We start from the raw sequence: 72,089 nt of genomic DNA, 5'->3' as shown, positions 1-72,089 counted from the left end.
AATGACAACTTATGCTGGAGAACATGTAGAGAAAGGGGAAGACTCCTCCACTGCTGGTGGGAGTGCAAACTTATACAGCTAATTTGGAAATCAGTATGGTGTTTCCTCAGGAAAATGGAAATCAGTCTACCACAGGACCCAGCAATTCCACTCTTAGGCATACACCCAAATGATCCACATCCATGCAACAAGGACATCTGTTCAACTATGTTCATAGCAGCATTATTTGTAATAGCAAGAACCTGGAAGCAACATAGATGCCCCTCAACTGAAGAATAGATTAAGAAGATGTGACACATTTACACAATGGAATACTAGTCTGCAGAAAAAAAAAATAATGAACTTTTGAAATTCGCAGGCAAGTGGATGGCACTTGAAGAAAGCATCCTAAATGAGGTAACCCAGTCACAAAAAGAGGAATATGGTATGTACTCACTCATATATGGATTTTTGACCTACATCAAAGGATCACCAGCCTATAATTCACACCACTATAGAAACTAGGATACAAGGAGGAACTTAAGAGAATCATACAATGTTCCTCGTAAAAAGGAAAAGGAACACGATCTCCTGAGCATATTTGGAGTGGGGGGGTGCAGTGAGTAGAGAGGGAGTTAGGAGATAGAGAAAGGAGAAGAGGAGATCATGTGGGACTAGGAAGATAGAGTAGGGGACGAATAGACAAGAGGGAAAAAAAAGATACCATAATAGAGAGAGCCATTATAGGTTTGAAGAGAAAACTGCCTCTAGAGAAATGTCCAGAGACCTACAAGGATGACCCCTACTAATAATCTGAGCAACGGTGGAAATGCTAACTTAAATGCCCTTCCCTGATAATGATTAGGGGCATTCCTCAGACTGCTGAACATTAGGAACATTATGGAGCTGTGTCTCTGTCCCTTCACTGCTTATACCTGTGCATGCCATAATCAAGTCCTCAACAGGAACCTTTTCTTCCTTACAAAGGACAAGGTACTGGATGTCTGAACCACAAATGTCTCTCCATGGTTTTTGGTATATTAGAGAAACCAAATTTCTGAACATAAATGAAGAAAATACATATCAGGAAGGAATGTATTCTCCTCTTTTTAATTTTGTGTTCCTCATCCTCTTCTGTCTTTTCCTCTTTCTCCTCCTTTTATTCTAATTTTTTTTGAGACAAGGTCTTATGTAGCCCATACTGGCTACATGAGATGAGCCCAGACCCTCATCCTCCACTTCTTAAGTGCTTGGAATACAGATATGAACGATTAAAGCAAGCTTGAAAAATAATCCTCACAGTCAAAAAGAGATCCAAGCTTGTGTTTAGAAACAGTTACTGGGAACATGAAAGACACTATGAATGATATAAGATGCTGGTCCATCCTGGAAATTTTGATATTAGCTATCAGAATTTATTAAATCAAAGTAAATTTTTGAGATGTCAGCATCATAGTTTTTGATTATCTAGGTCAAAAACTAAATTCAAAAGAATGTTGGCTCCAAATTGGACCTTAGGGAAAGAAAAACCTTCTGAAGGTCTAGGGAGGCATGGACAATTGAGCAATAAATTCTTTTTTACCTCAGAAATATATTTGAGGTTTAATGAGTAAGTCATATGGTCTAGAGCTGGAGAAACAAGTTATTCAAATGACAACAACAATTTCATAGACCAACTGAGTGATAATTTCAAGGGGATTTTTTAATATCTTCCATCCTAGCACACTGGGAACTTTTAGGATAAACTTTTAGAATAAACTTTTAGGATAAATGTTAGTCTAACCTGTATTCTCTTCCTATAACCAAATATCACAGAATAGGGTAGCTATAAAAAACATCTAGGGATTTCTAAAATCTAGAAATTCCAAATTTGAAGGGTCAACTTTCCTTGGTGAGGGAATTTCTGTTTCATTATGACTAGGCTAAAAATTCCAGACAGTGTGACAATATGTCAGGTCAGGCCTCTCGTCTTTTAAAGCCACCAGTCTAATAATACGATGAACTTACCTGAACCTAATTATCTTTGAAGGGTTCACTTTCAAGTACTGCATATACATAGCTTTGGAATTAATTTTATAACACATGAAATTTGAGTGGCATGTTCAAATCTTAATGTGCTATTTGGTGCATTTGTATTAAAATGATGAAGAGAAATGCATGTGCATGTACTTAAAGGAAAACAAACATAAAACAAAACGAAAGACCCAGTACCAGTTGGGCAGATTAACACCTGGAACATTGCTATACCTTAGCAAATTGCATTAGCAAGAAAGAGGAGCTAAAATGCTGTAAAGACAAGATTGTAACAGTAAATCTTGAGCAGTTAGCTCAAGCAGGAAACTCACTGTTCCAAAGTCAAAATATGTAACAGCTCAAGGCCAGTAACTGGAGGAAAATAGCATCATGAATCTTTATGACACTGATTACAACTATCTTCACAATAAGTTTCTTGCTAGAGCCTCAGAAGTCCACATAAAGCTTTGGTACAAGCCTGAGGGAATTAGAGTAACAGTCCAATGAAATGCAACTCAAGAATATTCTAGCGCAGCAAGGAGAGATCAAACAACAACAACAACAACAAAAAACCAATAGCCTTCCTGTATATAAATGATAAATGGGCAGGTAAAGAAATCAGGGAAACAACACCCTTCATAAAAGCCACTAATAATATAAAATACCTTGGTAAAATTCTAATCAAACAAGTGAAAGACTTGTATAACAAGAACTTCAAGTGTTTGAAGAAAGAAATTGGAGAAGATATCAGAAGATGGAAAACTCTCCCATGGTCATGGATTGTTAGGATGAACATAGAAAAAAATGGCCATATTACCAAAAGCAATCTATAGACTTAACATAATCACCATTAAAATTCTAGCACAAGGCCTGGCAGTGGTGGCACATGTCTTTAACCCCAGTACTTGGGAGGCAGAGCCAGGCAGATCTCTATGAGTTTGAGGCCATCCTGGTCTACAGAGTGGGTTTCAGGACAGGCTCTAAAACTACACAGAGAATCCCTGTGGCCTTTGGGATAGCTGTGGCTGTTTGCTGGATTTTGGCTTGGGATAAAGGAACAAGTGGGGAGAGGAAGGCTAAGAGGGGAAGGCCTGTGACATGAGATGTGGCAGAGGATGAAGGAAGACTTCATCAGCTGTTCTTTTGCAGGGACAGGATTAAGACTTGGAGACTGAGTTTGGAGGAGAGGAGGTAGTGCTCAAAATCTTCAGTTAGCTCTTACCTGTTTTCCTGGCCTGTTCAGTTGGTTAGTTCAAAAGGAACTGGTCATTTGCATTTCATCGGGCTGGTGTTGGAGGCTGGAATACTGGGATGAGTTGTGGGAAGGAAGATTGAAGGAGAAGATATATGTGATTGATTGTGCATGGGTCAGAGAGGAAAGGGAGACTGAAGTAGGTGTTCTGCTACAGAGCTGAAGGTGAAACTCAGGGGGATTGGAAGTGGAGGAGCAGAAGAGGTGAAGATCTGCAGTCAGCCTATCTGTTTCCCTGGTAAGATAGACCTTTGTGTTAGCAGAGGATAGAGGTTAGGAGGGAAAGATCTGTGGGATCCACAGTAGTTGAGGGTGGGTAGTATAGAGGGCAGGGAAGACTGTAGTAGGTCTTCTGCTTCGTGAGACTAAGGGGTTGAGTCTGGAGAGATGGCAAAAAAAAAAAAAAATGAAGATCTGCAGTCTACCTATCTACCTATCTGGTTTCCTGACAAGCATGGGCTCATAATTTTTATTTTAAACCACAAGTTCAGATAGGCTTTATATCTATCCAACTCTCTCTCTCTCTCTCTCTCTCTCTCTCTCTCCATATATATATATATATATATATGTTTCTGTTCTTTAGACAGGATGATGCACAAATACATGCACAATAAATGACTGCTGTCACATTAAGATTAGACATATTACTATTATAAACACATTACCATTACATAGACACTAACCACAGTGACATTATAGACAACCAAGCACTCCATAGGCACTCTCTTAGTCAGGGTTTTCTAGAGGAACAGAATTAATTTATTACATCTTAAAATAAAAACAGCCAAATCACACAAGAGAAACAGTGTACCCATTAGTTATTTCTCATTCTTGGGGTTGAATGACTCAACAGTCAGAATAGTCCCATGATTGCTGTCTCTTTCTGGATAGTAACAACCTGTAGTTACTCAGTCCCCAATAGCAGGGTGCCTTAATAGTCCCAGTCTGATGCCAAAAGTACAGAGGGTTTCTGGAAGGTTGCTAGTTCTTATTGTAGCATGAAAGCTTGAAAACAACAGTACTGCCATGACAAAGCAATCAGCAGCAGCAGAAACAATAGGGCAAACCAACTAGGTGGTCAGAGGGAAGCCCAAGTAAGCAAAAGTGAGACAAGCTGTCTTCTGACTTTGCTTATTTTCTCTTCAGTCCAGAAAATTACTTATTGTGTTCTCTGTATGTCTGGTTTGATGGACACAATTTCTTCTAGCCAATTATTATCTCATGAATTTTTTATTTTGTCTTTCAACTATGTGTCTTAGTTAGGGTATCAGTGTTTTGAAGAGATGCTATGACCATAACAACTTTTATAAAAGCAAGCATGTAATTGGGACTAGTTTACAATTTTTAAGTTTATTTCATTGTTTTATCATGGTGGGAAACATAGCAGCATACAGGCAGAGATGGTGCTAGAGAGGTAGCTTAGAATTCTACACCTATATCAGCAGAGAGAAGGAAGAGAGAGTGAGCAAGTAGGCCTGGCTAGAGCTTCTGAAATTTTAAAACCCACCCCCAGTGATATACTTCTTCCAACAGGGATACACTTCCAACAATCCCACTTCCTAAGAGAGTATGGGGGATATTTTCATTTATACTACCACATTGCACTTCCTGGCCCCCATAGACTTGTAGCTTTATCAAAATTCAAAATGCATTCAGTAGACTATGGACCCATAGTCTATAACAATTTCATTACAATATTATATAAAAGTCAAAGTTCAAAGTCTCTTCTGAGATTCATGCAATCTCTTATATGTAATCCACTGTAAAATTAAAAAAGCAAATCACATACTCCCAACATATAATAGCACAGGATATATATTAACATTTCAAAAGGGAAGAAAGGGAGCATAGAAAAAAATTGCTGGACCAAAGCAAGCCAGAAAACCAGCTGGGTGGTATTCTGCATCTACATATCTGATGTCAAAGAACTCTTCATATCTCCAACTCCTTTCAGCTTTGTTGATTGCAACTTCCCTCTTGGGCTGGTTCCACTTCCTGTTTGCAGCTCTCCTTTGCATCCTATGACTTTGGCACTCTAGCATCTTGAGGTCTCTAATACAATACAGACTTTACTTCCATAGCTTCACACAATGGTCTCTCCATGTCCGGACTCTCTGCCATATGCCTGTTCTCAGAGGCTTTCTGTAACTGCAAAGGGAGATTCCACAACTCCTTTACTCATGTATCCTTCATGACTAAAGCCACATGATTGAAGTGGCCAAGTGGTTTGAATAAAAAATACTTCCCTTAAGTTCATGTATTTGAACACTTGTTCCCTAGTTAGTGGCACTTTTTGGGAAGCATATGAAAACTTTAGGTGATAAACCTTGATGGAGTTAGACTGACTTTGAGAGGTTATAACTTCACCTGACTTCTAGTTCACTCTATCTGCTTTGTGTTTGTAGTTGAAGATGTGATCTCTTAGCTTCATACTCTGGCTGCTGCTGCCATGAATCCTCTGCATGGGGGATTCTCCCTCCAGAACTGTAAGTCAGAATAAACATTATTATCATACTTAATGAGAGCAGCCTCTTTCCTTAGATGCCTACACTGATTCTTCACAATAATGAGCCTATGTATAGTCATTCATGTACAGAGGAAGGGTTCAAGGATGCCAAACTTCTTTCTTACTGACCCCTTTCTTCTGATATATTCAGAAAGAGGGTTTATTATTATCTTCAGTTGTGTGCCCAGTGATGAGTTCCAAAGGCTTCAATTGATATCTGATCCAATGGTCACACAAAAGGTGCTGATTAAATTGATCACAAAACAGAACCCAAGCTTATAAGCATGGGAAAGGGATTGTAAGGAAATGGAACAATTGAGAGGGCTGGGAAGGAAATAGAAGAGGGTTGGGAAAGAGAGTAATTAAAACTATTTATATGCATATATGAAGTTGTTAATACATTTCTAAGAGATAAATCAAATGGAAATAGTAAAATTTTTAGAAAAATGTAATAACGCAGATCAACAAATAAAATATAAATATGAAATATATATGAAATATAAATATGAAAATGGATTTTGAAATAAACAACAAAAAAACTGGCTAAATAGCCCCGGTATGATAGCACATATGTATAACCATATATGTGGCCAACATTCAAGAAATAGAAGGTGAAAGTCTGAGGATCACAAATTCAAAACTTCTTTGGTCTACGTGGAAAACTCTATCTGAAAAGTCAAAATAAATAAATAAAAGTAAAAACAAATTTTTTCATACCTTTAAATATGTGACTCCAAAAGACAGATATCAAAAACATTCTGAAGCTAGAAACAGTTCAGTGGGGGAGAAACTGCTAATCTGAACAAGGGGGAGCACATGAACTGTAGTCTGATAGCTAGTAAACCAGCATAGGACAGACCCAGATTCCCTAAATGTGGGTGTTAGTTAGGAGGACCAGGAGTCTATGGGGCTTCTGGTAATGGATCAGCATTTTCCCTAGTATAGGAATGGACTTTGGGAACCCATCCCACATAGAGGGATACTCTCTCAGCCTAGACACATGGAGGGAGGGCTAGGCCCTACCTCAAATGATATGACAGACTTTGAAGAACCCCTATGGGAGGCCTCATCCTCTCTGGGGAACAGAAAGGGAATGGGATGGAGGTTTGTTGGGGTTTGGTGGGGGGAACAGGGGAAGATGGGAGGGTGCTGGAACTGGCATTGACATGTAAAGCAAGCTTATTAAATTTAAAAAAAAATTATCAAAAAAAAAAACTCAAACAAACAAGAAAGAGTTTAAATGGACTCATCCTATAACAGGGTAAAAACACTCCTTCTTTGTGGGGTATCCTTTTCCCTCATGGTCTACTGGCCACCAGTCCACAAGGACTGTGTGGCAGAAGTGGTGACAGCGATCTTTGTACAGCTTGTGAACACAATGAAAATAGTCTTCTGGGAGACAGCTCCATGAAGAGGCAGCACAAGTTATATTCTAGAGTACAGGGGATATATAGGATTAGGGATGGTAGCTGGGGAATCATCTAATTTGCATTATGTGTCATATTCTTATCATATAGCTGTATTAGTAGAAACATAGCCATACCAAAATAGCTAGAGCATGTTAAATAATTATTATATTGACAGCAGGGGAAAAAAGTTTGTCAGGAATTGTGTCAAGGGTCATTCTTGAAATAAGTTAGGCATCTGGGCCTAGAGATATTCTACAAATAAGGTTAGCTAGAGAGCAGGAAGCCCTCTACCAGAGGGAGGGAGTCCTCCATGTTGCTGAGCTCAGAGAGAGCTGCTAAGTCATGGTAGACTGCAACCTCAGACCAGCATGGCCTCCCAATGCTTCTTGACACTAGAACCTAGCAAATAAAAAGCTCAATAGCAGGAGCATGCCTCTTCTTTTGGAATTGTTGTCAAGTAATGTCCCATAGACAATCATATATTAATAATTTTTGTCAATTTTCTTGGTTATCTCCTAGGACTTGACAGTAATACCCTATTGCTGAAGACACCACACACATGAGTCATAGAGAAATAAAGACATAGAGAAATCAAACTGGTACTCACTTTGAAGATTCATCCCTAGTTGCCAGCTTTCATAGCACTGAAAAACGTTATGCTTGCTACCAAAGGAGAAAACCAGTCATAACTAGCTGTAAACCTTATGAGATACAACAATGTGTGGTCTGTAAGACATGTCTGTTTGTCCAATCATGTCACATAATGTTACAGGAGTAATAGACCACTTTCTGATTTGATTTAATCACTCCCTGAAACATTGAAATCTGCATCTAGCATCATTACTGGGACCAAGAACCCATGGCTAGACATGTCATAGATCTTAGGAGAAAACCTACTATTGTTACTATGGTAGCTGGATACCATATTAATCAGATGACAATGTACCCATAGATGAGGGGATTGGTCAACCTTGATCAGAGATATGCCTTTTTATAATAGGTGCTGACTGACACAGAAATCCACAACTGATCAAAGTTCCAAGTAAAAGACACTAAGGAGTACTTAGTCCTAAATGGGGTATCTATATCACATCTCCTTTTCCCAAGGCTTGGTGATAACTTCAAAAGAAGGGCAGAAACATTCTAAGAGCCATAGGCAGTGGATACCTAAGGAAATGGTGTTTCTGGACGCAGCAGAGCAGTTGTTTGTGTGAATTAAAGGAGTATAAACATCACACACAAGACCGGCATAAGTTCAGAGAAGACATAATTATAGCATTGAAATGCAAGATGGCTATAAAATCCCACACATTGATAAGGAGCTACTAATAGCTGGTAACTGCTGGAATAAGTAAAGTCAGTTTTCTTTAAGGATTCCATGGTAGACTGACCAACCTCCAAAGAAGACTGCATGCCCAAAAATGTATGGTCAGTACTAACTGCACTTAATGAAATCTTTTTTAAAAAAGGACACAAAGTAGGGTGGGCAGGTAAGAGGAACAAATCTGGGAAGAGCTGGGAGAAGAGGCGAACATAAGAAAAACTCATTATATGAAATTCTCATCAAACTAATAAAAGATGTGGCAATAGTAATCACCCAATCCAGGGAGCCTAATGAACCTCTTCTGCCATATACCATGATATACTATGGCACCACAGGCCCATGAGCAACAGGGTCAGTGGACCATAGACTGGCAATTCTAAAGCTGTCATATCAGAATTAACTTTCTCCCTGTGTAAATTGGATTGCCCATTTTTGTTTTCCGGAAAAAAATATTAAGGCATTGAAATGTTAAAAGGCTTTCTCACTTAACTCTGTTATTGTGTAGCAGAATACGTGTCATTCAGTCTTAAGTAGTATTCTGAAATTGTAGAATCACTAATTGAAAACCCAGACATCTTGTAATGTCTATTTCCCCTAAGCAATACTTTGGAGTTAGAAGTAGTATATTTTAAAGCCATTGCTTGAGGACATTTTGGCTTTCTTGTATATGTTCTAGATCATGTATGAGTGATGAGAAGTGTTACAGAGAAATTACACCTTATGAAAATGGGGTATAAAAAGCCACAGCCAACACGATCCTAAACAGAAATGAAAGGTATTTCCACCTTTACCTTTTCTTCATTCTTATTCAATATGGACTCAAAATCTTTGCAAATGCAATAAGGTATTTGGAGGAGATAAAGGGGATACAAATAAGGAAAGTGCAAGTTGAATTATCTTTACTTTCAGATAATATGCTTTTATATTTTAAAAATGTCCTAAAGACATTGTCAGGAAAGATATATTGCTAGTAACACTTTCAGCAAACTAACACAATAAAAAATTAGCACACAAATTAATAGCCTTCCTATATACAAATGACAATATTACTGAGAAATAATAAAGGAAAACAGTAATTTTCACAATAGTCTAAAAATTATTATAACGTCTCTGGATAATGCTAACCAAACAAGTAAAAGACTTTAACAATAAAATCTTTAAGATATTTAAGGAGATATCAGAAGATAGGAAGAATTTCCATGCTCATGGATTAGTAGGACTAAGATTGTGAAAGCAGCCATTCTACCAAAAACAATCTATATATAAATTCAGTTCAATTCTGTATTTGTGGTTCCTAGCACCACTTTTAAATTTGAGTACAGAATCTGAAGTAATTGCAGAAACCATCATAGTAAAAGGATACCATGTGGATCAATAGAGATGAGATAGCTGTGTCCAAGTAGTTTTGAATGGTGAAATTAAAAAAAAAATGTGGGGGAACTTTAAGTATGGAGGTGGGCAAGGACTAGTTGCCATGTACTGAAGGCTTCCAATAAATGAAGCAACCAATAGTCCTATCCAGCTATGATGCCTATGAAGCACAACATCAGCCAGCATGGCACTACAATCCTAAGTGTTCAATAGTTCCATGTATACCTTGGTGGTAACCAATAGCTCTCAAATTGGAGTTGAGGTCCAACAACAAGATGGAAATCATTACTGGTACTGGAAATCTAGCCAACTACCCAAGGATAGTTACAATCATGGATCTTGGAAGAGAACTTACAACTGCTACTTTACTAAACCAGCAGAATCCCTAACAACAGTCTTGAAACCTAAAAGTTTACTTTTAGCCATCCCCTTGCAGTTCATATGTCTCCTAATATAGGGACTATTCTAAATTCCAAAGAGAAATCCCTCAATGACTATTCGAGGACTTCTTAAATATTGGGACTTCATGTTGGAGGGACTCAAAATCATCCTCAAGACTTGTCAATATCTAAACCCAGCCACCTATTTACCAGAAGGGGAAGGAAGCACTACTGTGAGGAAGTCCTCATGGATAGCTATGCAGTCCACTCTGTTTTCTCTGACCAATCATTAGAAAACACTGAAACACTGTCTTAGTCCTCTATACACATGGAAGTTCTATTGTAAAAGAAAAAATATGGAATGGAGGATATGAAATAGTTACTAATTTGGGGCTACTCAATTTAAGACCTATTCCTAGAAATTTAACCGTGTGTTAGCTGAGATGTTAGCCCTCGGAGGATTTCTAGAATTGTCCCCAAACTCTAAATATGTCTTCTTCATCCTTCATGCTCATGCTATACTCTATAAAGTATATCAGAAAGGCTTCTTAATTGCAGCCAAGACCCCTGTAAAACATCATCAAGAAATTCTAATGATTCTGGATGCAGTCCTTTTATTCACCCTGGTGGCCCTGATCAACTTCCTGAGCATCAGGAATGGGATGACTCAATAGTAAGGAGAAACAGGAAGGATGACTCTGAAGCCAAGAGAGCTGCATTGGGACACCTTGAATGTCCCATCCTCTGCAGAGTTCTTGCTGCCTCTAGAGATATCCAAGTATTATTCTGAGGAAATGACCTTTGCCCAGGAATGGTGATTATCATCCAAGGACCAACTGTTGTTGACAAAGGTCCTACAACTGAAAACCTTAAAGTTTCTATATCATATGTATCACTTGGTACAGGGAAATACATTTATTTGGGCAAAGGAAAGGTTTACAGGACATTGTGAGAGAGAGAGAGAGAGAGAGAGAGAGAGAGAGAGAGAGAGAAGAAGAAGAAGAAGAAGAAGAAGAAGAAGAAGAAGAAGAAGAAGAAGAAGAAGAAGAAGAAGAAAATACAGGACAGCTAGAGAGATGGCTCCTCAGTGGTCAAGAGCACTGCCTGCTCTTCCAGAGGCCCCAGGTTCAATTCCCAGCACCCACATGGCAGCTCACACCTGTCTGTAATTCCCATTCCAGGGCTTATGACACCCTCACACAGAAGCCCATGCAGGCAAAACACTAATGCACATAAAACTGTTGCCCCCCCCCAGCTCTGTTCAGACCTAGGAATGTGCCTGCTTACTAGGTCCTCACAACTTTTGAGTCTCTGTATAGCAGGTCTTTCTTCATTTATGTTCTTATACTGGACCATGAAACCACCAAACAGGTGACCTATACAAGAGCTACAAACAGGACTTCTCAGGGAAGAATAAACAGGACCCCTACCTCTTTGGATCTAGAGATTTGGTACTAGTCAAAACACTAGATCATGTTTTCCTGTCTACTCCCATGGCAGTTTGAGTTGCAGAATTAGGTGTCCAGATCCATCACATTTGTGTCCAGCCCTACACAGCTATTGAAACCCTCGAAGCTGTGGGTTTTAGGTATACTTGCAAGCCAACAGGATACCTCAGGCAGCTCTGAATGTGTCAATACTCTATAAGGGAGGCACCCTGTTGGTGTACCCCTCTTGATGTCTAAAATGTATCTGTGGCCACTCTTTTGAATGGTGACACTTTTAACAGGCTTGATAGAACCCTCTTTAGTCAAGTGCCCCTCCTGGACTCAAGTTCTTTGAACCAGATTCTAAGAAACAGACAGATGGAAACAAAGTCCATTGCACCACCACTGATTCTGGTAAGATTTAAAGATAAATTTAATGCCAACATCTGGCAAAGGGCTCACACAGGTCTGTCATTTCCTACTCTTCAGCATGGCCCCTTATTCTGAGATGAAACAAGATCACCTTAGAACTACATTAGAGGAAATAATTTTCTAAAGTATGTTCATTTGGGCCTAGACCTCAGTAAAAGTTCTCCATAGGCCTTCCAGAGCTATGCTCATTTTTTCAGGCTGAGTCTGGCATGACTAAAATGACCCAAAAGCCCCCAAATACCCTGTCAGTTGGAAGGATCTGAGAGCCCCTCTGGCAAACTTTAATCTTTGCTTACCTGGGAGTGGTCCCAACTACTCTCATCCATCAATAGGCTATGTCTAGATTCTAGATTTATTGATCTTATACCAATTGTACGCAAACCATAGTCCTCTAACAGACTCAGTTCCTCTGGTGGCTATCCCAAACTTGGCTGAAAGAAATAACAGACTGTGAATGCCCTATGGCTACAGATCCCCTTCATAATAGAAGAGACATACTTGGGGAAACTGGCACATTCTTATGGGTTGCAGGACAAATACAATGAGCCACTTCAGAGGAGAGACACTCACTATCTAAAGTGGACACAGAGTCAGAATATTAAAACAAGAAGAATGAAAGAGGTGGACTACATAACAAAATAAATTTAGGGTAAAAGAATAGACAAAGGCCACAGAACAGATTTTCTAGAAGTGTGTGTCTAATATATCCTGAGAGGAAGATTGTACATAAGCCCAACAGGATCTACTGGTCATTCTAGTTCAAACAATATTTAAGCTATGGGCCAGTGGCTCACCCTTCTAAATTCTGAGGGTAAATTCAACCGTATTTTCAATACTTATGGTACCTCACTCCTCTGGAAGACATCATCCCACAACTGCAATGTGGCATGCTGTGTCCCACTCACCCATGTTCTTTGATTTAATGAGGCAATTAAATATTCTATTGTCAAAAATGACAGGATTAGGAGAAATTACTCAAAGTACCAATGGTGTAGCCATGGAACTTCAATGGACAATTCTATTAAGAAAAACACAATGGCACTGTATTTCCATTTCAGAATGTCAACTGGGACTGACCTGTGCTATCAACATATGCCTGACTGCTGTGTAGCTTGGTCTACTTGTAGAACTCCTAGCAGTGGGAGCAGGGCCTGCCCCTAACACTTTAGCTGGCTTTTTGGAACCTACACACTATTCTGGGTTGCCTTGCCCAGCTGTAATATGGTGTGTGTGATGGGGTGGGGAGTGCTTAGCCTATATCAACTTGATATGGTATGCTTTGTTGACATGAATGGGAGGCCCTGTGCCTTTCTGAACAGAGGCAGAGGAGGAGTGCATTGGCCTGGCAGGGGCAGAAGGACGGGGAAACTGCAGTTTAGTTGTAAAATAAATGAATAGATATAATAAAAAAGAATAAAATAATATGGTAGTTGGTTTTGCCTTCAATGGATGATCGGATAGGACACAGGCTTCATCCAAGCTTTTCCTCTCTTATCCTCTTCCATCAAATATTAAGTATGATATATATTGTTGGGAGGGACTGATTAATATCAACTTCTTATGTGAGGTTTCCAAACAGTCCTTCAATTTTATGGGGCTCTGGTGCACAGTCACAGTTTAACTTACTAAACAAAATTTATGTTAATCATGATGTCTATATCTTTCTTCTTTAACCTTGTCCTTTAATGGTCCCCTAAGGTTTGTAATAAAGGAAACTCTGACAAAAGGCATCCTGCAGTCCTGAACTAGACAAATGGCCACCTCCAAGATATACACATTCTATAGTAGGCAATGATGGCAGAGAAATCATCATTGTCATTGTTATCTATGAAAAATTCTGCCAAGAATTCTTGGGATGATTTTCTTGCCAGTTCTCTTCCTATAGAAAGGGCAAAACTGCCCCAGTTATTTTTCCAACTGTCCTTGTAAGTACTAAGAAGTCTCCCTTTTTATATATTACAGATGGTATTCCACTCATATGACAAGTTCTAATATACACATCATTACTGTGGTGGTTTGAAAGAAGATGGCCCCCAATAGAAGGGGAACTATTAGGATGTCTGGCCATGAAGGAAGTATGTCATTTTGGGGGTCTGCTTTGAAGTCTCTTTTTCTCAAGCTTCCCTCAGTGTGATAGTCAGTTGACTTCCTGTTGCTTCTGAGTGAAGATGTAGCACTCTCGGCTCCAGTACAATGTCTGCCTGCAGGCTATCATGCTCCTGCCATGAGGATAATGCACTGCACCTCTGAAATTGTAAGCAAGCCACCCCAATTAAATGTTTCCTTTATAAGAGTTGCTGTGCTCATGGTGTCTCTTCACAACATCAGAGACCCTAAGTCACCAAATGACTGTCTTATGCTCTGGATCATTACCAGCAGTTAAGTTTTATTGTGGTCCCTTAGATCATCTGAGTAATTCTGACTGCTGCTCCCATCATCAACCCTCTGTCAGCTCAAAGCAGCTAAGCATTCATGGCCTCCATACCTCTTAAGAGAGTTAAGGAGATCTCTGAGAGTGGTCAGTTAGGGGGACTTCCTGGTAGGCAGAAAGATAGAGCTAGACACCATGGCTAGGTAATAAAGATGCCAGATTTCCAAGGTGTACAGTTTCTTCCTCACCTTCTTGACTTGAGACATAAGTCTTGCAGCTTTTGTCTCCAAACATATCCCCCCTGGTTGATGGTCTGGGTAACAGTTATGAACCAATCAACCATCGTATCTGTTGAACCTCCAAAGTAAGGGATAACAACTCCTCAGAGGCTTAAAAAAAAAACAAAGAAAAAACAAAAACAAACAAACAAAAACATCCCTCATGAAAACACTGGATTTTTGGCTTTTCAAGTCACCCTTCTGTTTTTTCCAGGTCTTTGTCTCTGTACATATGCTGTAAGCATGTTTCCTCACTTCCCAGTAAATATCCTCCTGTAACTGCTGATTCTGATAATATTTATGTTGTCATCCAGGTGTTCAGTTAACAAGGGGTGGATCTGTGATAGTTAAATTTGTCAGCTTGGTAGGTTTGAGTAAAAAGACAGTGACCTGACAGTTGGCATTCATCATTCTGCTTCCTTATGGTGGTTGCAATGTGATCAGAGGTCCCGAGCTCCTAAGACCATGTCTCCATTGCCATTGCCATGATGAACCATAACATGCAATCATGAGCAAGCAAAATATAGCCCCCACCCCTTCCTTGTTTTCCTTTCGCATTTTGTTGTAGGAACAAGAGGAGTCACTGTTATAAGTGTGTCAATTATAAGTTCTGGTGTCGTCCATTTCTTTTTTCTTTCTTTCTTTCTTTTTTTTTTTTTTTTTTTTTTTTTTTTTGTCGTTCATTTCTTTAAACTCCAAATGACTAAAGAGATGAAGCACTAACTTCTGTATCCCCACTTCTCACTTGTATGTAAAGTCCCCTTCATTTTCTCCAACCTAAAGTGTCTTATCTTCAATGATTTACCCACACTGATTTAGTTTTCCGCTATTAGTACAGTTTGGGGCTCAGGATGTGAGGTGATTACATGTTACACCCTGTTGCATCCTAAAGGGCACTGGGCCCTCATTCTTTATCACTGTGTGGAATTTTCTGAGTTAGGAGGCATCACAGGGCAGTTTTCTGCTGGGAGGTGCGGGCGTGAGGTTAGTAGTAAACTGCCTAACACTTTCAGGACCACAGCATAGCAGAAACACCGGCCGCCGGAAATTCCCAGCCGCAGAGCAGGAAGAGCTCTCCCGCGCACGCGCCCTGGTGACTAGCGGGGCGGAAACTGGACGCCCGAGCCCCAAGGCCGGGCAGGGGCTTGGGCTAATCGCAGCCTGTGGCGGCTGCCTGTGTTTACTGTGAGGAAGAAGTTAAGCAGCCTGTGAGAGCAAGGAGGGAGGCCGGGAGGAGGATGCGGCTTGGCCGGGGCGCCCGCTGCAGGAGCTCGCCGCCGCCTCAGCCTCGGCCCCCGGGGCCGCCGAGGGTCCGCCCGCCGCCCCGCGTGTCCGGGTAGGTGCTCCTGCCGCCGCCCGATACTGGGCCGGCTCCGCTCGGCGCCGCTGCTCCGTTCGTGCCCCCCGGCCTTGTCCCCGGGGCCCTCCCTCTGGCGGTTCTGCTTCCTCAGGACGTCCCAGGCCCTACGGGAACCCGCTGCTTTGCCCTTAGGTCCCTTTCGTTTGCATATGAACTCCCTCCTCACCTTCACCTTCGTATTTAAGGCTGCACCGTTATGCCTTTCCCTTTCTTTCCAAAGCAGGCAGCTGCACCCCTCTGTCGTCTTCAGCCGACCCCGTCATCTCAAGCTTGGGTGTTGAAAACTGTCGTCCCTGTTAGCTCATTTTAGGGCGACTTTTCCTCTCTCCAGACCACTGGAGTGTGCGTCTCCAATCACACACACTTTCTCTTATTTACCAGGATGGGACAAGCTAACTCCGTGATTCTGGGTCTAATTTTTGAATATCGACAGTTTGTCTTCCCCCTTTTCTCCTTTGCGGCTGTCTTGCCCCTAATTCTCCTTCTTAAGTATGTATATTTCTGTGCTGAAAGGGGTGATGGAATTTTCTCCCTCGAAGGAATTGATTGTCCCTGTAGAAATAAAAGCTACCCTGTCTATTTCCAGGACTGACTATTATGGTTAAGTTGCCTGCCCATTATTCCTACGTTTCTGACACTTCTATATCTGAATAATTTGGGGCTTAGTTTGACCCATTAGGAAATTTTTCTTATTTTCTTCTGCAGTTGAAATCCACTGTTTATTGGGCAGGAAAGTGAAGTAGTGAAACGCTTGTAACTCAGAAAATCACTCTCCCCCCTCCATCTGATTATAAGAGTGGCAGAATATTTTAAGTTTTTATGCAATCATTTTTGAGAGAAGTATTGCCTCATGATTAGGAGCTTAGAGAGTGTAGTTGAATTGCCGAACTCCCTACCTCTGTTCTGAATTTGAGAAAGTAATTTTATATCTCTAGCCTTTAGTATGAAGGAGATGATGATAAAACTGTTTGGCAGTAGTGCTTGCACAAGTTAATGCAGTTAAAGTTGAAAGTGCTTAGGATACAGCAAATGCTTCAGAAACGTGACCTTTATCATCATTTAGCCTAACTTGATGTGGTTGTTGGTAAGTTAAGTTGATGATAGAAAAGGAAGGTAGTTGAGAATTACATCCTTTTTTTTTTTTGATGTATAATGTATATATGATTTGGACTGCATTATTATGTCAGTTAATATTTCGTCTTTGAAATATAAGGTTTTAGCTTTGTGTTTCCCATTTTTGCATAAGAAAGTTGGGTAGTTCATATTTCAAATATCTAGAACTTGTAAAACGTTTGTTTACATTGTTTTGAGAACAAATGAAGTATGAAGCAGATTTTTCACCTTCGAAAAATTACATGATGATTTTAGTATTACATGATGACTTTAATATTAATACTGAGAGCTGGGATGGCAGTCTTTATACATGACTTTTATATTGAATCATTACATGAGGCAAAGCTCTGCCTTCATCTAGAAGACTGGCTGGTTACTAGAATTTACTCACTTGTAAGTGGTAACTTTTTTTTTCTTTTCTTTATTTGTTTATCTTTTATGAACTGTAATGTAAGATATTTTTGATTCACTTTATTATCCTAAGTAATAAAAACTTGAACTACTTGCTCTCCTAATTACACAGAAATATCTATGTACATGTATTAGTTATTAGTTATTTTCCTGTTGCTTTGATAAAATGCCATTAACCCAAAACAACATAAAGAATGTATTTTCAAGTACAGTTGGAGAGGGAGCGTCCCTGAAGGTGGTAAAGGTGTCACAGCAGGTAGTCTTGAGTGAAAAGCCAAAATAGTGTTTATTTACTACACACACAGAAACCAGAGAGAGCAAGAATTGGTGTAGCAGGTCTTTCTTTGCCCTGCCAGCCAGCTCCCAAATGATGACACAGAGACTTCTTATTAAATATGAAAGCTTGGCCTATAGCTTAGGCTTGTTCCTAACTAGCTCTTATACCTTAAAGTAACCCATACTTTTTAGTTTATGTTCTACCACATGCCCTTTTACCTTTTTTTGCTTTCTGTACCTCTGACTTGTTCTCAGTCTCCTGGTGTCTCCTCTGTGTATGTAGATTCATTCCTAGTTCCTGTTTTTGCCTGGAAGTCTATTCTCCCTGCCTAGCTATTGACCATTTGGCTTTTTATCACACCAATCACAGAGACACATATTTATACAGTGTAATTAAATATATTGCAGTAAGTTGGAGATGGGGCAATGCTAGGAACTCCCAAAGCCATCTCCCAATGATGTACTCCCTCCAGCAAGACTGAACCACCTAAGTTAGACATTCTGTAGCCTCCCAAAACAGTACTGCTAGTTGGACCAAGTGTTCAGTCACATGAACCCATGGGAGACATTTCTCATTCAGATCACCATGGTATATAACTTTTGAAATAAAGACATTTTCCCACTTAGAATATGAAATGGTTTTAGTATTACATATGGAATGTGCATTATGCTTTGGGTGACACTGACTTTACTAAAGTTATGCCTTAGCCTAGAATAGTCTTAAATTTTGCATATCTCGAATCTGTCTCCCACCTTCAATCTAGTTGTTACTAATATTAGTTTCTTGGGTTTGCTCATATTTGCATTTGTTTTTTGTCTTTAAAATAATATAGGCAGTACAATTAGAAGAAAAATAACTCATAGATTCTGACTTTTATGCTTGTAGAAACTTTGAGGGGGGAGAGGGGAGAAAGTTGGCATATAGTATCTGTCACTTAGCACTATTCCTTTAATTTATAAAGGTTCATTTCTTCTAAAAATATTAGTGATTCATCTCCTGAGCATCTTTCATGATATTAGCTGTGTACCATTCTTGAGAGAATGATTAGTTCAGAGAACAAAATACTGACTGCAGTCAAATTTCTAGGAATTAATTTCTTCAGAGACTTGGATCTAGAATGCTTTGTTAGAGGTAAAGATGATAATAACCTCCCTACCACCAACCCAGTTATAATCTAGTATGGCACTGATGGATGGCACTAAGTAAGCAGATCCATTGAAATGAGGGCTGGTATTGATATTAAAAATAATGATAGTGGCTAATGTTTACAGAACATTGTGTCAAACACATACTCACATATTAACTTATTTAGACTGGGAATCCTTTAAAGAAGGCTTTGTTGCCATTCCCTTTTGGCAAGTGAGGAACCTGAAACAGTATTACTTCCATAGTTGAGTAAGCTATGCAGTGACAAAGAATGACTTAGAGTCTGTTACCATTTGCTACCTCCTATCAAATCTACCCGTTCCTGGCTGGCTACCTTAGATAAGCTTTTCACCTTTCTGAATATCTTATTTATTTTTAAAATTGGATCTACATGCTGAGGTTTTTTTTTTTTTTTTTTTTTTTTTTTTTTTTTTAGGTTGTTTAGGGAAATAAAGGAGTGCTTTTGTAGAGTACTTGGGACAGTTTATCTGAGGCTTTATGTGTGACCAGACATGGAAAACCTTTGTGCTTGATTGCCTTGCTCATTGTCTTGTTTCATCAACACATGATAGAATGAATGTTTTAGTATGTCAGATGGCTATTAAAGTTTTTAAAAGTTTGTGGAGCAGCTTTGAATATAGCTATTAGAGTAATTTGGTTTGCACATGTAGCTCAGTGCTAGATTGGTGCACATCTAAGATTCTGCTTTCTATTCCAAGTACTTGGAGATTAAGTAATTTGGACAAGAAATGATGAAACTTTAGGGTGACAAGAGTAGAGTTGAAGTAGCTTTTATTTTACAAATACTTCTTGAAAGGCAGAATTGATAAAGCTTGGTGATAGATTAGATTTGGGATCTCAGGGAGAGAAGGCTGGCACCTGAAATGTATTACAATGAGAGGCAAGAATCCATGTATGCATATGTACCACAAGTATGCAGTGTGTGCAGAGGACAGGCATTGGCATTGAGTCTTCTGGAAATGGAGTTACAGACAACCTGTGCAGGAGCATCAAATGCACCAAACCACTTAGCCATCTCTGCAGATCCCAGGAAAACTACAGAATACACTTTGAGTTTAGCAACATGCAGACAATTTTGAATAAACTATTTGATGTTTAAATTGTTTTAATTGCCAAAGTTACCACTATAAATGTTTGGGGGTTATATAGTATGAATCATATTTTCTTTCCTGAGTTCAAGGCTATGTCTGTCTGTCTGTCTTGTCTCCTCTCCCTCCCTCCCTCCTTCCCTTCCTCCCTTCTTTCCTTCCTTTCTTTTTGACATTTGGATGCTTTACATATCTCCCCTCCCCCCTTACACACTTTTACAAACTTTTAGAAGACTCGCCATCGACCATCAGATTCTTAGTTCTAGACTTAGGTATGTAGTTAAGAATTTGGAGCATAGCTAACAGTGGACAGACAGGTAGATGAATATGTTTTTACTCTTGTGTGAATAGTGCTGTCAAAGCAGTTTGATAAGGTTGACTTGGAAGAGTGACCTTGGGTCAGAGTGTTTAACAGCAAGTTGAACCAGATGAAATGGAAAGTTAATAGCTGAGAAGTGTAAAGAAATCCTTCAGTCCTTTTGGCAGTGTGTGTAGGCAGAAATTGTTAGCTGGAAAAGCCTTAATTGAGCAGGGTCTCAGTCAAAGAGAACAGTAATGTGAAAGAAGAGGAACTTAGATTGTTTTGAGGTAATCTCTTTTGGTAGGTCAGGCTAGCCTTGAATTGTAGCCCTCTAGTGCATGGAATGAATAGTGCATTGCATGCCCAGTAAAATGGGTTTTAAATTGTTTCTACATTCTGTCATCTCCGGTGTGTGTGTGTGTGTGTGTGTGTGTGTGTGTGTGTGTGTGTGTGTGTGTGTAATTTGTACACATACATGCCATGGTGCATATGTAGAGATCAGAGGGTAATGTGAGGGAGTAACTTTCTTCCACCATGGGCTCTAGAGATTGAACACATGTCATTAGGCTTAACTGTATGTAGGTGTATTTAACTGCTGAGCTCTCTCTCACAAATGTATTTTAAAAACAAAAGGCCTAGGAAGCATTGGCTTTAAAATGAGAGAGGTTCTATGAACATATAAAATGTGCCACTGAAACACTCTGTTATAAGGTAGTTTCCTTTAATTTTATGTTAAAATAGTTGTGACTTTTGAAATTTCATTTTACAATTTCTTATTGACCTTAATATCTGCTGCTCCTATAGTCTCCCTGCTTTTTAGTTTTGTAGGTAATAGTAATATTTATGATTTTCATGTGTTTCTTGAGTTGTCATTATTATTTCTTAATTATTTGGAATAATATCTGAATTGTGTAACATAATTATATGCAACTGAAATTTCCATAGCTAAAAGCTACTAAATGTATAACTTAAGGGCCTAGGTGTCATGGCACACACTTGTTATCTGAAGCTGAGATAGCAAGATTATAAGTTCCAGAGATTCAAGGTCTAGGTAGTGAAGCAGTTTCTCTAAATGCAGAGTCAATATGGTCTTCAGATTGAAGTTGCATTGTCTCAGATTGTGGTTGTGATAGATTAAATGTACCTGTGACTTGAAAGTATGCTGGTAATAGCACCTTTAATAACACCTGTAGAATAGGAACATACTGAGAAAACATGCTCCCTACCCCCACCTTGGGATTACTGTTGGCTTACATTGCATGATTCAGAAGTGAAAATTCTAACTAAAGGAACGTTTTAATCTCTTAGTAGATAATACAGATATAAAATGTTAATGCTATGTATATTTTAACATACTTTTAAAATATTCCAGTTCTTTATTAAAAAGAACATATTGAGAGTTGGGAGATGGCTCAGGAGTTAAGACCACTGGCTGCTCTTCCTGGTACCCACAGCTCAGAACTGTCTAACTCAAGTCCCAGGTGACCCATCACTCCTTTCTGGCTTCCATGAGCATTATATGCATCGACATACAGGCAGGCAAAACATACATCATAAAATGAAAAATCAAAGAAGATGCTGTTGTTTTCTTCATGGGTATGTTTTCTGAAGAAAATAAATTTTTTTAAAATTTTTTATAAAGTATATTTGTAAACTTCTCAGTTTCCCCACCTCATGTAATTAAATAATTTAAAAAGAAGAAGAAACATTTTGAAGCTGTTTTCAGTTCATAGCAAGTTGAACAGAAGGTACACAGACATCTTAAATTTCTCCTGTGCCCATAGCATGTAGTTTCCACCATTGTCACTCTCCTCTACCAGAGCGGTCCATTTGTTATAGTTGATCAGTCTGAATTAACAGATCATTATTCCTACATATCTCTAAGAATTACTCCTATGTATATTTTATGAATTTTACCAAATTTATATTTACCTATCATGATAATGTTGTTTAGAGTATGTTTACTACCATAGAAATTCTGTGTGTAACCCATTATTCATTCAGCTGTCCTCAATCCCTGGGAAAAAAACACTTAAGTTTTTTTCTTGGTTTTCTTTTATTTATTTTTTTAAATTTAAATTTGAAACAAGCTTGTTTTACATGTCAATCCCAGTTCCCTTTCCCTCCCCTCCTTCCCTGACCCCTCCCAACCCTCATGTTCCTCTTCCTGCTCCCCAGGGAGGGTAAGGTCTTCCATGGAGGATCTTATTATCATTTGGAACAGGGTCTAGGCCTTCTCCCATGTGTCTAGACTGAGATTGTATCCCTCTATGTGGAATGGGTGCTCAAAGTTCATTCGTATACTAGGGATAAATACTGATCCACTACCAGAGGCTGTATAGACTGCTGTCCTGTGCTAGTTTCCCAGCTATCAGTCTGGGGTCCATGAGCTCTCCCTTGTTCAGGTCAGCTGTTTCTGTGGGGTAAAACCACTAAATTTAAAAAAATGATCTTGACTTTTCAAAATGTGATATAAATGAGGCTTACAATGTACACTTATTTTCTTTCACTTACTATGCATGTAAGCTTCCTGAGGCTTTCATGGCTTGAATAGAATATTGCTTTTAATTCTGAGTAGTATTCCACCTCATGGATGTTCCACCATATGTTTATTTGTCCTATTAAAAGATATATCTTCAAAGTTTTGGCAATTATGAATGTAGCTGTTACAAATAACATCTTGTATAGACATAAAATTTCAACTCCTTTGGGCAAATAATAAGCATTATAATTGTGTATAGGATTGTGTTTAATTTTATGACTCATTGATAACTGTCTTCTAAAGTAATTGTGTCACGAATTTCCTCTAGCAGTGACTAAGATAGTTTTGTTCCATATTTTTCTTTGCATTTGGGGTTGTCAGTATTTGGGACTTTGACCATTTTAGCAACTGTCTAAGTGATGGTTCATTACTATAACTTATTTCTGTAATATAAAATGAGAAGTACCTCTTCCTGTACATGTTTGGTAAATGTGTACTCTCTGTCCTAAGTGTTTTCTTGTGTTTCACGATCTTCTTATTTTCTGTTATAGGTTTTTTTGTTTTGTTTTGTTTTGTTTTGAGTATTCATTTTCTTATCAGCTGTATCATTTGAATTATTTTCTATCAGTATGGCTTGTCTTTTTGTTCTCTTAAAAGTGTCTTTAACAAGTCAGAACAGTTATTGTTCATTTTTTATGAATTGCATTAGTTATTTAATGGACAGTACTTTTGGTTTCATCTTTAAAGTCATCATCAAATCCAGGGCCATCTAGGGATTTTTCTGTTGTCTTTTAGCTGTATTGAGGCAGTTTTCAGACTTCAAAGAATGGAGTAGGGAGACAGTGAAGAGTATCAGTGGGAAGTACTTTATTGTTGATTTGGGCTAGTGGTTTGAATGAGATGTCTCCCATAGCTTGGAACATTTGAATACTGGTCCCCAGTGGAGGTATTTGGGCAATTTAGGAAGTCTGGCCTCCCTACAGGATGTATGTATATCACTGGAGAATGGACTTTGATAATTTTCTCTGTGTGATTTCCTGCTTGACATTGTTGTTTAAGTGCGTAGCTGTTTCTGCCATCAAGCCTGCTGCTTTCCTACCATAACAGATTCTTATCTTTGCCCTTTCTTCTGTAAGTTGCCTCGGTCAGAAAAGTAACTAATACACCATCAGAGAACTGTTGCAGTTCTGAGAAATGTGATAGCTCTAAACTTCTTGGGTTTGGAGGTGCCAATGAAGAGCAAGCAGTTGCTTGTAGAACTGTATACATAGAGGTGTAGCAAGTTTTGGAGGTTGCAGGAATGAATTCCCATATACAGCTGAAATTTGTGGTATTGTAATTTGAGGCAAGAATGAGCTTGTCCTGTGCCTCTTGTCCAGTCTTAGAGACTGACCCAACCAAGTTTCCTGACCAGGGCAGAAGCTCTAGCTAGTGGGCCTGTCCTCAAGAGTGTTGAGTTATTCTTCCTTCTTCTAGAGTAAGCCAGCCATCTGAGAGACAGACACTAAAGTCTTCATTCATACTTTTCCTATAAAAAGAGAAGGAACACCTGGGAACAAATTCATAGCCTTAGTCAGGAGCAGGGCTTGAGTCAACTTTCTCTTCTTGCTCTGCCTACAGCTGCTGTAGTTCTCTGCCTGTGTTTTGAAGTCAGAATTTATAAGGTATCAGGTGCATGTGATCCCAGATGACAATGTAAGCATGCAAATAAAGTGAAAAGATGAGACCAACCAGGGAAGAATTGTCAGATCTTTGGGACTGGAGAAGAGGTATATATGTTGGGGGTTGGTGTGAAAGGGAGGAAGAAAAGGGAGACCAAGAGAGAAAGACAAAGAAGGCTGGCTAGCATAGCTGAAGTAGCAAAGTTCTAAGGAGAATGAGTAGCTGAAGGGTAAGGAAGCCTGTGAGCTGGGGGAGTTTAGGGTAGGGGAAGAGGTGGGAAGAGCTGGGTTGACAGCATGGACTTTGAAATGTGTCATAGGTAGTAGTGATACTAAGGTAACCTGGAAGGCAGCTGCACTTTGGTTTGCTAATAGCACCACAGATACCATTTGTCCCTCTTGCCAGTGACTAGTCAAATGGCTTTTTTGGTAGTAGCGAATTCCCAAGGAATGCTGGCTTTTGTCTGACCACCAGGAAATTGGGTTTCCTTTGGACCTGATAATTTTGTTGCTTTTGATTGTCTACATTGTTTTAAGGAATTTTCTGTTTATGACAGATACTTATTTGTACTTTTCTCATAGTGTTCTGTCTGGTTTAGTATTAAGGTAGGCTTGACCTTCTATCAGTTTGCAGAGAATTGCTATAATTCCTTTTTTTATTATTTCTTTATTTTTGAGATTGTAATTACACCATTTCTTCTTCCCATTTTTCCTCCTTATAAACCCTCCTATTTACCCCTCCCCTTTTTTCTTTGGTGTTGCACACACACACACACACACATACACACACACACACACACACACACACACACAGTTGAATATAATATGCTCATTCTGTATGTAACTTGTATATATGTTTTCAGGGCTGAACATTTACTACGGGATAGCTAGTTGGTGTCATCTTTCCTGTGGAAGACTTTATTCTACTCTCAGCATTCCTTAGTTATCTATAGTTTTGTGTACAGGTTGAGGTCTTTTCCCTGTATACTTAATTGTGTTTATTGTTGTCCTTGAACAGCTCATGTTTAGGCAGTCATTTTGGTGAGACTTTAGAATGTATTTAAATATAATGTCATAAGAGTTTTCAAACTATTCATAATGGTCTTCCACAGGAAAGATGACACCGATTAGCTATCCAGTAGTAAATGTTCAGCCTTGGTTTTTACTTTTTATCATTAGGCTCCTTATCCATTTTTCTATCAGATCCTCTCATACTGTTTATCTGCTTTTTAATCCAAGTTAGATGAAGGTAGCTGATACTCAACCACTGTCTCAGGAATTAAATAATCTGAAGAAAACTTCATCAAACAATGGAATTGATTTATATTATCATTGAGTTGTTGAATATCTCTATCAAAGCTCACTGAAGTTACTTTTAAAAATTATGTATAAGACTTTTTACCTTGGTTTTAGTATTTTGTTCAATTTTGGAATTGTGAAAACATTTTGAGTTTTGTTTTGTCTTGGTTTTCCTTGTCTTTGAAATGTTTTGGTTTCTTATCATTTGTCCTTCATCTCCTGACATTCATTCCTCCTTAAGTACATAATTCTGTGTTTTTCTGCTGCTTTTCCCATTACCTTGCCAAGCCTTTAACTTGGGAATTCTATGAGGGCCTGAAGATAAAGATACTAGGCTAAAGGCCTGGCAAGGTCACAAGAAAATATCAAGAAACTTCAACTCCATAGAGATTTTGGTTAATGCTTCTTATCCAAATTATACAAAAGACATTATCGACTAATGAAAGTATTAGTGATGTTTTATACTTTTAAGTACTGATGTTTCTTGATTTAATTACTATCTAAAATGTTCCATAGTACATTTTTCTGAGATTAAAAATTAATTAATATTTTAGTTATATAAAGGAGAGACAATATTGTAACAACTGCTTTTTAAAACTACCATTTTTAACTGTTTATAAGTAAGACAGTTCATCAAATGCAAATAACTGTAAATAGTGGGAACTATGTAGTCTATGTAAATTTTATTTTAAAAATTTGTTTCATCTGTAATCTTCACTCCATTAGGCCAAACTGTTCATTATTATATAATTTTAGACACAATAATCTATGTCACATGTAAATATTATGTCTGATACAGAAGGTGAAAAAAATTCAGACTGGATCATAATGGCTAATAGTTTTGATATGATCTAGGAGTTTCCTTCTTAATGGCCTTTACTGGCTGTTTGTCTCTCCAGAAGACTGTTGTCCTGCCCACTACTCAGGCTTATCTATATTCGATCATGGAATAAGATTTCTAGCTATGAGGGACCTTATTAATAAGCAATACATGGCTTGCAAAGTGCACAAAATGTGATGTTTGCCCAACAGAGTGAACTCTGAAGGAAAAACTCATGAAAAGAAGTTGCATCTGGCTGTGAACAAAAAGTTCTGAAAGGACTCTCTGCAGAGACTGGTTGATTATAATTTCAGTCCTGTGAGAATGCTTTAGGTCCACAGGTTAATTGTATTGAACTAAGTTCTGGCCCTCTGCAACAACAGCTATTCTCTTTCTCTTTGCCAGTCTCTGTATATGCACTAATATCTGTGACAATAGATTTAAAAAAAAAAAAAAAAAAACTCAAATATCAAACAGGCAGTTTGATGTTAGTTTGTTGTTATTTGGAGATACAAGGTTAAATTACAATTTATAATTTGTTTCTTCATTTGAAGTGACTTTAAAAACTTAAAACTGTATAAATGTATTACACATTTTGCAAACTTGTATCTACCTCTTCCTTGGTTTGCTAAGTTAGCTACAGTTTGGATCATTTTTGTCTTGTCAGTGCTTTAAACTATCAGTAAAATTTTCAAAGCTTTGTAAGCAGATACCAAAGTAACTGTACTCTTACTGACTTCCTGACTTGAAGATGATGCTTTACATCCTTCAGTAACCCTGTCCTTTTTTATTGTGCTTGGGCTACTTACATATATTTTCACATATACATGTGTGTATATATTTGAGTAAGAGTGCATTTTAGTGAATTTAAACTTCCTCAAAAAAAAAAAAAAAAAAAAAAGTGGGGGCGGGGTAGGTAGCCAGATTTCTGCTGCCTTGCTTATTCTCTTAAGCTGTATTCAACTATAGAAAATTGTATCCCAAATATTTGAGTGATATATTAAATTGAAATTGAGTACTGCCTCCTCTTCTTGTCTTTTCCTTTTTTCTACAGGGCCCAAATCAGTGTAGGCTCCCCACAGATACTCACATGGGTTAATGATTAAGAGAAAGTAGTTGAATAAATGAGTAAGTGGTTTAAAAATAATTCAAAGAGATTATGAAGTTGGCATAGTGAGTAGTCTGCCTACTGCTCTGATTCAATGTGCTGTTTACATACTTCAGTTGCTTAAAATAATGTTACCTACAGACTGTCTTAGGGTTTCTGTTGCTGTGATGAAACACCATGACCAGAAAGCAAGTTGGGGAGGAAAGGGCGTGTTTTACTTATACTTCCACATCCCTCTTTATCATTGAACAAAGGAGCTAAAACTAGGCAGGAACCTTGAGGCAGGAGCTGATGGCAAAAGCTATAGAGGGGTACTGCTTACTGCTTTTCTCTTTATGGCTTGAGTAGCCTGTTTTCCCATAGAACCCAGGACCCCCCACCCCCCGCCAGAGAAGGAACCAACCAAAGTGGGCTGGTTCAATCACTAATTAAGAAAATGCCTTACAGATGGAGCTTATGGGGGGCATTTTATCAGTTGAGGATCCTTTCTTTCAGATAACTCTACCTTTTGTCAAGTTGAATCAAAACTAGCCACTGCATAGACTATGCTAAGTCAAGCCGACTTTAAAATTGCTATTAACTGTCTTTTGGAAATGGTCTTTAATGATGAAGCATTTTGCTTTATTTATTTTAAGGAGTGATTAGTTATAAGCATAGATGCCAAGGGCTTGCATACTCACTACGCCCTGTATGTGTGCGGTTATACAAGTAATAAGACAACAATTGGGCATATTTGTTACAAGCTTGACACAAATATTACAAATGATGATTTTAAAACTGATACCCAGAGATCTAGTGACATGAATTTCTTAAGTTACCAGGCCCAAGTCGTGTTCTGGATGGCCTGTAGCTGATTGTGAGAATATTATGTGGTGTAATAAGGTAAATAGTGGGTAGTTTGGCGATCTTTCTGTTAATTTATGGTAGAACTGATTAGGACCTAGTGCTTTTTATTTTTATTCTTTGAAATTTTCATAAATGTATAAAATATTTTCTGATCATAACTCCTAACTCTTCTCATATGACTCCTCCTAAGAAGTCCCCAGCCAACTTCATGTCCTGTTTGAAATTGTAGTTTTACATTTCAATTATTTGTGTGTGTATGTGTGAACACGTGTGCTGTGGTGCTTAAGGTGAGAGGTCATCTTTGGGAAATCACTTTTCTCCTTTTACTCTATTGGTTCTAGGGGTCAAACTCAGGTCATCAGGCTGGGTGGTTTACCGTTGAGCCATCTTGCATCCTCCCCACTCCCTTAAACCAGTGAGTCCAATTAGTTTTGCCAGTGTGGGTGGAAGGCCATCATTTGGTACATGAGCATACTATCCATTGTTATACCTCAACAAAAAAATTACTCTCCCTTCACAGTAGCTCTTCATTGCCAGTAGAGTTCCTCAGCTAGAGATAAGGCCTCAGGCCCGCTGTCTTTCACTTCTAGACTGGAATTTTGACTGGTTTCATTCAGTTTTGCTAAGCTAAACTGCTTCGAGGTTCTTGTGTAAGTGCTGCATATTGTCTACAAGACAACATTTTGTAGCACTTCTTCTTATTCTCAGGCTCTTACATTCTTTTTGCCCATCCCTGAGCTGTGTGGGGATAAGGAGAGGTTGATAGAGGTGTCCTATGTAATATTGAGCACACATGATCACTTATTCTCAGTACTTTTACCAGTTATGAATCTCATATTAAACAATTCCTACTATGGAAAGAAACCTTTCTATCCAAAATTGAGATTAGTGCAATTTTATATGTATAAGTGTAAACATAAATATTTGGAAGGCCATTTATCCAAACAACAATGGACCCTCAACAACAACAATAACACACACACACACACACACACACACACACACACACACACACACACACCCTGCACACTCCAGGGACTTTGGGATGATAGGACTGTTTAATATGAATTGCCTGACAATCAAATATAGATTCAGGTTTTATAAAGTTAGCATATTGGATTATGTACTTCCCTTTCCCTGCTTAAAATATACTTCTTTAAAATGGAAGTTCCAGTTGTATCAGTCTTTCAGTTCCAGAGAAAAACGACCAAATTCTATCCAACACCTAGTTCTCTTCCTGAACTGTGCCTGCCTGCAGTTATTAGGTTTCTCTGAAAGTTTTCTTTCTTAGCACTAGTCAGTGGTACCTATCTCTGTGAAGAATAGTCATCTTTCCCTACCTCTCAAGCACCCAGTCCTTCTGATAGTTTATATCATGAAAGTATTTATATAGTACACTATATTTTCTTCAGTATTTTCTAAGTTAGTCCTAAAATATTTAATTCTAGAAATATGTGAATATATGCACACTCACAATCAAAGTTGAATGGCGTCATAAAGTAGCTATATTCCTATGTGTGTTAGCATTACCCACTGAAAAATTTCTTGTAGATTTTCGTAACTCTTTCTAGTTCTTCCTTTTCCCCTGGAACTATAGCATTCTTGTTTATTCAACTTTTGAATTTTCTTTCTCAGATTTCTTTTTTATTTGGTTACAGCTGTAGTTCCCAAAATGATATAACCACATTATAAGGGATATAAAATATACTATGAAGGGGGAGGGTTAGAAAAGAAATCATCTGCTGTGTGATACAGAAAATTTTCAAGGTTGGGTTGATAATGCAATATTGAGTAATTGTTAGTGGAGGTGAGTGAACTGTTTAAGTGTAGTTTGAAACTATTCTTTATTGAGATTCAATTGTGAATAAATTTGATTATGGAATTCCGAGCTCATGTTTTCCTCAAAAAATATTAACAAATTTTTTTTTCCTTTTTTTTTTTTTTAAATTTAAATTAGGATCAAGCTTCTTTTACATGTCAATCCCAGTTCCCTCTCCTTCCTCTCATCCCCTGCCCTGCACCAGCCCCCTATCTTATTCCCTTTCTGCTAGCCAGGGAGAGTGAGACCTTCCATGGGAGATCTTCAAAGTCTGTCACATCATTTGGAGCAGGCCCTCCCCCTTGTGTCTGGGATGATAGGATATCCCTCTATGTGGAATGGGTTCCCAAAGTCCATTCCTATACTAGGGATAAATATTGATCCACTTCCAGAGGCCCCATAGACTGCCCAGTCCTCCTAATTAACACCCACATTCAGGGGGTCTGGGTCAGTCCTTTGCTGGTTTCCCAGCCATCAGACTGGTGTGCATGAGCTCCCTCTTGTTCAGGTCAGCTGATTTTTGTGGGTTTCTCCAGCCAGGTCTTGACCCCTCTGCTCATCACTCCTCCTTCTCTGCAATTGGATTCTAGGAGTTCGGCTCAGTGTTTAGCTGTGTGTGTCTGCTTCTGCTTCTACTTCCGTCAGCTCTAGGATGGCATATAAGGTAGTCATCAATGTCATTATCGGGGAAGGTCATTTAAGGTAGCCTCTCCACTATTGCTTAGATTGTTGAGGTCATCCTTATAGGTCTCTTGACATTTCCCTAGTGCCAGAATAGTTCCCTCTATTCTTCCCCTGATGCAATCTTCCTGATCCCTCCTGTACTCCTCTCCTCTTCTCCCTGTCTCTTTCTCCTAATCCCTTCTCCCCTTCCCCTATGCTCCCAATCTGCTCTGGAGTTCGTGTCCCTTTCCCCTTCTCTGGGGGACCATGTATGCCTCTCTTAAGGTCCTTGTATCCTATCTTCTCTAGCAGTAGGAATTGTAGGCTGGTAATCATTTGCTTTATGTCTAAAATCCATATAGGAGTGAGTACATACCATATTTGTCTTTTTGTGAATGGGTTACCTCACTTGGGTAGTTCTATCCATTTGTCTGTGAATTTCAAGATTCCATTGTTTTTTTTTTTTTTTTCCTTCTGAGTAGTACTCCATTGTGTAAAGGTGCCACATTTTCTTTATCCATTCTTCAGTTGAGGGACATCTAGGTTGCTTCCAGGTTCTGGCTATTATAAATAATGTTGTTATGAGCATAGTTGAACAGATGCCCTTGTTATGTGCATCTTTGGATGGGTATATACCGAAGAGTGGAATTACTGGATCTTGTGGTAGATTGATTCCTATTTTCTTGAGGAACCGCCGTACTAATTTCCAAAGTGACTATACAAGTTTGCACTCTCACCAGCAGTGGAGGAGTGTTCCCCTCTCTCCACATCTTCTCCAACATAAACTGTTATTGGTGTTTTTGATTTTAGCCTTTCTTACAAAAGTAAGATTGTATCTCAGAGTTCTTTTGATTTGCATTTCCCTGATGGCTAAGAATGTTGAGCACTTTCTTAAGTGTCTTTCAGCCATTTTATTTTCCTCTATTGAGAATTCTTTATTTAGTTCTGTACCTCCCTTTTTAATTAGATGAGTTGGTGTTTTAGTGACTAGCTTCTTGAATTCTTTATATATTTTGGAAATCAACCCTTTGTCAGATTTTTTTCCCATTCTGTGGGCTGCTGTTTTGTCTTGTTGACTGTGTTCTTTGCTTACAGCAGCTTCTCAGTGTCAGGAGTTCTCATTTATTTATTGCTGATCTCTGTGTCTGTTATGTTCAGGAAGCGGTCTCCTATACCAATTTGTTCAAGAGTACCTCCTACTTTCTCTTCTAAGAGGTTCAGTGTGGCTGAATTTATGTTGAGGTCTTTGATCCATTTGGACTTAAGTTTTGTTAATAGTGACAGATATGGATCTATCTGCAGTCTTCTACACACCAGCATCCAGATATCCCAGCACCATTTTTACCAGTACTTATTATTTGTGTTAGCAGTGTGGTTTTCTCTCAAGTTGTGCAGATCTGTTTGCTCATCAGTGTTCTTCTGAGTGGAAATGCTGTGTACACTGCCAATATAAATTCTTTGTGTCCTCTTTGTTTCTCATGAACTGACATGCTTAGAAGAAAATAGTTGTGGTTCACTGTTCCATGTCCTTTGGAGGATGATTCTTAGAATTTGACAAGATGATAAAACCATGTCTCATCCTTGTGAAACGGCAGCTGGGTCAGTCAGCCCAGTCTAGTCTATTTATGAAATGATGCTCCTGATGATTGCATTTGGCTTTCTCTGGCTCTTTGTACTTATAAAAAGACACTTCCCCCAACCAGGTAATATTTCTAGTACCTTTAATTGTAGTACTTCTCTTATTTCTTTTGTAATTTCTTATATTTTCTTCTTTGAATATCTAAAAATTTATCTCTTTCCATCTGTGTGCCCTCTTTTAAATTTTGAGTCCTATTAGGGCTTGCTTACCATTTTCCTCATGAATATTTTATCTCATTGGTATATTTGGGATAAACTGACAGATAAACAATATGCATGTTACTGTCTCAAACTGTACTGTTTTAAAGTTCCATCATAAGTAAAGTGTCTTGAAATTGGACAGTTGGATAGAAGGCCTTATATCTTTGTCATATGTAGAGATCCTGAACTCCATTTCCACCACTTTGTTGTGTTGTTTTAACCAAATAGTTTGTGTTACTAACATGCTTGAAAGAATTTATCTTCAAGCATCTAGTGTAAGCCTTTCCTGAAAACAGGCAAGCACAGCCAAATTATTCTGTGACAGGATATCACTGAGGTGTCTAGGCCGATCTTAAACTCATTATGTAGCTAAGGAATACCTTATACTTGGAAATCTTCTGCTTCTGACTTTTTGAGTATTTTGAATTAGAAGTGTGCACCAACACCATTGCTAGTCACTGTCAAATGCTTTTCTGCCAACTATCAAAGTGAGCTTTTACATTGTTTTATGATTAATGTAATAAATTGTAATGATAGATTTAATAATAATCATTCAATTACTTTTAATGCGTTCCACTGTATAATAGTACCAGTGCTTACAATTCACATACATACAAAATGAAGGGTGCTGTCCTCATAAGGAAGAAAAAAAAAATCAAAGAGATGCTAAAAATGATGCTAAAGAATGACCATTTCATTATGAATTTGTGGATTATTAAAATGAATTTACTCTTTTCTCTTGACAAGTATAGTTATTGTGTATCTTTTTTATTTTTAAAAATTTTGTTGTCGTTGTTTTGAATCAGGGTTTCTCTGTGTAGCTTTGGAGCCTATTTTGACACTTGCTGTAGACCAGAGTGGCCTCAGACTCACAGAGATCCACCTGCCTCTGCCTCCTGAGTGCTGGGATTAAAGTTGTGCACCACCACCACCAGGCCGTGTATGTGTATTAGATTTATTAAGTCAAAACTTACTTTTTGATTCTATTTAATTTCTTTGGTCCTGTTTTATTTACCTTTTTCTAAGCTTATTTCTTATTCAAATTTTCTTTCATAAACCTTTCTTTTCCTCATTTTCTATGGTATAATGGTAGCACATTGACATGCCACTTTTTATTTTACTTTTTATTAGTTCATTGAGAATTTTGTACAATGTGCTTTGATCATGTTCTCCTCCTGTCTTAGTTACGGTTTCTGTTACTGTGATAAAATACCACAACCAAAGCAACTTGTGGAGATAAGGGTTTATTTCATCCTTCTACTCTCAGGCCACACTTTAATTACTGGAGCAAGTCAGGGCAGGAACTCAAAGTAGAAACTTAAGCAGAGGTCTTAGAGGAACACTGCTTATCCTCACAGTTTGCTCAGCCTGAGTTTGTACAGTACACAGGATCACTTGCCCAAGGATGGTACCACCCATCGTGAGCAGGGCCCACCCACATCTATCATCAGTCAGGACACTATGCTTCATACCTGTAGGTCAGTCTCAAAGAGGCATTTTCTCAATTATTGTTTCCTTTTCTCAGGTAATTCTACCTTATGTCCAGTTGATATATAACTAGCTAAGATACGCCTAGTTCAGTAGTTTTCAACCTTCCTAGTCCTGCTATCCTTTAATACAGTTCTTCATGTTTTGGTGATACCCAACCATAAAATTATTTTCATTGCTACTTCGTAACTGTAATTTTGCTACTGTTATGAATTGTAATGTAAATATCTGTGCTTTCCAGTGGTCTTAGGTTAGCCCTGTGAAAGTCATTCAACATTAACCCCTCCACCTCCCTCCCCACACACACACAAAGAGATAGTAACCTGCAGGTTGAGAACAATAGGCATTTAATTCTATGAAGTTTCGTCTTAGAACTGCCTTTACTTCCCATAGATTGCAGTATATTGTGTTTTCATTTTTGTTCAGTTCTAGAGATTTAAAATTTTCCTTCTTCATTTCTTTGTCAAATTCTCATTCAGTAGTGTATTCTTTCCATGAATTTGTGTAATTTCTTCTTTCTATTGCTATTGATATCCACAATGTCCGATAGAATGCAAAATGTTATTTCAATTTTCCTGTGAATGGTAAGACTTGCTTTGTGCCCTTATGTGGTTGATTTTGGCGGAAACTTCATGGGCTGCTGAGAAGAATATATTTTTTATAGTGTTTGGGAGGAATGTTCTATAGATATCTAATAGGTTCATTTGATTTGTGATGTTATTAACTCTAGGCTTTTGTTGTTGTTGTTGCTGCTGTTGTTTTTTCTAGATGACTGTTTTAATCTGTGAAAGTCGAGTATCAGAATTGCCCATTATCACTGTGGGTAATTTGATACCACTATCAAAATTCAGTCTTTGATTTTAAGACATCTAATAGATTTTCCTATATTGAATTTGGTGCCTTTGTGTTTGGTGCTTATATGCTTAGAATTATATAATCACATTGGTGTCCTTATCTTTTCTAACTAACTTTAGTTTGAAGTCTATTTTGTCAGATACTAGAATAGTTGTCTCTCTTTGGTTCTTAGTTCTATTTTCTTAGAAAGCCTTTCCTATCCTTTACCCTCAGGTGGTAGCTATCATTGATGGTGAAGCATGTTTCTTGAAGGCAGGAAAAAGATGGATGTATAATTCAATCCGTGAATCTGTGCCTTTTCACTGAGAAATTGAGACCATTAGTATTCAGAGCTATTTGAACAATGTGTGCTAGTTCATGTCAGTTTGTTGATTTTTGTGGTGGGTTTTATTTGTTTGTTTTTCTTTTTTTCTGATTTCTTTTGATAACCACCTGTCCTGGAATTTTTGTTATTGTTGCTGTTCTGTTTGGGTTTGGATTAGTTTGTTTTTTTCTTGTTGTTTGCTTGATCCCTCTGACTTCTTGGGTATGGTTTTTGTTTTGTTCTGTTTTTTTTTTTTTGTTGTTGTTGTTGTTTTGATTTGTTGTTGTTCAGGTTACTCACTTGTATCCAATGTGAAACATTTTTAGTAGGTAACTACTTATAATCTCTTTTTTATCCTGGAAAGTTTTTATTTCTCCTTTAACTTTAATGGTTTTTCTTGCTATAATAATCTGTTTGACAATTGTTGTCTTTTGAAACTTGGAAAATATCTTTCCAGGGCCATTTGGCTTTGAAGATTTCTGTCAAATATTGTAGTATTCCAGTTGTCCTCCCTTTGTATGTGACTTGACATTTTTCATTTTTTGCTTTCAGTATTTTTTCTGTATCATATATTTATAAATGTTTAACTGTAATACATGATGGGGAGTTACTTTTGCTGTTTTGTAGGTACCTATGGTCAGGCATCTTTTTCTAGTAGGAGAATTTTCTTGTATATATTGCTAAAGATATTCTGTATGCTTTCCCTTAGGTGTTCTCCATAATTCAGGGTTAGGCTTTTTTCATGATGTTACAACATTTTACCATGTTCTGTTTATCATTTTTTTTCAAACTTTTCCTTGATGTTTACCAGGTGTTCCCATTCTGCTGCTTCATCTAACACCCCTGCCTTTTCTGTTTTTAAAGTTTTCAGCTTTGTTGGTGAGGCTTTCTACTGTGGCTTTTAATTGGCTTACTGAATTTTTCATACTAAGCATTATTAAAGCTTGGGTTTTCTTCATAGAATCAAAGTCTATTTTCCTGTTTTAGATTGACTTCCTTATTTCACTCATTTCTTTGTCTTTGTGTTCTTTGAATTGTTTTACCACATTTACAATTACTCTTTTCAATTCTGTGTTTGGGAGTTTTTCCAGATTATTTCTAATAAGGACCATTATGGGATTTAATTTTTTAGATGAGATTTTTTTTAATGTTTTTATTTCTGTATTTGAATTTGTTCATTTGTAGTTGGTTAAATTTTTCTTTCTTTTTTGTTCTGATCACCTTCTTTCACCATTGGTGTTTCTAGTGTTCAGAATGAAGTTCATAGCAGGGTCGGGATGTCTATGTTCCCCATTTGTATGATATTGGAAACTATGGCTCATCTGTTTTTTAGCTATAGTCTGGGGCCTTCTGTGAAATGATCAAGTTATTTGGAACAAGTGTCCCTTGGCAGTTATTTACTGGGTATCAAGGCTGGATAAGGCAACTGAGGATTTCAAGCAGGCAGTTGACAGCCCTCTCTTAAGTTGTGAAGGGAGAGCTTGATTGGGTTTCTCCAGCTATGACTGGAAAGTGCTTTATGGGGAACAGGCTGAGAACTGTGGAGTCCCAAAGGAAGAAAGAGAGATAGGAGGAAGTGATGTTTCTGACAAGCCATTATGAGGCTTAGAAGTGACCTGAATGAAAAGGGCTGACAGGGGGAATTCAGGTAACCTATATGTGTCTTTATGATATATGGGCAAGGTGGAGTGTCCTTGGTGCACAGTGATCCTAAAACTTTTAAATGCAGGTGTTTAACTGCTTATCTTAACTCTGAGCACTGCTCTTACCTCATGCCCTAAGCTATGGTATGTTGTTGTTGTTGTTATTCTTTTTTTTTTTTTTTTTTTTTTTTTTTTTATGTCTCAATGTATTTTGTAGCCTAGAGTGTTTTTTCCATTTGTTATTTTCACATGTTTATGCATTTTAATTGTTATAAGTTTCTAGTTTGGCTCTTAAAATCAAAGGGAATACTTTATATAACTTAAATCGTAAAATTTGTTGAATTGTTTTATGGACTTCAGCTGTTAATGGACGAAATGACTATTGGTCTGATTCTTTTATAGTACTGTTAAAGCCATCTTGTTATGACTTGGTTCTTCTGTATATTATAGAAGTTGAGTAATGTTGTATGTATCTACTAATAGCAAATGTTCCTTTTTTGTTTCTACTCTGTTAATTATTGCATGATATAATTACAGGGTTCTCTGTGTGTGAATTACATATAACTCTTTATTATATGACTCTTTCAGCAGACACTGTACTTTCAATTTTAAACTTTGGTGTCTTCTTTGGCTAGCACTATTATATTCTCATGATATTCAACTATAGCAAGGTACACTTGCCATTCAACCATGCAAATAAATACAACTGTGTATTGTATAGTTACACTGTGATGTTCAGTGTGTTTTTAAACCTAGGATGGATTTATCATGGCATGGTGTGTCATATATCCATAGAATAAGGGAAAAAATCGTTTATTTGTTTATTGATTCACATAGATTGTTGCTGTAGATATTATTTTATATTGTCATTTTGTGGGGTATTTCTTTTCCTTGTTGTCCATTGGCCACTAGGCTACAAGAACAAAGAAAGCAGAGGTGGCCTGCAGGGCTTTGTGAGGCCTGTGAGTACAATGGCAGTAGCTTTTTGGAGACAGTTTCAGCATTAGAGCTCAGTTTTCTTCCAGAGTGAGGGAAAATGTATAGGATGGAGAAAGCAGCCAGGGCATACCTAATTTTATTTGGCAGCATGCTCATATCATACAAATGAGAGCACAAACCCTAATTATCGTATTGCGAAAAGATTTTGCCTGAATGGCATTAGATATTTTTTTTTTCTTTTAAACTCATTGTTCATCTTTGTTCCTTATTCTGGTATTTGCCTAATATTATAAATTGATAGTTTATTATTCTATTTTAACCTATGCTATTTGATTGTCATCTGTAAAATTAAACCTTGAATCAGTGGGTCTGTTGCATCTCTATTCTTTTTTAGGGTATTTAGCAGTATTTTATGGGAGGAGCATAGGCTTGAAGCCAGGCAAATTTGTGTTCAATCCCTTGTCAACTACTTACATTATAAAGTATAAATTTTTAAAACATTCTAAATCTTTTTCCTAGTGGATAAGGTGAGATTATTGCTGCTGACAGTGCAGGGGAGGGGGGAGGCGGGGGGGGGGGTGTCTTAGCCCAGCCAGGGAAAACTGAGCTGGGTCCCAGGAATGGTAAGTGTGCTGCCTGCCCTTCTGTAGCCTCCCAGAATCCTGGAGAAAATCAGATGTAGATGTAGCAGGGAGTGTGGTCAAGCAGGAACTTGTTTATTGTCCCTTAGCAGGCATCTTTTAAAGGAAAAAAACGCAGAGCAGGAAAACAGACAGCCAATGGTTTTAAAAGTCAGCCTATCATGCATCTAGTCGCCCTTATGCTTTACTTAGTGATCATGAGCTGTTCATTCAGTGACCTCATCTGGTTCTATCTAGGCAACCAATCATCTTTTTTTTTTTTTGTAAATAACTTAGGACTTCCCTTCAGCACCATCTTTGACTGGCTTGTGTGCCTTACAGACAGCATTTCTGGAGAAAAAATCAGTCACAATACCTTATAAAGTGTTCAAGATGCAGTTGAGCAGTATTCTCCATGCCTTGTCATAGATACTTCATTTGAGTAGAATCCAGATTTAAGAGCCATCCTTTCTAACCATTGAAACCTTTTTATTTTAGTTTATTCTTGAGTAGTTTGGTTCTATGGGTTAGGCATTGTGTACCATAAGGAGAACATTTGAATACTTTCAAGGTTACCCCCATTGTCCTCATTTTCAGTTTTACTTATCTGCTTATGGATACCTGAGTTTATCATTGTGCTTCATACATGTTATGACAGGTTCTGTTGATTTATTTCCTTATTTTATATAACCTGTGAGTATCATCTGGGTTCTTATGTTAGAACTGGTAGCAATAATGAAAAGGGAAACAACACAATCTAAGGAAAGATTAATTTGAATGTTGTTCTATTTGAGATGTTCTGTGATGTTGCATACACCTCTGTATTGGAACCTATTCTCCAGCCCCTAATTTTATACTGCTTTCCCTGTCTTAGTATATGGTATTGACATTCTTCCATTTCTCAAATACTAAACAAGAACTTATTCTTGATTGCCCCTCACCTTAATTTCAGTTCATCAAAAATTTTGCTGATCCCCAAATTTTTTTCCAATAAGAGGATCCTTTTCTTTAATTTTATTGTGGTATCCTTAATATCCTCATAATTTGTTTTTCAGCATGTATTCTCCCCTATCTTTTGGTAAACCAGTGTGTGTTGTGAAAGTTCTTTTTATTTGCCCTATTACCTAAACTGTGCATATTTTTCCTTAAAATTTTGAAGTGACATCAGGCACATTTGACTACTATCCATGTTGTCAGTACTCTCATAGGCTTTCCAGCACAAGACATTCACATTTGCTGCCCTTCTCTCCTCCAATTTACTGGCTTTGACTTGTGTTTGATGTTATTTAATCTTCTGCTCTTCAGTTCAAATATTTTTTTAGAGAAGCTATAGGGATTACCCCATTCTGCAATAGCCTCCTTCAAGTCTAACTGAAGATTTCTCATCTATTGCATACCAATTTCTTCATCTTATCTCTTTTATTTGCTTTTAATTTTATGTATTTCATATTAAAATTTCAATGTATTAAAATTAATGTCTCCAAAGCCTGAAGAGCGTATATTAATGCCAGCTACTTAAAATATTTATATATGATTGAATTATAATTTGTCAGATTTCCTTACTGTATACCAAACTTTATCAAATCATGCTTAACCTTTTAAAAAAATTAACCTTTTAAAAAATATGATGATTAGATTTCCTCTATATATTTTAAAAATAACTTATTTTATAGTTTTACTAACTGATTTGTTTTATCATATTCTTTATTTTCTTTTTTTTAATGCTTTGGTGTTTTGCCATCAGTGTTGGGTCCCCTGGAACTGGAACTTCAGACAGTTGTAAGCTGTCAAGTGTGTGCTAAGAACTGACTCTGGAAGAACACGTAGTGTTCTTAACTGCTGAGCCATCTATCCAGCCTTTTTGATAGTCTTTTAAGAGTTTGTTTTTATTATGTTTTTGAGAAAAGGTCTTGCTGTGTACCATTGAAAGCTGCATACACAGTAGACATTTATTCTAAGTACCCTTTGCCATTCACAGGAAAAAGAAGCTCCTCTGATCATAGCTAAAGAGAGTAACATTCTATGAGAATAAACATAAGTATTTAGGAACAGTTTGATAACATGTTCATTTATCAAAATAGTAAAATAGGATCATGTTTATGGCCCATGAATTCCCAGCCATGGGTCCTTGACCAGGTCTGGATTACCAGATACAAACGTCTTCTAGCAGAGTGTACCCCATATCCAATCATAATGCATTTGGCTACTTCCATAAGAATCATGCTACTATTGGACCTTTATGATTTTTTCTCCCAGCTCTCTGAATAGCATTATCTGGACTATAAAAGCTACCCAGCAGGAGGGACCTTCCTGCTTAGCTTCATTTGGGTCTTCTATAATTCCCACCTCCATTGTCTATAGTATCTTTATTCACTCAATTTACAATTGCTTCTTTAATCAATTTACAGTTGTCTTTGATATACAGAAGCTTTTCAATTTCATGAAGTCCCACTTGTCGACCATTGATCTTACTTCTTGAGTGACATGGGTCTTGGTCAGAAAATACTTATATGTTAACATGTGTTTTCTACTTTTCACTTTAGCAGCATCAGTTTCTGGTCTTAGATTAAAAACTTTAATTCATTTGGAATTTGTCGTGGTAGGATAAAAAACGATTGAGTTTCATTTTTCTTCAGATAGGTATTTTGATTTTCTAGTAGCACTTGTTTGAGATGATCTCTTTTCTCCATTGTATACTTTTGAAATCATTGTCAAAAGCCAGTTGGTTGTAGTTGCATGGGAGAACTTTACTAAAGTTGTATTTTTTATTACTGTTAACTGTGTTCTTCTCTTCAGTTTCCTTATCTCCCATTCTCTTCCCTTCTTCCTATTGTTCTCCCCTGTTCCTCCAACTTTCTTTTCTTTGCCTCTGTTACCAACATCACCACCCACCCCTTTATGACTTCTCCCTTCTCTCTCTCTCTCTCTTTCTCTCTCTCTCTCTGCCTACTGTTTTGTTTGTTTGTTTTTACTTTTGAGAAAGGAGGCTAGAATTTGCAATGTAGACTATGATGGCCTACTATTTCCAGTAGATCCTCCTGGAATTTGCCATGTAGACCAGGCTGTTTTTTCATGGTCCCGCTGCTCTCTACCTAGGACTCCAAAGCTCCACAGTGATTATTGGATCCTGTTCATATCTGTTGCAGAATTTTAAAGTATTTCTTCATTCATAGTTTTACTTGCTGGTTTTCTTTTATAGCTTTATTTCTTTCTCCATCTTTCAAATGACTTACTTCAGTCTTCATTTTCTCATCTTACACTACTGTTTTCTAGTTTTACAATTACCTCTTTTTTTTTTTTTTTTTTTTTTTTTTTTTTTTTTAATTGAAGGATTTTTCTTCTCCCATGTGTATCCCTCCATAGGATTTATGTGATCTCTTTATCAGTTCTTAAATCAAAAGTAAATTCTCATTGCTCTTAACAAAGTACGGTATATTTGACAACATCAACAATGACAATCCAAGGAGGGGAGGAGAACGGAAGTTGAGAACACTGAAGAGATGAACATGGTCCAACTAACTTTAGTTTATTAAAGTTCTCCCATTTGACTACAACCAACTGATTTTTGACAGAGATTTCAGAAGCACCCATTGGAGAAAAGAGAGCATGTCAAACAAATATTGTTCAACAACATCCAGATAAGAGTGTTAATTATGCATCCCAATTGATTTGGTATAGGAATATATAATTAGAAGAGCAATATATGACTCAGTACATCTGCAAAAAAGACACTGTAAGACCCAGGTTCGGTCGATGCCCCAAGAACTCAATGTCCAGTCCAGTTGCTGCAAAACACAAGAGGCTTTAATGAACAGGAAACCTTTGCGCAAACAGGCTAGAGAGAAGCCCCCCTCCCCCCCCAGGCCCAGGTGTTTTTAAAGGCAAACCCACAAGCTTAGGGAGGGGGTGGGACCCTCTGTCCATTGAGTATGTGACCCTTGGAGGCTGGATGGTCTGCTATTAGGGTCAACAGACCTTAGGGCCTCAAGGGGTGCTGATTAATTTTGTCTGGGCAAACCAGAGTTGCAGCTATCTCTTTGTTTCCTAAGGACCCTATTTACCACCTGTTGACTCACAGGAAAGGAGGGGCAGTGTGAATTCTTCTTATCTCAGGGCCTTGTGAGAGGAAGCTAGCAAATTCCAAGGAACAGATACTGGTTTCCAGGTTAGTCCATCATTAACATTACTTTATAGGTCTTTCAACACTATGACAGAAATACAATCTTATGGCACAGCTGGGTGTCTGAATTCTCTGTAGGTGTTTGTCGATGATGTCCATGTTCTTTGGTAAGAACTGAGAACTGGCAAGTGATGACAAGTAGTCACTGAAAGCTTGCTCATGGCCCTTTGGATTTCAGGAAGAGATGGTAGAAGATGAAGCAGACATGGATGCCATTAAGTTTCTATAATGTTTTATGATTTATGATATTTTGAGAAATAGTGTCATATAAATATTGAGCTTGTTTATATTTCAAATGTTTGGGTGATAGATATTTATAGTTTCATTTATTAAAATTTTCTAAAATTATTTGAATACTTCATGTATTCTTTCAAATCTAATTTTAGTAGTAATTTTCCTCAACTTTAAGTATATCCTCTCTCCTAATTTTCTCAAACATTGATCAGTAAATTTATTTTCTTTTCTTTAAGCTAAATTACTCAAGTTCGTGGGATACTATAGGAATCTTAAGCCAATAAGGTGGCAATGTCTCGGGAACCTACTCCACCTCTGCCTGGAGAAATGTCTCCTAGTCCTGTTGCAGAAAGCTGGTGCTACACACAGGTATATGTCATTTCAAATGCATTTGACTTTTCACATAAAATTTCTAGTCATGACAAGTATTATTATACAATTGTAAAGCTGTGGAACCATTACTGGAAGGATTAGAATGAATATTTAACTTGTGAGAAATGATTATTAAATCATGAATGTAAAAAGTGGCTTTCTGATCTCATAGGTTAAAGTAGTGAAATTTTCCTACATGTGGACTATTAATAACTTCAGTTTTTGTCGAGAAGAAATGGGTGAAGTGTTAAAGAGTTCAACATTTTCTTCTGGCCCAAATGATAAAATGAAATGGTAAGCATTATTGTTATTATTATTATATATTTTAACTGTAGTTTTTCTTACTTTGAATCTATTGTTGTTGTTGGTCCTATGGGTATTAGTATAATTTTACATTAAATTAGTAATTAATTCCCACTAAAATGGAAAAAAAACATGGAGTTATTACAGGAGTGCTGTTGTGATATTAATTTGCAGGTGATTTTAGTACTGCCTGTCTTTTTGGTAATGTCAATACTAAATTTCTCTAAGTGACCTATTGTTTTATTTTAGGTGCCTGAGGGTAAACCCAAAGGGATTAGATGATGAAAGTAAAGACTACTTGTCCTTATATTTGCTGTTAGTCAACTGCCCAAAAAGTGAGGTTCGAGCAAAATTCAAATTTTCCCTTCTGAATGCTAAAAGGGAAGAAACAAAAGCAATGGGTAAGTGATTGGCAAACTGTATGAAGAAGTCTGTCTACATACAGTGACTTTACCTAGAAAAGCTTTGGATTATTTTCCTCCCTCAAATTTTCTTAGTCCAAAATTTTTGTCTGTAGCCATTATTTAATTTTGCATCTCACATTCTAGTTTAAGTTTTTCATAAGTTTTTGCTTCCATAGACATAATAGAAGTACTTAAAATAATATTAAATTTTAACTGCTTCATGTCCTAAAATAACATTTTATTTGTCATTTGGAAAAAGAATTGCTTCTGAAATAGGGTTGCTGATATATGTCATTAGAAAATTTCTCCTCCCTTGCCTTCTTGCTGGACAACAATGCTAAGGAGAATGGAATGGCCTCATATTTTGTTGCTAGGATTTCTTTCTTTCTTTCTTTCTTTCTTTCTTTCTTTCTTTCTTTCTTTCTTTCTTTTTTAACCAGTTAGCTAACATGACATGAAAGAAAATCAACTTTTATATTCAGAGCCTATTATCCCTAGTGGAAATGCTTTACTTTAGAGGATCACAATAGGAGAATGGTAGAGAATGTTTACAGTGTGTTTAATAGAGTAATAGCCTATAAACTGCCACACTGAATTATAATAAATACTTTCTAGAAGTGACTCTTAGAGAACAAAGTAACATCATTACACACACACTTTTTAAAATTTGTATTTCCATATTATGTGACATTTAAAATAGTCTACTTTAGTTAAAGTTATATCCTGATTATATAGATAGTAAAATATAATGAATGCTTTCTGCTGAGAATTTTGTGTATTTCACAGTATACAATTGAGCACCAAGATGTTTGAAACATCTTAGGTATTTGTCAAAATCTTTTACAAATTTTACTAAAAGCATCTTGTTCTTTTGTATATGAAAGTGTGTTCCAGGAGATTATATCTAAAATCTTGGGAATGGTAAGCAGTCTTTTAGCATTCTCAACAATTTGAAGTTTTCTTTAATTCAGCAAATGTAAATCAATAGGATGAGTTCACCAACAGAGCTTAAAAGATTTCTTAATGAACTGGAACACCTAGTTTTAAGGGGAGAAACAGGAAATAAGGTATTGTCTAATAAAGTTTTGACATTAGATGATGACTATTTATGCCTATGTAAATATGCTTTGAATTTATTTCATTTAGGGGAAGCTGTGTGTATGTGTGTGTATGAGAGAGAGAGAGAGAGAGAGAGAGAGAGAGAGAGAGAGAGAGAGAGAGAGAGAGAGAGAGAGAATATATTATAGTGTGTGTATATGTCCTTTCCTTCTAGTGGTCTTGATGGCTTTGCTTAAGAGAGTTAGAAGTCTTAATTTAAGTTCATTGACTTTTGGGCAACAATAAGTGGGTTGGTTTGATTCCTCTTGACACATTTATTCTGATACCTAATTTCACACATGACTAATGCATTATAGTGAATATTCTATTCATGTCCTCATTTTTCATCTATTGTCCTCATTCATCTATATTTCTTTACCACTAAGAAAAAAAAGTATCTCTGATACTTGTTTTATTTGAACTTCTGTTTTCCACCAGAAAGCCAAAGAGCTTATCGATTTGTACAGGGAAAGGACTGGGGATTTAAAAAATTCATTAGAAGGGATTTTTTGCTTGATGAAGCCAATGGTCTCTTACCAGATGACAAGCTTACATTATTCTGTGAGGTGGGTATGATTTTGCTAATAAAGAATTCCATAGTTTATTTGATGATGTGGCTAAAGTATGAACTAGATTAATACTGAGTATACTTTTCAAATTAAAGTTATTAGCTGGGCATTGGTGGCTCATGCCTTTAATCCCAGTACTTGGGAGACAGAGGTAGGCAGATCTCTGTGAGTTCGAAGCCAGACTATTGTATAGAGCGAGTTTTAGGACAGACTCCAAAGCAATACAGAGAAACCCTGACTTGAAAAACAAACAAACAAAAAAAAACAAAAATTAAAGTGACTGGTATATTTCATGGGTTCTTTTGTAAATTCAGCAGAAAAAAAGCTGGCTAAAAATATCTAACAAATCAATGTAGTGTTCTATATTTTTATCAAATCTCTAGTTTTTTGCATAGTTATCCCTATTATCTACTAAATCATTCTTATTGAAGAAGCTGGATGCATACATATATATCTGTGTTGTGTTTATTTACTATCTTCGCCATTCTAAGTAACTCTGATATAGCTAACCAGTTTTTTAGGTTAATCTGATTCAAATTAATTGCTCACAGGTTATTAGTTTGAATGAAAAAGCATGTGAAAAAATATTGGGAAACCTCTTAGTCCTTCAAGCTATTGAATTAAATAGTCAATAAGTGTTAATATTCTAAGAAACAAATCTGAGGTTTTAATGATATGCCCATATATTTTGGCAAATATGCATGCTTAATTTTTACCCATAAAACATGTTTTGAAAATTATGAGTAATTCTTCTACCAGGAATTTACTCATATGATTAGGGTTAACTTCATGTTTGGATTTTCTTCTGTCATTTTTATCATTGGGTAAGTTTATTTATATAAAATCATGAGATTGATTTTTGGAGAAAACCCAAGAGTTTTATTTTCAAAATTACCAACTGTATGTCATTGTATTGTATCAGACTGAAGTATGTTTTGGAATTAAAATAGGACCACCAAAAAGTACTTGCAAATGAACTGTATCATTCATTTGTTGTTAATACAGTTACTTGGTTAGTTTCTCATAACTACAAGGGAAAATAAATGAAGCATTTGTCTGCAATAAGCAAATAATTCATTAATATTTTAAGTAGACAGGAAGTTATACTGTTTAAGTTTTTGCCTTTAATGTATACTCTTCCAGGAGTTCAGAATTTACCTTAATTTGAAGTGTTGGTTTTTTTAACTGTCATCTTAGAATTTAATGGTCCTTAAAGATTAAGTAATGTATTATTAAAAACAAAAAACAAAAAACCCAAACAACACAAACCTGACAGTCTTGAGTTGTGAATGAGCCTTTCTAAGAAAATAATCTGCATTATAGAACTGAAATAGTGTTTGTTAATAGATATTTTTCCTGGCTGTATGTACTGGAACCTAGACAATCAATAAATTCAGAATTAAGGCTGAAATTAATTTTAAGATTATTCAAGTATGCACTTTTGAAGTTTGTTTGGTATCCATATGTTAAATAACACATCTGGTGACCCATAGAATGTATTATGACACATGTTTTTAAATTGGTAATGATCAGAACCAATTTTTAGAACTTGAAATGTGCCTTTCACTAGCCCAGACATTATCTCTTGAACACTATCTTTAGCATACATAGGTGGGCAAAAATCATCTTTAAACAGCATTCTTTGTGCCCTCCATCATTCTTCCACTCCTCTCATGGATGCCCTTCCTTCTACAGCATCTCCAACACTGCTTGCAGAAGAGGAGGAAGCATTGCACTGCCCTCCCTAAGGAACTGGCACCTCCCCCTCCACTGCAAGTGGTGCTGTAGACAGGTAAGGCAGCTGGGTGCTACCCTTTTTATGCAAGACATAGCTAAGTCTTGCAGTCTATATAGTGGCTCAAGTGGCAAGAGTTAGATGAGAATTTCTAACACTGTAAAGAGTTCTGCTTCCTTTCTCCAAAGTGATGCAACAAACAAGAATTGAGCATAAGTTAGAAAAAGGGAACACTGTTCAGAGTCATCTTTTGAAACCTTAAAAATTTTAGATATTCTTGATAGTCTACAGCTCTGTGACATTCCTTGATAAACAGAAAACTGTATCTGTATAGCTAAAATATATGAGAAGCTTTTCATAAAACCAAATTCATTCTTTCTTAAGGACATACAAAAAAACAAAAACAAAAAAACCCCAAAAACCAAAACAAAAAACAACAAATATTTTCCTTTTGATGAGGTATTAGATTGACGTGACTGTTTAAAACACTTATAGTAATAAATGAAAGATGGATTTTATTTTTTAAGCTCTTAGATATTAGAAATGAAAACTTGACTACCCTGTTGCGGTCACCAAAACTATTAAGATGGTATATTGAAAACCCCAAATGCTTATTACCCACCTTTTCTACGAGATACATAAAGCTGGACTTTCCAAGATTTCTGCCTTTGGAGTGAGTAGAGAGGTTAAGCAAGTAGTTGATTAGAGAGACAGCCTTTAATCCTTTGTTTTTTTTGTTTTTTTTGTTTTTTTTACCAAGTCCATTAAAATGAAAACAAACATTTATAGATAATATTTGGGAATTTTGGCGTCGTTCTTTCCAAACAACTTCCTGCTGGTAAGGGGCGCTTCCATGGGGGATCCTTTGTGGTTTTAGGATGTTGGAGGGTTCAGGTTTTGAAGAGTTAGAACAACCATCTTCATTCCCAAAAAGACAAGAGCCAGATTTGTTAGCTAAATACATGTTCAGTTACATCCCTCAAAAGTTCATCTTCATTTAAGTTACATCCACAGGGTTAATCAAGTGCAAGTTTAATAAGAGAAGTCTCCTGTGTATCAGCAGGAAATCTCAGCCTTCTTCCTGAATTTTTCTCTCTAGGTTCCATAAATAAAGTTGTCATTACCTGTTTTCAATATTTTTAAAATTTCAAATTATATATATCAAAACAATGAACCTATCACTTCTCAAGTTTAAATGATTAATTTCCATCTGAATTGAAATTTGTGGTTGCTTTGATAACACTAGATGTGTGTAAGAGGAATACAAGTCCTTTAAATTATGATTGTTTATACAGAATGCAGCTGTGCTTCACAACAGTGATGATAATGTTTATTTTCTTTCTCTGTCATTTATGTATCTATTTATTCATTCATTTATTGTGTGTTTTCTTCCAAGTTTTTACATTTAATATATTATCTTGGGACCCAAGGAAATGTTTCAGTGGGTAAAATCACTTGCCACATACATGCCTGAAGACCAGAACCCACATAAAAAGCCAAATGTGCCAAAACAAGTACCTGTAATCCAGCACTGCTATAGCAATTGAGCCTTTGAGAGTCTGAGACAGGAGAACCTGGCAGAAAACCTCAGAAACAAGGCAAAAGGAGAAAACTGACACCTCAAAGTTTTCCTCTGACCTCTACATTGGTAGTATGATGCTTGGGAACTTTCGGCACACATCCACACATGCACACAACATGAATATATTATCTTCAATTAGATACAGACAACACATAGGATTTAAGATACCATACTTTTTTTTTTTTATAACTACTAGGTAATTTATGCAGGTTAATAAACAGATCCAAAAATGTCAAGAATAATGCTTAACATAAGCAAATAAATACATCATACACTAAATATGATTCTTAAATAAACTGAGTATTTATATCAGCACATTCCATTTGTGTATCATTGACTTCTGATATATAGTAAAATAGGACAATCAAGTAAAGATAGGGAAGTATTTTCTTCTTTATGAAGTTACTAAAATTTTAAGAAATTTGAATGATGGAAGTCTTTAGGTAGAACCTTTATTGATAGCTTTGTATACATAATATCTTGTCCCCCATATTTATAATACCATCTCATAAGATTATTATAGTAAATACTTGTGATCATAATTGTTATAAAGAAATGTAAACACCAGGGCTAATCCTCTCTGCTTTCCCAGTGTTACGATTATACTTGGTGTGTAATGTTTTTTTCTTCTACATGGGTGCTGGGATAAAATTCTGGTCCTCATGTTTGTAAGCAGGCAGTTTACCAACTAAGCCATTTCTCAAGCCCAATGTGTATCCTTTAATTATACTTTCAAGAAGTGAATTCATTAATCTATTGTTTTATAAAAAATGTTCCCAATATTTAGCACTTAAAAACATAGCTAATATAACATGTGTAACTTAATTTTTAAAGATTGTTCATTTGCACTGAATTATTTGTTAGTTGATATACTTCTTTTTTGTTCTTGTTTAGTGTAATATGAAATTTCCAACATAATATAATGGAGTGCTTTTAAAGATGATGTGAAAGTTGCAAGATTTGATTCAGTAAACAATGATCTTTAATGGAGTCTACATGAAAGCAGTGTCACAGTTATCCTAGCTCTTACTTCCTATTTCCCAGATAAATGAAGTGTCTGCTAATTGAAACAAAGTACATTTTTATTGAACTCACTTTTGACTTTTCATAAAATATTGTGAACTTTGATAATTGTAGTCACTTTTGTGGGAATTCTTTTACTTAAAATTTTAAATAAATTTTAGGAGGTATTTAAATCAATTCTACTAATATTGAAACTTCTAGGGATAATAATTAAGCTCCAAATTTTCTTTTTTATATTTGTGTGGGTGTTTCGCATCTATGTTTCTGGACCACCAGAGTATCTGGTGCCTAGGCAGACCAGGAAACAGTGTTGGATCCCATGGAGTTACAAGTTGTTGAGAACTCCCATGCCCGTGCTGGAAATCAAACCTAGGTCATTTAGAAAAGTAGGCAGTGCTCTTAACTTAAGTCATTTCTCCAGCCACATGTTTCTAATTTTAAAAGATAATAGTTTTATGTCTCTGAAAACTATACAAGTTGTATATGTAATAAAAGTGAAATGTTTATAGGTATGAAGTATAAGTGAAAAACATCAACAAAAATTTCTCTGCAAAAGTATCAGCTTGTCATGCTTAATGGTATTGTGGATTTTCTATTATTAAAAAAAATTTGTGATTGTGATAATTGAGCTTTTTATTCTATTGATTAGTCATTTGTTTACACTGTCACTATTGAACAAGTCTTAGGTTATTTCTAAGTTTCTATCCTATTTCTCTCACATTAACTTGTTTAGGAGGGTACTAGGATTTTTTGATTAGCAATATGTTGAATTAACCAGGGTATTTTAAGTTAATGAAATTGAATGTACACATAGTAACTGATCATTTAGAATACTGTATGAAAATGTTTTCCTTGTTGTCTTCTTTGTTAGGTGAGTGTGGTTCAAGATTCAGTAAATGTATCCGGACACACTAATACAAACACTTTGAAGGTGCCAGAGTGTCGACTAGCAGAAGACTTAGGGAATCTCTGGGAAAACACAAGATTTACAGATTGCTGCTTTTTTGTCAGAGGAAAAGAATTCAAAGCTCATAAGTCTGTGCTTGCAGGTATCTTCTCCTTTGGGTAATATAATATTTTTTAAATAAATTTGTACATTAAGTAATGGTGCTCCTTCTTTTTATAGCTCGGTCCCCAGTTTTTAATGCAATGTTTGAGCACGAAATGGAAGAATGCAAAAAGGTAAATTTCATTAAAAGGCTTAATATTATTTAATTTGTATACATGTATAATCATAGAATGCACATATTAAAAATATCTGTTCACATTCTTGTTCTCAAGTTATAACAGAGAAAAACTTTAGAAACCACATAACTGGGGGAAATGTGTTCTGAAATAAAACAGTAGGAGTCTTTCAGTATGAATGCTCCCAGAACATTCTAAATAACAGTTATTTTAATGTTCCAATTGCTGCAGTGTTTGCCTCCATGCAGAAAGTCTCCTTAGGGTTTCATCCCTAAGGAGAGAGAGAGGGTGGCAAAGGAATCCCACTGGGAATATTGTTGTGTAATTTCTGGCTTTTGTGGCATACATTACCCAACCATTTGGTGGTGTGACACCTCTAAATATAAAAATGCACACACACACACCCACACACACACACACATACGTACGTGTATATGCACATATATTTTAAAAGAATTTTTAAGTAACTACAAGATGTATTTCTGTGGCTTGTTCAAACATCCATAAAGCTACTTATGCCCCCCTTTTCCTTTTGCCCTTCCTACCTCTTTCCAGTTTAAAACTCCCTGCATTTTTCCTGTGTCCTCCTTCCTAGCATGTGTATCCTACTAGTTTTTCCTTTAGAGCCCCAGACATCCATGGTTGCTTTTTGCATCTCAGTTTTATGGGGATAATCCAGCTATGTACTCACATTTTAAGATTTGTAGGTAGGAACTACAGATAAGAGACAACTTACACCAACCCAATCTTTCAGGGTCTGGGTGTTCACTGGGTTGTTTCTTTTGCTGTGTAGAAGCTTTTTAGTTTTATGAGTTGCCATTTCTCTTGCTGTTAATTCCTGAGCAGATAGAGGCCTATTCAGGAAGGCATTTCCTACTCCTATGTCTTATATCTTTTTTTTTCCTTCTAGTATTTGATTTTTCTTTTGTGATACCCACATTTTCTTGCTTTAGATCCAGTTTTGCATAGGTGCTAGTTCAGTCATCATATGCTCAGTATTGCATTGGTTTGGAGGAATGGGGATTACAGTTCAATGATAAGGAAACATGCAGTTAGAACAAATCACTCATTCTGATTGGAATAAATGGAAACTGCTGCCACACCTCTGCCTGGGATTGTGTTGGCATAAGTGGACCAGGTTTTTTAGTAATCACCAGACTTAGTCAGCATACAGGTTATAGGCCTGAATTTAGGAAATGACATGGACAGACTTGGTTTCCATGACTCAACATGAACTGCTGGCACACATACGTGTTTTAGGCTAGTCCTGGAGGTTGGATGCTGTGCAAGTTGTCCAGAGCCCAAGGCTCTTACCAGACTGGACAAGTTTACATGATGCATAACCTAGAGTAAGCCTAGAGGTTGGAAATGTGGGACTTGGCATATTATGCTGACATTTGTTTTCCTGGTTGGTCCTGGGAGTTGGGAAGGCCATAAGCTAGGGATAATGAGATAGTGAAGTAGAACAGGCTGTACATGGAATAGAAAATGGTTCAGGGCTGGGAAGATGCTTAAGTGCTGAGTGAGCAATAAGAACTCAAATACTTGAACTCAGGTAACAAGTAACAATCTAATGTCCAAGAGGATGAGCAGTCATGTTACCCTGGCACCCTAAGGAAAGGGCACTGAGAGAGGGGACAAATTGAAAAATAAAACAAAACTGAAAAAAAAATGCAAAGCTTGAACAGTGAGGTAGCAGAATGTCCTACTACATTCATCTTGGGTATCATAAAAATAAGGAATAGCTGCAGGGTGGTAGGATCGGAGGTAGACAGAGCCTAGCTCTAGAACCACAGCTCAGGTCATTTCCTGACTTCTTAGACCAGTGGGGGCAAATGTCAGCATACTTCACCTCAGAGGGAAACCTGGGGTTGAGACTGATGTCTCAGCTTAATTCCTGACCTGAAATGTTGACTGAGCCAGGGTAGGGTGTGATATCTTAGGTTCTCTGACTTCCTGTCATATTCTGGGGTAGAGTCTGAAGTGTTAGTATACTCAATGACCTCAGAGGGTGGCTAGGAGTAGAGTCTAAAGCCCATGCCTTATGTGGAGAGCAGTGACCAATGGCCTGTGAGGTACTCAGCAATTAGGATATCTACATAAGATTTGTCTTTCAAGTATGCCTCATTGATTCATATAAACATTCTTTATAATAGCATATTAATTTACAAATGAAACAGACATATCTTCAACTGGGGAACAGTTGACTGGGAAGAAAATGCTGTTGTGGGATTCCACACTGGAGAATCTTCTCCAGTAAAGATGCTTCAGAAGCTTGGAGGCTCAATCCTTATCCATAGTGAAAAGGCTGGGAGGATGACACTGGTGAAGGTCCCAGGAGGTCCTTAAGCGCATAGGCAAGTGCTATATAACTGACTTGTGGGCATATTTGAGTCCAGCAACAGCCCTAATGTTGGACAGCACTGAAGTTCCATGTTCACTGAAGCCAGGGCCATACAGTCTCATGTCTTATTGCAAATGAGTATCAACATAGGCTAGAGAAACCTTTCTTTAGAGCATAGTAGTGGGACCCCAGGGACCATTCCCAATAATCTTATTTTGGAATCATTTCATTGGATGGTAGCTTTGCTCATTTGGGGCTCACGGCTGGCTGCTAGTTCACCAACATATCACTGCCACCTTGGGATTAGTTCATTAGCATATGAAGGCTTGTCCTGTGCTATATACTATTCTAAACTGTCTGGGGCTTCCTTCTGAGGCCAAGCTATATCCGAGCTGCCTATGAGCAAGTTTAGGCACCATATTATAACAAGTCACACTAAATTGTTTTTAAGTTACACAAAATGATTTCACTTATATCCCTAACAGCTTGACTTCACAGAAATGACCCTAGATGATTTCTGAGATACTGACACTTTCTTCCTTATCTTAGATGAGAATTGGATATAAGGATACAAAGTATAAAAGCAACTGGTCTCAAATAAGCATAGAAGGACCAGTAAATAATATTATATGGCATTTTGCAAAAGCAAGTGTTTTCAGCTAGTGAGTTCTCACCAAAATTACTTATAGACTCTTCTTTCAATTGATAACTGTGAATAGAGTTTGTGGTTATAGGGTTTAGATATTATAATAGATTGTAAAATTCAACCAGGGAAAAGTCAGTAACTGTTCTCTGAAACTGTGATCAAAAACTGGCCACAGATGAATTTTATTTGGGCTACAGTATTTTGTCTCTTTTAATTATGAAAATTGACAAGCTTACCACATGGTAATACTTAACATGCCTCACTATCCACGAATTTCCTTTCTAGCTGATCAATAGAGTGTGGACATGTTGATATGTTTTTACTACTGGCAAATAATTCATGTGGATTCACATGTGTACCTGTTCCTACTTTTGTGTGTGTGTTATTTTCAGTAATGGAACTGAGTAAAAATAAATAAACCCTGTAGATTCACATATATATACCTATTCCTAATTTTTTGTGTGTTGTTTTCAATAATAGAATCGAGTGGAAATAAATGATTTAGATCCCGAGGTTTTTAAAGAAATGATGAGATTCGTTTACACAGGAAAAGCACCAAATCTTGATAAAATGGCTGACAACTTGTTAGCAGCTGCAGACAAAGTAAGTAATAGGGTTTTAAAGGACCAAAACAAACAAAAACAAAAAGTAACTCCTCAAATTTGACATTTATAGAAACTATCATACATAAAAACTACAAATAACTTTTGACATAACTTAATTTGTGCTATTTGTAGAGAGTTTGAAGGGTTTTATGAAATATTCACAAAGTAGATACTATAAACAACATCATAGGAAAGTATGAGGGGGGGCCTAGATTTTCTCATGGAAGATAAAATCACAAGCTTAATAATTTCTAGGGTAAATACAACATCAAGCTGCATATAAACCTATTGTAACTGTGGATGTTCTTATTCATAAGATACACTACATGGTCTTTGGTTTTTTAAAACTATATAATATATATTATTCTCTTAATAGATTTCTTTTAATGATAGTATAGAAAGGAAAATTGTTGATAATTTTGTTATGATCTGTTTAATTATATTTTTTCTTTTTGAACACAGAGAAACTGCAGAAATGTCAGAAAAGTTTTGAATCCCATGCTTCTCAGTCCCAAAGACATGCTCGTGGTACATATATTAGGAATTTTGTATTTAGACTATGTAAAGGACATTTAATCTTCAACGAAAAAGAAATGTTGCTAAGAGTAGAAGGTGTTTAAATAGGTAATTCCCAAGTAAAACCAATGAAGTTCATTAAGTAAAGATGCCCAGTATCCTTAAAGAAGTGGAGATTAATCCCATCATGATGATCCACTGCACATCAGTCATAATGGCTAAAATTACAAAGACTATATAAAATTTGTCAATGATGTAAAAATTGGGATTCTCAGTCATTGCTGATGGGAGTATGGAATGTACAACCACTTTGGAAAATTAACTGTTTCTTTTGAAGTTAAATATAAACTTGCATATATGTGAGGTTCCTTTGAGGCTTGTATCCCCTGTACTGCCTCCCCAAAACCCAACATATGTGTATGTTAATTTGAAATTTATATGCTAAGAGCTTGCAACAGATACAAATATTCATCAATTGGTGAATTTATGTGTATATATATATGTACAAAAATGGTGATTATTAACATTTACTTAGCTTTCAATGGTCATTCTTTAAGACTGAATATTGGCAAAGTAAATATAGTGTGGTAAATGTCAAGTGTGAAGTACAAGAAAATAAAATGAAATGTTATGATAGGTAGCTGGTGTGTACACGTGTGTAAGTGTGTGCACACACATATGCATACACAAATATGTATAGAGTAGGAGGGAGATGGGAAGATAGATACTCATATTTAATGACCTATTGCTAGCATTAAGAGGGGCTGAACTATAAGCAATGATGTGCATAAACTGAAAATAGTCACACTTAGTAACAGTGTTAGATGATTAGTACATACTATGTGATTACATTTGTAAAAATAACTTCAGAAAATGGAAGCTAGTTTCTCGTAGTACATGACAAAAATTGCTTGGAGTGGTATGGAGAAGAAAGAATTTAAAGGATATATTTATTCTTTTGGGTGGATGATGGTTTGTTTACTGTGGGTATTAAATCACCAAGTAAAACCTTTCAATGGATGCTGTTTACTTTTATGTCATTAAACCTCAATACAGCTACTGATACTGTAGCTTCACATTAATAAATGCAAAAATTATTGATTATTAAGTTTACTTAACTTTCAGTTAAATCACTCAAAATTGAATAGTGACAAAATAAATACAGTGTGATACATCCTAAGTATGAAGTAGTAGAAAAGAAAATGAATTGTTACAGTAGGTAACTGGTGGCACATGTGAGTAGGAGGGAGGAGAATGTTCTGGTCAACTACTACTTCTGTAGTTTTGTACATTCACACTGAGTAGGCAGGGAGCTAGCTAAGCTGTAACTTGGTAACTATTGTCTCCTCATAGTCAGGATGCCCTTCTGTACTTGGACATTCTTGAAGCTGACCTTGTGTTCTTTCCATCAAATGAGAAATTGTGATTTTAGAGCACTTTTCACAATGGTACATATACTCACCAGTGACAATTTAATAAGCAGAGTATTTAAAACAAGGGCATCTTGACTCCAGACCATGCATAGTACAGTGAGATGAAATAAATTTTGTTATTTAGAAGGAGAAAGTTTTAAATGATGTCATAGAAGATAGGGACTGTAAAAACATTAAAAATCCATAGTACAAAATCCTACAGACTGTTGGCTATGCCATTCAGGTCTCTCTTTCAAATGTGCTCATTACTTAGCTTTCTTTTACTAAATAAAATACAGCTTATATTTTTTCTTAGTTGAATTCTTTTCTTTGAGAATACAGGAACTGAGAAAAATATTTGCTTGACAATGTATTCTTTAGAATAACTGTGTAATAAGATAGCTGTCTTCTATAAATCCTACTTTAAAATCCACAATATTCTTACACTTAATGATTTCTTAAGTGATTAAGTAGTTCTCCTAAATGCGTTCATTTACATTTTCTTCATAAGGTAAAGCAACAGCTTATTGATTTAAAATAACATTAGTTCAAAACAAAATTTCTTGAGCTTCATCTGCTAAGTTACAAATATCAGCTACATACACCCTAATTAACTGGAATAAATGTTTAATGATTATGTTTTTCTTTTGGGTAGTATGCACTGGAACGGCTGAAGGTCATGTGTGAAGAAGCTTTGTGTAGTAGCCTCTCAGTAGAAAATGTTGCTGATACCCTTGTCCTTGCAGATTTGCACAGTGCAGAACAGTTGAAAGCCCAGGCAATAGACTTTATTAATAGGTAAGCTATGCTTGCATTTCCTTGGATATGACACCATTAACAGTTTTTTCACTGAGCTTTTTTTAAACCCTTTTTAAATCTTCAATGCAGGTGCAGTGTGCTTCGACAACTTGGGTGTAAGGATGGGAAAAACTGGAATAACAAGTAAGATGGCATCAGTTTCAGTCTGTATTCATTCAATGAAATGTGTGTATAGCCTTTTGCTCATGAACAAGGAGTGTGGCTCCTCATGAAGCTAACTGCCAGTCATTTAAAAGTAATATTTTGACTAATTGTAGTGGATTCCTTGTAGTTTTGGCCTTTCATGCAAACTGGATTTCTTCCATGCACTCATGTCTCATAGTCTATAGCTGAGTACAGGCATTATACGGTTGCTAGAAATCTGGCATCTGTCCCCTCAGAAAACATTAAGAAAGGCTACATCCTCAAGTTATGCCTTGGAAGTCTCTAATTTTGTTGTTGTTCTTGTTGATTTTGGTAATGCTTATTGAGTGAACTCTGGATTTCACCTGCTGCACAAGGAGGGACTCTACCAAAGCTACTTGAATATTAACACTTTTTAGAATTTAATTTTGAGGCAAGAGTTTAGTAAGTTTTCTAGGATAGCTTCATATTTGATTCTTCCTGCCCCTAGTTTGTCAAATAGTGAGGATTACAGACTAGGACTTTGCATGTCCATGAAACTCACTTATTTTTGTTTGTTTGTTTAGATTATTGGTTTGCTTGTTTTTGAGTATAGGTCTTGCTGTGTATTCTAGACTGTCATCAAACTCAGAGACTTCCTGCTCTACCACAAAAGCTAACTCACTACGATTTAGATCAGCCAAATACCTCACATTATATATTAAGCTGCCTGATGTTGTAGAACATGTTATTTGCTAAGAGATTATATGATTGCTAAATCCTGCTGATTCTTTATATACAAAGCATTGGAAGTAATTTTCTACATTTTTGCTTCTCTTATTTTAGAATGTTGTTTCTAATTGTTTGAAATAACAACAGGAAGAAATGATAAAGTTTTTTTGTAAGGTTTTGATGAGTTTTATCTATAAACCCCTAAAATTCACTACTTTTGAAAATTATCAAAACTTGACATACTGAGTTAAAATCCACTACGAGATATCTATAACAAAACACATTATTGTGTGTGCGGGGGGGGGGGTGTTTATAAAAGAAAATTTAAAAGGGGGCAGTAGTAATGACAATTATTCAATTTTTTCTATTGCATTTATCTGTTGGTTTCATAATAGTTTGTAAATTTTGTTCTAAAACGAAAGCATTTTACTGCTTTTAAATCTGTGGGAGTTCTGTTTACTGACCCGGTATCAGGTGTGAATTTAACATTGTGCATTAGCAGCAGTAACTCTTTGATCCTTATTACATAGCTTTAGTTTTAGTTTTTTAAGATTTATTTAATCTGTTAAGAAAATACATCATAGAACACTTCTTCTATTAAAATATGATGTAATTATACACTTTGGTGTTATATGGGCAGACATTCAGTAAATACCTATTGAATTAGTAAAAGAAAAGGTTAACGTAAATTAATAAGTAGCAGTGTGATTCTAAATAACTAGTTAAATTTTAAACAATGGTGGCATACTAGTGATGCTGGGCAAAGAATATTATTTTCTTGATATCATCTACTATTTAGTTCACTATGCTTAACTTTCATTTTATTTGAAGAACTTCTAAAGTACTACATGTAAAATGACACTTGATGAATTGTCTTTGTTTTTAAGAAATTGATATAATGGAGATAGATATACACATTACCCTTCTATTTTTAACATAGTGATGATAGAAAAGGATATGTACAGGTACTTGACTAAGCCCTAGAATTTAGGAATGGCTTCACAGATAAGGCTGAACTTCATTTCAAAAAACGAATAAGAGGGAGCAGAAGGAATGAAAAGGAAATAGCAGACATAATGGACTGAAAGGGATTGCATGAAGCAATACATAGCTGTGCATAGAGGTCTATAATTATTTGTTTACTGAGTTTACAGAACACTATTACTCAGTACTGAGAATATAGTGCAAGCATGGCAGATGTTTCCCCTCCATACAAGTAGTTTATGGTGTATAGAGATTGATTAAACAAGTAATTACAATGAGTTAGGGAATCTAGTTTCATTTATATTACAGAAAAGCAGAATAAAGGATGTGTGAATTAGGTAGGTGATAAATAAAAGCTAGAGAAAACAAGCAAAGATCAGATACCAAAAACCATGCAGCATTAGGACTTTTGATAATGAAATAGAGAACAATGACTCAACAGTAATGGTTATTGCCTCCGATTGAACATGATAAGACTTCCATTCTTAGCAGGTTCATGAATGGGAACCGCAAAGTTGGACTAATATCGGTATTTGAAAAAACAAGGTTAAATTCACATAAATAGAAGGTACAGAGGAGAGAAGAAAAGGATAAAGAACTAATGCGTTGCTTTTCCAGTTACTCTTGATTGCACATTGAAAGCATGTTATACATATAGGACATAGTAAATAAAATAGTAGCAGAGTAATTGGAGCATAGAAGTGGGAATGGAAAGCAGTAAAGAGGCTGGAACCACATTTCTCGTTTTTAAAACTTAAATGTAGGAAAAAAGGAAGAGTGCAATACAATATGATATAGTCATGTTCCTGTCACTACACCAGCATTATAGAAGCTGCAGTAAGAGAAACAGCATATGAGAATAAAGACAAGTTAGAAGAATTTGATAATGATCAAATTTTAAGATTATAAGTGATAATGGGGTTTTGATGACTTTGGTAATAAAACTGGGACTTTGATGCCTAATTAGAGGACTGGTTCTAGGATGACTCCCAGATATTTAAATTAAATCACTAGCAAAGGTGAAAGCTTCAGGAAAATGAAGCACAAACAATTTGAGATTTAGGAGAAAGATGGTGAGTTCTTGTGTCATAGTGCTGAGTTTGTGAGACTTGAGGCTCATTCAAATGATAAGAGCAAGTGACTGATGGTGAGTCTTGTGGAGAAGCAATAGGATTTAACTTATCAGTAGCTAACTACTGGGTGTAAGTATTAGAAATGTGACAGATAAGATAAAAATGGAAAGTCTAGTAAAAGAAGAGTGTAAATGAAAAATTGAACCTGTGGAGAAAACTTGTAAGAGGTAAGAAGGGAAAATAAATCATTGAGTACTCAAAATAACGAGAGGAGAGCTATGAGAACAGCTGCACATGGGCTAGGGTTTAGACTTACAGATCAATTTTTATTTTTTTTTTTTTTTTGCAATTTTGACAAAAATGCTAATGTGATAAGGATAATGTTTTTAAAAAGTTCAAATGAAAGTGTAGAAAGAGGTAGAGCATTACGAGCGGTTTTCCCACCAGCTTGGTCCCAGAGCTGTGTCAGCCCCAAATAACACACAGAGATGCTGTATTAGATATAATGCTGTTGGCCTGTTACTAGCGTTTTTTATTGGCTAGCTCTGTCTTAAATAGTAACCCACTTCTATTAATCTGAGTATTTCCACATGGTCTTATCTTACCAGAGAGAAGGTCTGGAGTTCTCTCTTGGTTTTGAAACTCCTACTACATATTCCTGAATCCCCCTTGTCTCCTAGTCCCTCCTGTCTTGCTTTCCTATTGGCACAGTGCTTTATTCATTAATCAATAAGAGAACCATATTTACAGAATGACATCTCCCATCAGTAGAATATTATCTAAAATTTCAAAATCCACAAATTAAAAAAAAACAAACAAACTGATAACTCAACAATGCATTTGAGGAGTGTTCTTTTAATAAACATCATTTAATTTCTTCTTTTGCAGCCAAGCAACCGACATCATGGAAACATCAGGGTGGAAGTCCATGATTCAGTCTCACCCTCATTTAGTGGCAGAAGCCTTCCGAGCACTAGCATCTGCACAGTGTCCACAGTTTGGTATTCCACGCAAAAGGCTAAAGCAGTCTTGAGTCTTCCATGGACAGTAGGAAAATTGATTGCCTTTACTCCCCAGGTCCAGAAGGATTCCAATACAAACCATAAGCAACAGTTGTTTCTGTCTCTTGTCCACAGAACAGAAGCTAGAAAAGCATATTGCTTGCTTCCAGGTGGATAAATTTATGGTTTATACTTCAGCTTTAAATCAGACTGATTAATTCACTTTAAGGCCTTAAATTATCTTCAGTGACTTCTCTTGTTCGTATAGTAGTTTAATTTTTTTATTGTGCCTTGCCAGTTTGCCAAGGCTATGCAGGATTGCACTAGCTCCACAATGCAGTAATATTGATAACTGAAGATACTGAGTTTAAAAAGGATCTTCCATTATTTTAGAAACAAAGGAATTTCATAGGTTGTGTTCTATGCAGTCTCCAAGTTTAAAACTAGGTTCTCCTGGATTTGGAGATTGCCAGAGTTGGCTCTAGTCTCAGTTCTGTTGACATTAAAGAGCCTGTTACTGTTGAGGTAAGGGATGGCCATACACTGCTCTGATTAATTTATTTCATTTTGTGGGGCAGATAAGCAACCAGTTGGCCTAATCTTTTCATAAAATTTTTGGGGTTTATATTAACTGCTCAAGAAACTGAGTTTATGTTCATTTTTAATGATTGAGAAATGATTTGAAGATTTCAGTAAAAGCATGGTTTTTGCTAAAGTTTTAAATTTATAATGACTTACATTTGAAAGAATAATTCAGTAAATGTTAAAGTCAGGATGACCAAATGTACATTTCATGAGTGGGCCAATTAGGAAAGATACATATATATGTATGTATATATACATACATATATATATGTATATATGCACTTTTAATGTGTAATTTTTCTATGATGAATGGTACATATATATTTTCTTCCTTTTGAGGGGATTAATAAGGTATAATTATGTTTTAGCATTTAAAAAAGTTTATATGACACATGGAGCCAACTTGGGTGTTTGTGATAAAGATAAAAATATGCTTGGTTATACATAAATTGATTTGGATTTCAAATAGTCATTATTGAATTTATTACTACTTCATCACACCTTGGAAAAGGCACCTAACAACAAATGAGCCCTATATAATCTTCTTCCTTTTAAACAATGGGTGATAATATTTGCCTGTGGGAGAAGCATGAGAAAGTAGAGAGCCCTCTGAAAGTGTACGGCCACACTAGGAAACTTTATTTACCCTTGTTCTCTGCTTGGTGGCTCAGTTAGTAACTGTAGATTGATGAAATTTTGCCTAATGTGAACAGGATAGGCAATATCAACTGTTTTTTATGAGCCAGTTCTTTATTATGAGTTTAGCTTTAAACACACAAATGTTTGGAGAGTATTAGTTGTTGTGAGATATGTTCTGATTCATTGTCCTACAGAAGCAGAAGTGGCCAGTATCAGATCCTATATGACTGAAACATGATAGTGTGCTTCCTAGGTAAAGACAGACCATGTTACTGGAAAAACAGGTGCATATGTGTGTATGTGTGCATATAAAGCTTTATTCCCCCGATGACAATTTTGTGTAATTTGTTTATTTAGTCTTAAAATTCAGGACAAAAAAAATTAAGTTTCTGGTTTTAAAATAGACTTTATTTTTACTATACCTTTATTGGATGTTAACTGAAGCAGTGCTAAAATACATACATTGCAAAAATCTGTCAAGTAAGCATAGTTCTCAAGAGCAAACAAGCAAAGATTGTATTTTTAAATATTTGAGATTGAATCTTTGTGTTGAATTAAAATGTAACAAATTATTTGTGATAGAAGAAAGTGGGCTTCACCTTGTGTAAGAGGATCATGACAAGGAAAAATTCCCTTAATTTCATCATGATGTGAAGCCTGTTACATTAGCATTATACAATTTTAAAATATGCACACACATGCACACAAGCTTATATACATACATTTATATATTTTTAATATAATAGTTCCCCATGGTCTTACTAAAACACAAAAGTTTCCACTGAGTTGTGAATACATTGTCACATGTCATAAAAACACTGGTCTGTATACCACACATTGTAATCTGATTCTCATGAATTTGGTCTACATTTCTAAACACAGTGAAGTCAGTAGTAATACCTGATTTTATTACATGTAGTGGTCATTGTTAATGTTTGTTAATAATCTTAAGGATTTTCTTATAAAGATTTTTGGTTTTAGTTTGTTTCTATATTTTTTACCCAAAATGTCAAACAGTGAGTGAGCTCTAAAAATATCAATGTTATCTGAAATGCCCACTTTTCTGATGATACAGTACCTACCATTATACAATCAGAATCATACAATGTTTATTTTTTGTGTATATTTTAGTAGTGGTTCTTGAGTCAGTGATATTCTTATCCCAGAGCATAATATTGTTTTCCCCACCTACTTCCTGCATTTTTAAACTATGTAAAACTTGATCCAAATAAGTATGAATTCTGTCTGATGCAATCTCTGCCTTTTAAGTTATCAGTTTGCTTCTGTTACCCTCCAGTCACCTAAAGAAAGCTCTCCTCAGAGCACAATGAGTGGTTTTAAATATTACAATTCAAAAAGGTAGCCATTGGAAAACTGTTCTTTAGCCTGAGATTTAGAAACACTGTTATTTGTGCCTTTTTCATTTGTTACTTTTAATGTGTTTTGATATTTGGAGCACAAATATGAAGGTGCCATAACATGGCTTGCTGATGTTACCTCCTTAAATATTTCTATGTCACTGTCTTCAAATAGTTATTGGAGAACCTTGAATGAAATGTGGTTATTTGTGTGAGGTATGTATGTGTTTGTATCTATATTCCCTTGGGCTGTGTGTAATATGTTTAAGACTGAACTTACGAAAATAGGAATTAGTTAAATATGCTGAAAGTTCAGATTAATTGATATATCTCATTTAAGTGTGCTTTATTTCAGAATACAATGAGTTGACAGAAGACAGTGTAATCCTCAAAAAATGTGACCAGCATTCTGCATGATAAAATAGGAAAACTGTGCTGTTTGGATTTCAAGTATAATTAAGTTTTACAATAATTGCTTTAAATGTCTTAAAAGTGTCATGAGCATTATTGTTTTATTTTTTAATTAGATCTAACTGAAAGTTTAAATTGTCAAAAATAATACTTTGCCCATTTATAATTTATTATATAAAATTTAAACTGAATTTTTTATATAAAGTTATAGATAAGGGCTTTGAGACAGTAGGTCAGTGATAGAGTATTTATCAACACTTGTGATTCCTAGGTTGGATTCATAGCACCACCAAAACACACCGAAAAATGGAGAAATGGAGAATCAAAGATAGTATTCATTGTTAGGAAAAAAAAAGCAAAGACTTCTCTAAGTTTTATGAAAATCCAACCAGCGAGATTTACCAAGAGCCAAATTCATGGAGATAAACTAACCTGGCTTGAACAGGCCTAGTCTTGGGTGGGTGGATGAATGAGTTGTTTCAGTGTTCTCAGAGAATAAATACAGCACTTTCAGCACACATGGGAGTATTTTGCAAACTTTTTATATAGAGATTGTGAGCTCCAGTTAAGTGTTCATGAAATGATGTAAATGTTAAGTCTAGCTGAACAAATACTGAGTGCCTCAAATGCAAGACTTCTTCACTAGGAATGAAATCACACTGTATCTTCTGTTGTTATATGTGAACTTTTATGTCTGGAAGGAATACTTATATTTAAATATTTTCCTGTTAGTAAAGCTTATTGTATACTATAATATAGTTAATTTTGCATTGCTTAAAAATGAAGTTGAGCCCATTTATGGAAATAAAGTTCTGCTAAAATTATTTAATTATTAGTTCTGAAGGAAGTTGACTTCAAGATTCCGATATATGAACATTTAACTTTTCAGCCTTTATTTAATCAATTGGTGTTTTGTGATGAGATACATACTATTTGTGTCTTGATGTTGGAAATAGATTTTGTGTTTCAGCACGTTGAGTTTAAATAAAATTGTTACTTCTTATTCAGAATTAATTTGATTGTTTGGATTTATTTGAGTCTTCTCAAGAAAGTGTGCTTTAGTATACCGCTTTAACAAATTTCACATACTATTTCTCTTCTACATAGGGAAGCTTGTATTTTTGATTGTTTAAATTTTTGCTGCTATTAAAAGGCAGGCATAAACAGCATATTTCTAAACCAGCTCACTAAGAATAACAAAGTGCTTATAGTTGTGGCCATGGTATCAGCTAGAAAGATACCATGGGAAACCTCCCACATACCCAACACTTGTGTAGGTATATGCACATACACAAAATTTTTATTAGGATTATAAGGTGATCATTTTCTGTGCAAGTGTAATCAAATAAGATGGAAAGGTTGGGAACCACACGCAAAACTGAATTTAAAAAAGCCTTTCACTCATCCACTGTTGCAGTCAGTCTGCTTGAGAATGTTGCGGTTAATGTTCTGTTATCTACTACCTCAGAGAAGTCCTAAAGGACCAAGAATAGCATTTGCTTTGTTCACATTTTTTTTAAAAAAATCATTTCATTTATTTTTGAGATTAGAGTGTTAATACATTTATACCTTCCCTTTAGTCACTGAAAAGTTGTTGTTTATCAAATAGTGTGTGTGTGTGTGTGTGTGTGTGTGTGTGTGTATATATATATATATAAAATTTTACATATCAGTCCTAGTTCTCTCTCCCTGCCATGCCCCCTGACACCCCCTCCCATCATACCTTCCCCCCCCCCCCCCCCCGCACTCCACAGGGAGTGAAGCCTCCCAGAAGGGATCATCAAAATCTGTCATTTGGAGTAGTGTCTAGGCCCTCCCTCCTGCCCTAGGACAAGGGAGTATCCCTCCATGGGAATGTGCTCCCAAAGTCCTTTCATGCACCAGGTATACATCCTGGTTCCACTGTCAAATGTTCCTTAGACTGTCCAGGCCTTCTAACTGAGACGCACATTTAGGGGGCCTGAGTCCGTCCAATGCTGGTTTCCCAGCTATCAGTCTGGGAGTCTATTAACTCCCCTTTGTTCAGACCAGCTGTCTCTGTAGTTTTCTGTACGTTATTTTATTATCACTCATGCCTCTCTGCAACTGGATTCCAGGAGTTTGGCTCAGTGTTTAACTGTGGGTGTCTGCTTCTGTTTCCATTAGCCACTAGAAGAGGGCTCTATGATGGTAGTAGATAAGTTAGTCATCAGTGTCATTATCAGGGAGGAGCATTTAAGGTAGCCTTCTACTGTTGCTCAGATTGTTAGTTGGGATCATCCTTGTAGGTCTCTGGACATTTCTCTAGAGTCAGTTTTCTCTTCAAACCTATAGTGGCTGCCTCTTTTATGGTCTCTCTCTCTCTCTCTCTCTCTTTTTTTTTTTTTTTTTTTTTTTTTTTTTGCTCTTGCCTATTCATCCCCCAACTCAATTTTCTTAGTCCCACAGGTTCTCCTCTCCTTCCCTTCTCCCTCCTAACTCCCTCTCCACTCCCTGCCCACCCACCCACTCCCAATACGATCAAGCGATCTTGTTCCTTTCCCCTTCTTTGAGGGACCTTGTATAAATCTCTTAGGTTCCTCCTTGTATCTTAGTTTCTCTAAAGGTATGAATTATAGACTGGTGATCCTTTGATCTATGTCTGAATTCCATATATGAGTGAGTACATACCATGTTCTTGTTTTTGTGAATGGTTACCTCACTCAGGGTGGTTTCTTCAAGTTCCATCCATTTACCTGCGAATTTCAAGATTCAATTGTTTCTTTCCACTGAGTAGTATTCCATTGTATAAATGTGCCACATCTTTATCCATTCTTCAGTTGAGGGGCAACTAGGTTCTTCCAGGTCCTTGCTATTACAATTAATGCTGCTATGAACATAGTTGAACAGATATCCTTGTTGCATGGATGTGGATCATTAGGGTATATGCCTAAGAGTGGGTACATCCCAGGTCCTGTAGCAGACTGGTTCCCATTTTCCTGAGGAACTGCCATACTGATCTCCAAAATGGCTGTACATGTTTACACTCCCACCAGCGGTGGAGGAGTGTTCCCCTTTCTCCATATCCTCTCCAGCATAAGCTGTCATTGGTGTTTCTAATTTTAGCCATTCTAACAGGAGTAAGTTGGTATTGCAGAGTTGTTTTGATTTGCATTTCTCTGATGGCTAAGAATGTTGAGCACTTTCTTAACTGTCTTTCAGACTTTTTAGACTGGGCTATTGAGAATTCTTTTTAGTTCTGTACCCCACTTTTTAATAGGGTTATTTGGTATTTTGTTGACTAGTTTCTTGAGTTCTTTGTATAACAGCCCTCTGTCATATGTGGAGTTGGTGAAGATCTTTTCCCACTCTGTGGGCTGCCATTTGGTCTTGTCAACTGTGTCCTTTGCAGTACAGAAACTTCTTAGTTTGAGGAGGTCCCATTTATTAAATGTTGATCTCAGTGTCTGTGCCCCTGGAGTTATGTTCAGGAAGCTGTCTCATATACCAATTTGTTCAAGGGTACCTCCTACTTTCTCTTCTGAGAGGTTCTATGTATCTGGATTTATGTTGAGGTCTTTGATCCATTTGGACTTAAGTTTTGTACATGGCAATAGATGTGGGTCTATCTGCAGTCATTTACACACCATCATCCAGTTGTGCCAGCACCATTTGTTGAAGATGCTTTCCTCCTTCCATTGTATACTTTTAGCTGTTTTGTTAAAAAACCGGGTGTTTATAGGTGTGTGTGTTAATACCAAGATTTTCAATTTGATTACATTGGTCTACCTGTCTTTAAGTCAATACCAAGCTGTTTTCAGGACTATAGCTGTATAGTAGCTGCTGTTTTTCAGCTCTTGCCTAAGCAGTCTTGTTGGTGAGATTTGATAGGTCTCACTTCTGATATTTCTAGAAGATAGAATCTGATAGCAATCTCCTTGATCCTCTGGCTCAACAATTTTCCACTTCCTTCTTGAACCATGAATCCTGAGCCTTAGGTGCTCTCGTGTTCTAGTTATATCTCTTGGTACTTGGATCTACAACTGCATTTTGATTGGTTTTTGTTCATTTGAAGTCTCTGGCTCACACTTGCATTTTCCTGGAAGCCCCATTTCTGCCTCTTTCTCCAAACCTGACCAGCTTAGAGAGTCTTTGGACATTGGAAAGATACCAGAAACCCAGTTTCACATTCTTGGTAGCTATTGAAGATCCATCCCCTGTTTGGGTCATTCACCCAAGTCCCTGCCTGAGCACTTAACCTTTTGACCTTACTTTGACAAAACCCAGCTTGAGGTGGATATGTCATCACCCCTCACAATCTACAAAAGTCTCCATTCCTTGGCTGCTGTGCATAACTTCTCTGGCCTCATTCCCTGAATCCAGTGAATATTCCCACTCTCCTCCCACCCCACCCCCCTGGTGTTTTCTCTCTCTGTGTGTGTGTGTGTGTGTGTGTGTGTGTGTGTGTGTGTGTGTGTGTGTGCATTTAGTTCTGTTTGATCTGGCTTACTGTGCAGAGAAACTTATTGGAGACAAAAAAACCTATTAGTTGTGGCTTAACAGTTTCCAAGTCTGTTTCAAAGATAACTTTCCTTGATGAGGGGGTGAAGATTACACTTATTTGTAGGTATAAGTAAGTAGTTAGGATTTATGCTGGTTTTATAAAGTGATGGCTGTATGTTCTCCTTCAATATACATCTCATTAACCCTGAGCAGTTAAGTTTTCAATACCAGGCATTATTTCCCTCTTGTTGAGGTGGTCCTAAGTCCATTTAGAGAGTTGTTGATTACTGACCAGTTATGTGTGCCATTACTGCAATTTTAAGTTTTTTTTTTTATGCCATGCTGGTCATTTTCCTAGGCAAAATGGCTGGGTAGGACTGTTGTTTCCCTCTTTTCACAACTTTCTTATTCTTTCTAATATTATGAAAACTAGTCCCCAGGAAGAAGCCACTTATTTAGGTCAGTTTCAGCTCAGGTTCTTCTGGGCCCTTTGTCTAGGGGAAATTATGTTATAACAATAGAGACTTACTTTCCAACCCTGGGGGGATAACCAAGGGCAATAGCAATGGCATTTACAGTGTATGTAATATAGCAGTAGTTCTCAACATGTGGATCACAACCTCTTTGAGGATTGAATAATCCTTTCCATAGATCAGCTAAGATCATCAGAAAATGGATATTTCCTTCATGACTTATAACAGTAGCAAATTATTATATTATGAAGCAGCAAAGAAAATAAAATTATAGTTGGGGTCACCACAACATGTGGAACTGTATTAAAGGGTTGTAGCATTTAGAGAATTGAAAACTACTGTATTACAGTGTTTTGGGAGTGTCTTGGGACTTCTCATGCTAGGTATTAAAATTTTTTCAAAGAGGGTCTTTGAATCTTGGAGAGAGAATTGTCAGCCCAGATAAGAAACTTTCATTTAAACCATATTTATGTTTATATATAGTTATGTGTATTTTTATTCTTCATTATTTTTTTCAGATATCTTTGCTGTATTACCTTTCTCCCTCATCCTATATTTATCTCCCTCACCTTCCCCAGTCAGAGTCCCCCCCCCCAACTCTGCCCCATTTCCTTATCAGATAACTTGTACCATGCTACTGTTTCTGTTGCTCCCCTACCACAGCACTGGTCTCTTTTTAACTTTCGTGGTTTCTACAGTTACTCCAAGGTGTATACTCACATTTGGATAAAAGAACATATATCTTTCCTCTTTCTGGGTCTCCCCTACCTCATTCAGTATGATCTGTTCTGGAACAATCCAATTACATGCACATTGCATGAACTAGTTTTCCTTATACCTGAGTAATATTCCAGAATATATATGTGCCACATTTTCATTGTGCATTTGGGTTGAAGATCATTTAGGTTGTTTTCATTTCCTAGGTATTATGACTAGACCAGCAGTGAAGTTGGCTGAGCTAGTGTTTATAGAATATTGGGGCTTATGACAAGGAATGGAATAGCTGTGTCATATGGTACATTTACTTTTAACTTTTTGAGAATTTTCTACACAGATTTCCAGAGTGTCTACACCTGTTTGCAATCCCTCTACCCCTGTCTTCCACCATTTGTTTTCTATTGTTTTGTTGAACTTTGTCATTCTGATTGGGATAAGATGAAATCTCAAATTATTTTCAATTGTATTTCTCTAAATGCTAGGGATGATAAACATTTTTGTTTTCCAGTGTTGTTTTAACTGGTTTTTGAGTTCTTTTTATAGTTTGAATATTAACAAAAATTCTTTCCCATTCTGTAGTTTCCTCTTCACCTTGTTGATTTTTTTCCCCTAAGTTGTGAAGAAGCTTTTAACTTTTAAGAAGGACCCCTGTCGTTCATGACCTTAATTCTCAGGCGAATGGCATCTTGACTGATTCCTATATCATGTAGAATACTGCCTGTGTTTCCTTCTGGCAGTGTCAGGGTTGCAGGTTTCACATTTAGATCCTTGATCCATTTGAAGTTGAGTTTTTGTGCAAGCTGTTAGGTACAGGTCTAATTTCAGATTTCTGCATGTGGATAGCCAGTTTTCCCAGCACAGTCTGTGAAAAGTAGTATTATCATCAATGTATATTTTTGGCATCTTTGTTAATTAATAAATGGCTGAAATTATGTACTCACATTTGAGTCTTCTATTTTGTCCCATTGGCCAACATGCCTATTTTTCTGCCAATATCATACTGGTTTTATTACTATGAATTTATATATCTTGAGAACTGAAATGTTAAGTCTAGCATTGTTTTTTGTTCAAGATTGTTTTGGCTACCCAAGGGCTTTGGAGATTCTCTGAATTTTAGGATAATTTTTTCTACTTCTTTAAAAAAATGAGATGGGGATTTATATTAGAATTGCAATGAATCTGTAAATAGCACTTGGTAAAATAATCATTTTTACAACATTAATTCTACCAATAATGACCATAGAATATCTTTCCATTTTCTAATGTATTTCTCTTTCATGTCATAAAAATTTTCTTGTAAACATCTTTCACTCATTGGTTAGTTTCTTTCTTTTTCTTTTTCTTTCTTTTTTTTTTTTTTTTTTTTTTTCTAGGTATGTTATTATCTTTGTGGCTACTGTGAATGGGAATATGTCCATGATCTCTTTTTCTGTATGCTTGTTTTTGTATAGAAAAGCTATTGATTTGTGCAAGGTGATTTATGTACTGCCATATTGCTGAATGTATCAGTTATAGAAATTTTCTGGTAGAATATTGGGGTTCTCTAATGCATAACATCATGCCATCTGCAAATAGGGATTGCTGGACTTTTTTTTATTTTGTAAATCTTTAATTTTTTTCTCTTTCCTAATGTTCCAAACTAGTTCTTTGAGGTTCCTGACCTCAATGGGATTGATTCAAG

The 72,089-nt window shown here is 36.5% G+C and overlaps 1 protein-coding gene across 2 annotated transcripts; it reads left to right on the top strand.

The window, feature by feature from the left end:
* The first annotated feature begins 15,818 nt into the window (after positions 1 to 15,818).
* On the top strand, positions 15,819 to 65,767 carry Spopl (speckle type BTB/POZ protein like). 2 transcript variants are annotated; one of them, XM_051184743.1, is made up of 11 exons: positions 15,819 to 16,078; positions 43,496 to 43,628; positions 43,804 to 43,925; positions 44,184 to 44,335; positions 45,875 to 46,002; positions 51,217 to 51,394; positions 51,472 to 51,527; positions 55,001 to 55,123; positions 57,709 to 57,851; positions 57,942 to 57,995; positions 61,652 to 65,767. In XM_051184743.1, the coding sequence occupies exons 2-11, from the start codon at positions 43,551 to 43,553 to the stop codon at positions 61,794 to 61,796; spliced, it is 1,179 nt and encodes a 392-aa protein (XP_051040700.1). In that variant the 5' UTR covers positions 15,819 to 16,078; positions 43,496 to 43,550; the 3' UTR covers positions 61,797 to 65,767. The 2 variants fall into 2 exon arrangements, with proteins under 2 accessions (XP_051040700.1, XP_051040701.1); XM_051184744.1 differs by lacking the exons at positions 15,819 to 16,078; positions 43,496 to 43,628 and adding an exon at positions 47,701 to 47,797.
* The last annotated feature ends 6,322 nt before the right edge of the window (positions 65,768 to 72,089 follow it).

Source organism: Phodopus roborovskii, unplaced genomic scaffold, assembly GCF_943737965.1.
Source record: "Phodopus roborovskii unplaced genomic scaffold, PHOROB, whole genome shotgun sequence".
NCBI lineage: Eukaryota > Metazoa > Chordata > Mammalia > Rodentia > Cricetidae > Phodopus > Phodopus roborovskii.
Note: the sequence above shows the minus strand (reverse complement) of the source record. Positions and strands in the feature narration are given on the sequence as shown.

Excerpts from the sequence above, each read along its gene's own strand:
- Spopl (XM_051184743.1), top strand. The coding sequence starts at position 43,551 with ATGTCTCGGGAACCTACTCCACCTCTGCCTGGAGAAATGTCTCCTAGT. Across the intron at positions 51,395-51,471 it reads TCATAAGTCTGTGCTTGCAG|CTCGGTCCCCAGTTTTTAAT; the intron begins GTATCTTCTCCT and ends TTCTTTTTATAG. Across the intron at positions 57,996-61,651 it reads GGGAAAAACTGGAATAACAA|CCAAGCAACCGACATCATGG; the intron begins GTAAGATGGCAT and ends CTTCTTTTGCAG.